The sequence below is a fragment of the Hoplias malabaricus genome, chromosome 2, assembly GCF_029633855.1.
Source record: "Hoplias malabaricus isolate fHopMal1 chromosome 2, fHopMal1.hap1, whole genome shotgun sequence".
Classification (NCBI taxonomy): Eukaryota; Metazoa; Chordata; class Actinopteri; order Characiformes; family Erythrinidae; genus Hoplias; species Hoplias malabaricus.
In genome coordinates this window covers 36,788,976-36,861,064 of record NC_089801.1, presented here as the reverse complement: position 1 = coordinate 36,861,064, position 72,089 = coordinate 36,788,976, and the positions used below count along the sequence as shown (strand labels likewise).

Genomic DNA, 72,089 nt, shown 5'->3' with positions numbered 1-72,089 from the left:
TTGAACCCCTACAGGTTTGTTTTGGAGCTTGGTTTTGGAGTTTAGACTATTAAGACGGATGATTAGTCCCTCAACCAGAGGTGTTTCTGTCTGTCAAAAGATATCACCCCCAACTGGACTGGGTCTGTATGAATCCATCCATCTGTCTGAAACTATTTTCCTCCCCTACCAGCTTTTCTGCAAGCTTAGCCCCGCCATTCATAAGTCTAGTAATTCCCTGCTGAGTGTGTAAAAATGGTTGGACATTCACTGGCATGAGATTTCTGGGCACAGTGTGAAACCTTGAGAACTGATAATGAGTCTAATGCTAAACAGTGAGAGTTGGCCGCTCTGATTTTAGCTTGCCTTTACTTTTTTCAGATTCTACAGTAAACTCAAATAGACTGGATTACGTGATTCTAATACAGTGAAACATACTTTGCCCATTTTGAACTCTTACATTTTTTTTCTTATTTCTAGAAACAGTAATAGCAGCCAACTCATAACATTCTTACACAATTTTCTCCTACTCTCCAGTTAGACCCCCTGTCTGCTGCTAACAAGCTTGGAGGGTTAAGGCAAGTTCATGCTTCTTCCCAACTCCCACTATTGAAATGATTTTAGAGTACAACACCCTTGGAGGAGTTAACTGCCAATTCTGTTAGCTAAGTGATGTCCATACTGGTTAGCTTTCTGCTAGGTGATGAGGACAAAGGGTCATTCTACCACCCCAGAGAGAGAGAGAGAGGGAGTGGGTTTTGCTTCAGGGAATTGAACTACAGTCTCTGATATGATGTTTGGTGTTTTTCTGCAGGTTTAAGGTGTAATTATCATTTTTAAACATTAGCTTATTTTTTTAGCTAGATCTCTTCCAAGAAGTTAACATCAGAGTGTAAACAAATCCTTGTCAAATTGACAGTTTTGGGGATAAGAAGACAAAATGTATAAATCTGTCTTTATTTAAATCTCTTTAAAATGCTAAAATGTTAACCGTAATTTATCCAGCAACAGAACTGTCTGGAGTTATGTGGTTACACCCTGTGCTTTATGTCCTGTGTCTGTATTAGCCCTCAACATACAGTTCTGTGTGGTTTTCTGTTCACTGGTTATGTCCTCTCTCAATCTTTCATGGCATATTACATTTGAGAGGGCCTCTCTTTCTGTCTCTCTCACTCTCTTCCTTCCTTCCGGTGTCACTCATCCTGCACATCTGTCTCTCCCTCTTTTTCCTTCAAGCTCTTTTTTTTCTCTGTTTCGGTCACCCCTTCTTTGTTAGCACATCTGTGAGCTGTTAGGCTGGCGTGTGCATGGTGTGTGTGCACGTGTGTCTGTGTGTGTGTGTGTGTGTGTGTGTGTGCTGAGTAGGGTGCAGCTGTTGGAAAAACAGATCAGATACACATCCTGCCCAACTGCTGGGATATGAGGTGCTGGGTGTAGCCTGAACGTCTGTGTGTATGAGGTTGATATAAGTGTCAAGGAATGAGTGTATGATGTAATGAGCATCCCACATTCACAACATTGCGCAAAAGTCTGGAACACACTTTTTAAACCAATTTTCAAATAAAATGACCATTGAAGGGGACGTATTCTCCCTTTTCCACAGGGTAACACAGTTCTGGGTCTTACTGAAATGTCTGTGACCTGCTTTAGTCAAAATACCACAAGGATCAGGCCTAGGTGGTAGGAAAACTCTGGCAGTTCACCCCGGGTTCCTCAAGGCTCTGGATGTTGTGGGGCTGTCCTGGCTGACATGTCTTTGCAACATCGCGTGGACATCGGTGGCAGTGCCTCTGGACTGGCAGACTGGGGTGGTGGTTCCCCTTTTTAACATGGGGGATCAGAGGGTGTGTTCCAACTATAGGGGGATCACACTCCTCAGCCTCCCCGGTAAGGTCTATGCGAGGGTACTGGAGAAGAGAGTCCAAATGATAGTTGATCCTCGGATCCAGGAGGAACAATGCGGATTCCGCCCCAGTCATGGAACACAGGACCAGCTCTTTACCCTCGCTAGGATCCTGGGGGGTGCGTGGGAGTTTGCTCAACCAGTCTACGTGTGTTTTGTGAATCTGGAGAAGGCATTCGACCGTGTCCCTCGGGGTATTCTGTGGGGGGTGCTCTGGGAGTATAGGGTATTGGGCTCTTTGCTACGAGCCATCCAGTCCCTGTATAGACAAAGCAGGAGTCTGGTTCGTATGGCTGGCAGTAAGTCCGACTGGTTTCCAGTCGGAGTTGGACTCCGTCAGGGCTGCCCGTTGTCACCGGTTCTGTTCATAATTTTTATGGACAGAATTTCTTGGCGTAGCCAAGTGGCGGAAGGTGTCCGGTTCAGTGGTCTCAGGATTTCATGTCTGCTTTTTGCGGATGATGTGGCTTCATCGAGCCGGGACCTCCAGCTCTTGCTGGACCAGTTTGGAGCCGAGTGTGAAGCAGCAGGGATGAGGATCAGCACCTACAAATCCGAGTCCATGGTACTCAGCCGGAAAAGGGTGGAGTGCTCTCTCCAGGTTGGAAGTGAGATCCTGCCTCAAGTGTAGGAGTTTAAATACCTCAGTTTAAATGTCCAATGGCGAGGAGGCCCCAGGGCAGACCAAGAACACGCTGGAGAGACTACATGTCTCAACTGGCCTGGGAACGCCTCGGTATACCCCCGGAGGAGCTGGAAGTAGTGGCTGGGGAGTGGGAGGTCTGGGTTTCTTTGCTCTGATTGCTTCCCCCACGACCCGGACGCGGATAAGCGGTGGGAAATGGATGGATGGATGGTCCACAAAGATCAAACCCCACAGCAGCACTCTCCCCGAGTCTAACCAGCCCTGTTCAGAATGTCTGGTTTCAGCACCTGTTCCTTTTAATGATAATGAGCTACACACAGAAAGGCAAAGTGAGGCAATGGCCACAGAAGCTCAATTTTTTTTCTTCTCTGCTGTTTTTCCAGTTCTGCACGAGCAGATAAACTCTGGTCATGCCTGCCTTATATGGGTTAACCCGATTTAGCCTGGTTTAACGAGAGTCCAGCTCTGTGACTATAGATACTCAAATCGGGGCATTGTAATTCTAAAAGCCTATACTAAGATTTCCGTTCACAAATAACTGACTGGGTGGTCTTGACAGTGTGCTAATTGGTGGGCTCTAGATGCAAAAGTGAATGTGGACATGATCTGAAGTGAGTTTTTTGTAACATCTTCATTTTCAGTGCATTATTAATTGACATCTAAAACTAGAAAAGGGCCTCTATTTTTTGGTGGAAAATTTGTTCCATGTGGTATCCTGACCAGCTACAAAAGTGTTTGTATGGTATTTAAGGTGGTTGCTAAGGTGTTCATATTGGATCAAATGGCAGTTGTTAAATACAGGACAACTGGGACCCATAACAATCCAGTAAGACCCAGTGTCACATCAAAATATTTGTGGACCACATTTAAAATCAAAGCAGCTGGTGTTCTCAGAACAATGCACTTACCATCCCAGAGCTAAGACCTCAACATCACTGAGGGTGGTTCACCATTTTGTCATTGTAAATGACAGAAAATGCCACCCGTAGGAAACCACCTCTTCCCTTTTCCTCCTGGGAGTCCCAGGAGCCACAAAAAAAAAAACCCAAGATTTACCTAGTGTTCCTAAATTAGTAAAAAAATATGCACAAGTGTCCTATGCCATTGTGAAAGTTTATACTTGTGCTTGTTACAAAAATTATATAATAATTTATTTTTATAAATGCGCCATAATAATAGTAAAATTAGTATAGTAATATTTTACCTTGAGTATCTGTACTTTTACACAAGTACATGGTTTGTGTACTTTGTCCACCACCGGTTTTCACAGAGGGGTTTGAAGGTTGTGCTCCTCTTCTGAAGGACTGAATTGACTTGTTTACTTGTGTTTAAAGTTTGTGTACGTGTGTTTTGGATTACTGGGCAAATGATGTCACTAAATTACCCTTTAATGACAGACTGCCGCAGTAAAACTACTCTTCAAACATTCCTTTCTGTAACAGATTTTTCCACTGAAGCTGAAGCTGAAGGAAGTTGTGAATGCAGCCTGTGTTTGAGAGAGACACATAATTCAGGAAAATTAAATAAATAAATAAAAAAGCTTCACTATCAGAAAAACACGAGAGTTAAACCATTATTAATGAGGATAATGTGTGTGTGTGTGTGTGTTAGAGAGATAAAGACTTAGAGAGAGAATGAGAGGGAGTGAGAAATCTCAACAGATTGAGAAAGTAAGTAATAGAGACATGAAAATAGAAAAAGGGAAAAAAAAATCCAGCAACCAAAAGAAACAGAAAAAGCAGGAAAGAAATAAAATGGGAGTGGGAAAGAAAAAGAAAAAGTGTGCAGTCAGATTGGTAGCTTGCTGTTGGCTAAAGTTACAATCTTTTTCCACCTACCTTGTGCTATACAGGCTGTCTGTCATATGCTGGGGTGGACCTGATGGAGTGGAAGATAATAGTGCAGCAGGGTTTTTTCTTAATGCCTCTTCAATTAAATTTGTAGCCTCCCTTAAGGGTTCAGGGCAGCTTTTCAAAAATTTGCCTTCTTAAAACTACCATTAGTAAACAGAAATAAGAATCAAACGTACGTGATCAATCTGTCTTGCTTTACTGTGCAATCTGACCAATCAATCTCCCTGGATCTGAGTTGTTCCCGCCCACTGACAGATGATGGATGATTTTGACAGATTTAATTATTTGTGTAAGGCTGCAAGGCACATGAAAAAAAAACATAAATAGTTTAATAATGAATTAAATTATTGAAATAATACAATAAATAAAATATTTTAAATGCACATTTTAATAACAAAGGGCAGCACGGTAGTGACTGGTAGTCCTGCTCTGGGTGACTGTCTGTGAGAAGTTTGGTGTGTTCTCAGCGTGGGTTTCCTCCGGGTGACTGTCTGTGCGGAGTGTGGTGTGTTCTCACTGTGTCTGCGTGGGTTTCCTCCGGGTGACTATCTGTGAGGAGTGTGGTGTGTTCTCCCTGTGTCTGTGTGGGTTTCCTCCGGGTGACCGTCTGTGAGGAGTGTGGTGTGTTCTCCCTGTGTCTGCGTGGGTTTCCTTCGGGTGACTGTCTGTGAGGAGTGTGGTGTTTTCTCCCTGTGTCTGCGTGGGTTTCCTCCAGGTGACTGTCTGTGAGGAGTGTGTTGTGTTCTCCCTGTGTCTGCGTGGGTTTCCTCCGGGTGCTCCAGTTTCCTCCCACAGTCCAAAAACACACATTGGTACGCGGATTGGCGACTCAAAAGTGATCCATATTTGTGAGTGTGTGAGTGAATGTGTGAGTGGGTGTCACCCTATGAAGGTGTGTTCCTGCCTTGCGCCCAGTGAATCTGGGTAGGCTTTGTACCCACCACGACCCTAAATTGGATAATGGGTAAATGAATTTAAATAACAGTTAAATAAATCACATTAAATAATCTAAGCTTTTATTTAAACACTTAATAATTATATTTAATATTTAATTGATTAATTCTCTGTATAATTAATTATTACTTTATTCATTTAATTATATATATTGTCACAAAAAATCCGCTCATGCTCATGAAGATAAAGCTCTTCTCTGTTTAGAAAACAGTCTCTCTGCTGCTATAAGCTACATGTGTGAAAGCCTGCACATTCCAAATCGGGCAGGTTGCGCCAGGGTAGCCAAGATACACTGTGATTCCGTAGCATGAGATTCAGTGGAGGAGAAAACTGAGGAACAAGAGAGGAAAAGAAAGTGACATTAGGCGTGTGAGCTTTATTCCTTTAGGGACAATGAGTCACACACAGCTAATTATACGCAGACACACAGAGAGAATAAATCACAGTGAGAAAAAAAAGAGGGAAATGGACACAAAAAGAAACAAAGAATGACCAAAAGTAAGACAAAGAAAGAAACAATGCAGCGAGAAAAGAGATAGAGAGAGAGAGATTTATGAATCATGTAAAGTAGAGGACAGGATATCCGATAATGGGAATAAAGAGACAGACAGGCAGGCAGACAGACAGAGACAAAGAGTCAGTGCTGACATGTCGAGGTGTGCTGACCCGGATCACTCACTCTGAATCAGCCTTACTCACACACACTCAGGTGAAGGTGAGAGAGAGTGAGACAGAGAGAGAGAAATTCAGCTCCAGTCCAGTTTTACTAGTGTTAAGTGCTGTTCCTTTCAAATGTAACTTTTTATATTTTGTCAGAATTTACTTTTAAAATGTGTGCATTTGAACGTTTATTATGTTTTTAAAGCTTTTCAAACTGTAACCCAGGCTTTGGCAACACAACCGTGACTAATTGAATTGAATTCCATTGAATTCACAGAGCCAGAGAGAGTGAGAGAGAGAGAGAGAAACAGAGAGACAGACAGAGAAAGAGAGTGAGAGAGAGACAGAGAGAGAGTACACGAATGGGAGTTTATTTCATATATTAATTAGATTAACCTATACTATGGTAAATAAACATATAGGACAGAAACTAACCATTTTCTCTTCATATCTCTCTGCCACATGATTCATGGGTACAGATGGGGATGCCATCACTGGCGGTCAAACTCCCATTCCCTTGATGATTAAAAAAAACCAACATATGTACAGTTGCACCACTCTGGAGCCACTATAAGAAGACTTTGAGTTTCAGTGTGTGGGTGTTAACCTGTGTAGCACTTGCTACTGAACTTATTTGGTGCTTTTACCTGGGAAGTGTTCCCTGCAGGTTACATTCATCAAGCTGAGTCACAGGGTGTTTATGAGTCTCATTTCCTGGCTGTTTAGACAACCCTGACTCAGAGAAAGTGAAAGCATTTTCACATCTAACTCCCTTATTTCAGCCATTATGCAGTTTCAGTTACAAACAGGCATAAAGCCTAAAAAGCCTTCAGCCAGATTTATTCTGAATTACCCTGTTTAATTAGTAACAACCAGGTTTAACAATATTTAAACTGTTGAAACTGCTTTACAGAGTATTAACTATGTCACACCTTGGCCCTGTCCTTTTTGTTGTTCCCACCATGTGCTTAATTAGCACATGGCTGTTTGTTTTTGTTTCTGTCTCCACCCTAGTCCTGCCCTAGCTCCTCCCCCTCGTTTTCTATTCCAGGTGTCCCTTGTCAGTGTCGTCTATATAGGCTCCTTTGCGTTACTTTCTGTTTGTTGGACATTTGGTTTGAGTCCATTTGGTTTGCTTTCTCCTTGTTTCACTTTTGGTTGTCTCGTCTGTTCTATGATTTCCTTCCCTTTGTCTGTCAGTACCAGTTGTCTGTTTAACTTTGTTTATGTTTAGTCTATTTAGCTCTCTGTATTCTAGTTTACTCTGTTTACCTCTGTCTCCAAGTTTCCTCTGTTTAGCTATTTGTGTTCATGTTTTGTCTATTTATGTTTTATTTATGTTTTGTCTGTTTTGTCTATTGAGCTTTCTGTGTAACTAGCATAAATGAATAGCATTAATTAATTTTAACATGCTTTAACTGACATTAACTCACTTTAGAGAGCATTAGCCTAATTAGCATTAACCAACAACCTGTTTTTTGTCCCTTTTAACCTGCATAAACTACATTTAATAAGTTTTATCCGGCTGTAAACCTGCTATTTACCTGACTATTATAACTCCATGAATTAAAAGATTAATAAGAAATAAGGCCTGTCCAAATGTAAACCTGTATTTTTTTAATGTAGCTTTTTCTGTGTTTGCCTGTTATCCACATGTAAACAGCATTAAAGCTCATAAAACATGTCTGTTTTAAAAAAAAAAAACAGACAAACACCCATTAAAAACACACTTGTGTATGTGTGGGCTAGGCCTAAGGAAACACATAATGTTCCAGTGTGAAGCAGAGCAGCTGTTAGCAATGTTCAATATTTTATTAGTCTAAAAATCTCTGAAATTATTTTATAGTGTGACAAATGTGGAAAATGAGTTCAAACCGCAACAATTCCATTTGGCTGTCTCTAGAATCCACCCTATGAGCAAAAAGTGCTCATACGTCATTAGCACAGGATTTTCAAAACCAAAGTCATGTATTTTGGCATTCAGTTTAATATTAGTGTTAGTCTTTGAATGTCTGATTTGAGCAGGATAGGTGTGCTGCAGTCTGAAAAGACGAAACACCCACATAAAAACAGATGTTTGCCAAATGAATTTAGGTCATCTTTGTTTGCGGTTGTAAAATCGACTTTACTAGAATTAACCTGCCAGTTTGTTGCAACTCAGTTACTTTAATTACCAACACAGCAACACTGTCCTGCAGCCACAGAGCAATGGTTTCTGTGGAAGAATGACTCACCATCAGATGTGCTGGGAAGCCCAGGCTGATGGTAGTGTGTCACCTCTAAACAGTTTGTATTTTCCACTGTGTAATGAATAACAAAAAAAAGAGCAATCTTAGGAGAAAACCACAGACTCCATACTCAACTGTGGAGAAATTTGGCCAGCATTCCTGGCATTCCACAGCTGGGAAAACCGAGGTATCAGTCCATAAGTGGTGCAAACACTGCAGTGAAACATTGGGCATGAGGAGGGCTGGAGACAAACCAGAAACCTGTTCCAGTAGTAAAAGTCAAAACAAGTGAAATGCGTTCCACTGCAGATTGGCGAAACTCTGCATTCTCATTTTAGTAGGAACATTGTGTAGATGGTTTACTCCGATGTAAAATGAGTGTGAAAGGAAATGTCTGTTCAGTCATTGGGAAGCTGGTTTACAGCGGAGATCTCCTCAGTCTATATAGCAAGACATTATAGTGATATGGTTTTTAACCTGCATATTCCAAATGTAATCAGTTATCCAGCTGCAACACTGGTTTCAACCTTATAACTTCATCATGAATTACAAGATGAATAAGAAATAAAGCCTTGTTCACATGTAAATTAATTTTTTTTTCTTTTAATGGTGCTTGTGTGGACAGGATGGTTTTAAAAAAATAATAACACCCATTACAAACAAATAAACAAAAACACTAATAATAGTTTTATATTGCAATTCTACAGGAAAATGGATGTATAAGCAGATATAGTTTTCAGACAAGTAGATCAAATCTGATTTCTTTGAATATCTAATTTGACCGATGTGCTGCAGTCTGAACAGAAAAAACACCCACATAAAAACAGATTTTTACCAGCTGGTCCCCTTTGTAGGTGGTTGTAAAGCAGATTTAACTTGGATTAACCTGCTACAGTTTGTTGCAACTCAGTTACTTCAACAAAAGCTACACCAGTAAATACGGCTCAAGCTCTGACTTCATGTTCCAGATTTAATCTGTTTTAATTTGTAAAGAGGACAGTGGACAGTCCTGCAGTGTGAACACAACCAGCAAGCTGTGATTTCTGTAAAAGAATGAGACACAATCAGACACTACACTGAAAAACCCAGGCTGATGGTATTGTGTCACTTCCTAAAATTATTATACAGCTTGTTATTTTCCACTGTGCAATGCATAGCTAAACAAAACTGAGTAATCAGAGAGTAGAAAAGCACAGAGACTCCATATTCCACTGTGGTCAACATCCCTGGCATTCCACAGCTGGGAAATCTGAGGTATTGATCCATAAATGGTGCCAAACCCGTGGAGGTCACGCACATATAGCCATCAGTTTGTGCACACACAGCCAAATGAAACACTGGGCATGCGCAGGGGTGGAGTTGGGCAGGAACACGCTAGAACCCTGTTCCAGCAATAAAAGTCACAATGAGGTGAACTTCCACCAGAGATTTGGACATTTTTTTCATTACTGCTTTCAATCGGAAATAGTGTTTAGGTGTTTTATTATGTTTTAAATGGAGTGAGAAATGTGTGTTCAGCAATTGAGAGGAATTGTAAGGAATCAGTTATGTGTTATTAAAGTGAAAGTGAATTATAGTAGTGATCCAGTTTTAATATCAGTTCTGTATATATTTTGAAGCTCTGTGTTTGATTTAAATTTCCACTGAACAACAGTACATTTCTTACTGAAATCACCCACTCCACCTTAAATGGTACTGGTCTGGCACCACTACACATTTATCACTCTTTTATATTTTCAGGATCTCCACAGAAGCCATATTGACCAGATGTAAATGAATGAACTAATGTTATTATTTATCTTTTTATATTTTTGTTTAAAATATATATCTTACTGTTGAATGAATATCCTACTTTTATATAAAAAAAATATCACAGGAGTCACAAAACGAATTCACAGGTTTTCATCATTTTCTGTTTAATCTTAGTGTGAGATTAAAGAAGCAAAAAGTCATTTTCACAAAAAAAAACCCCAACAGTAATGATTTAAATATATAAATTAAAAACAAACAAACAAACAAAAAACCTCTAATTGCTTTGCAATATCTGCAAGAAAATCAGGTCCGCCAAATTGAGGGTGGCCATGTTTAAACAGGTGTTGTAGAGAATATAGTGTAGTATATACAGTTTGATGTAGAATGTATTCTTGCTCTTTCTTGGTGACAACACTCAAACACAGTCCAGCACTTATTATTCACCAACCATTGTGGAGTTTCCAAATATGGAGATAGTGGAAGTGTGAAATCAGGTATTGAGTCTCTCTCTCTCTCTCTCTCTCTCTCTCTCTCTCTCTATACACATATATATATATATATATATAGCTAGTGCATTATGGCTGGGGTAGTGGTGTGATTCCAGTGGAGTAGTGGTATTAATTCAGTAGTGTATGGCAGTGGAATTTGAGTTTAGTGTTGGGTTCAGGAGAGTGAGGGGTGTCGGAGAGAGTCTGTTCCTGAGTCAACTGCTTCTGGCCCTGATGCTCCTGTATCTCCTCCGCAATGTCAAAAGGTTTTACACAATGTGGCTGGGGTGGAGGTAACCCTGATGATCTTGGTTGTTCTGCACACACAGTGATGGTAATAAAACGGCACTCCAATTATTTGCTAGGTTGTCTTCACTCTTTTCAGGGCCTCCCTGTCATCCAAAGTGGATCTGCATTCTGCATTACCATACTGTTATACATAGTGCAGCTGGAAAAGTTTGAGCAACTGACGTGATAACTGGTCCTTCTTCTGTCTCCTTAGGAAGTTAAAATGCTGCTGTGTTTTATTAACTAAATGAGTTGTACTGACGGTCTGAGAAAGATCCTCAGAAATATGGACACCCAAGAACTTGAAGCTGTTGATATGGACCAGAGTGTATGTGCAGCTTTTGGTTCACTGGTAATCAACAGTCAGTTCTTTGTTTTTTTCTATGTTGATGGATAGATTGTTTGAGGTGCAGCACACTACCAGTTGATGAATCTCCTCCCTGTCAGCTGATTCATCATTGTTGTTGAGGTGGCTGACCACTATGGTGTCATCAGCAAACTTGAAAATTATGTTGGATCTGTGCAACGGTACAGTTGTGGGTAAACAAAGAGAACAAAGGGCTCAGCACACAGAACTGTGGCACGCCAGTGTGAGGCTGGTAGATTTTAAGGGGTCATTTCTAGAGGTATGTTTGAGGCAATATAAAATTTGTAGGTTCAAATCCCACCACAGGCTGAGTGTTATATGCACTGTTAGAGTGAGTACTGATTGTTGGTTCTTACTGACATTAAATATTTTCACTGTTTACTAAAGTGAGTTTAAAATCTGAGGAGTGTGTAGCATTAGTTTGTTCAGAAAACCTACAAAACTTGGCAACTGAATGTCTAGGCACAGTTCTGCTGTAAGTCCCACTATGGTCCATATTTTACGTGCTAATGAAAAAAAAACCAATTTCATGTTAAATTTAAATCTCACTGTGATAATGATGAAATAGGTGATATGTGGAATCAATGATAATCACCATATTCACCATTCACAGGTATGTATAGAATTTTTTTTGTTGGAATTGTTCCGTTGGAACAAATAAATCTGCACACACTGCTTATAGATCATATACAACAGCACAAAACAGGTCTGACTTAAAAGGGGACATAACAGGCCAAGCCAGATCCATCCCAGTCCACAATATATAATGTATGTGAAATGTAAACTGAACACTGAAGCTAGCAGCACACTGTACAGAATGTAAAGTTTGTGTTCAATGCAGAGTATTAATAATTAAGAGTCACACAACAGACCCAAATATCCTTGTAGTGTAATAGAAACCTCTGACACTTCTGCTGGAACAGTACACAAATGTTTCAGAAATTCCAGAGTCAAACATGCTGAATATCACCTGATTTTTAACTTTTGTTCTATCTTCTGAAGAGCTACTTCAGCTCTCATCCATGCTCTCCTCCTTCTTGAGACTCTTTTCCTGATGATGTTCCTTGATACTCTATCTCTACAAACGTCTGCACAGCTTCCTGATAAACCTCCTTTGTAAGTGAGTGTATTTCACTCAGCTCCGAAAGTGTCTGTCTCATTTTCCTCAGCTCCATGTTCTTCTCCTCCATCTGTCTGCTGAACTCCTCCTGCATCTTTGTCTTTGAAGCCAAAATGTTCTTGTGGAGTTCAGGCAGCAGGATCTTCATTAATTTTCTCTCTGCTTCAGCTCTGGCTTCTCCTTCATATGTCTCCATGATCTCCTCCATCTCACACCTGTCCCTCTCTCTCTTCTCTTTCAGTCTCTTCACCTTTTCCTCCATTTCTGTCCTTCGCTCTAACTCTCTCTCCAGCTCTCGTTCCAGTCCTCTCGTTTTTTCTTCATCCCTCTCTTCTTTCATTCTTCTCTCTAGGTCAGTTGTTCGGTCATTAAGTTGTTTTATCTCTCCTTCGTGCTCTTGTACTGCTCCCTCTATCCTTCTCAGAGAGTTCTGCAGCTCCTTTTCATGTTTATCCTTAATTTCTTTCTCTTCCTTCACCCTCTTTTCCTCCATTTCTTTCATGATCTTTGTCTCCATTGCTCTGATCTGAGCTTCTGTCTCCAGGTAGATCTCACTGCTGTAGAACTCCTCTCTGTTTCCTTCCACCATCTTCTCGATCTTCTCCAGCAGCTCTGAGACCTGAGACCCCTCTCCACTCTCCTTAATGTTGAGACAGTGAAACCTGTTCCCACATTTCTCCACAAGGCTCTGGACCTCCTGGTTTCCTGACTGGACAAAATCTTCAATATTCTTCTCTTGGTCTTCATCAGTGACGGTGAAGAGGATCATGGTGTTCCTCCAGCATCTCTCTCCAAACATCTCCTCCATTTTCTGCAGCATGTCTCTCTCCTCTCCTGAGGTCTGCTTCACTGGTATGACTAGGAGGAAGGCGTGGGGTCCTGGGGCCAACAGACGGACACAGAGTCCCACGTCCTGTCTCAGCTCGTCCAGAGAGAGTCCAGGACTGAAATAGTCAGGAGTGTCCACCACAGTCACCTGCCTCCCAGCCACCTGGCCCTGTCTGCTCTCACTCTGCTGCCTCACTGTAGACGCTCCAGCCCTGCTCCTCTCCTCTCGGCCCAGGAGCCTGTTTCCTGCTGCACTCTTCCCACTTCCAGTCCTCCCCAGCAGAACCAGCCTCAGCTCTGATACACCACCAGACTCTGGAGGAGACTCTTCACTCACTGCAGATCAACAAGAATAAAGGGGTTCATTTATTACTGAGTGTGAGAGAATGGTCTGTCTAGAGAAATATTTCAGAAACTGAATGAATGTGTGATTATTTACTGAATGGAGGAAGTCCTTCTTTACTGTTTCTCCTCCTGAGTGGAGCTGGGTCTTGAGTCTCTTCACTGACTGAGGAACCACAGAACCACAAAAAACACATGTTCTTAAAGTTAATTTGTTGACAGTTAATGCTGGGAAAACTATGTAGAAATTAGTGACTATTTACGCACACAACTACTGTTTGTTTACTGAACTGTGAACAAATTATTGTAAGTGACCTGGTCAGTTACTTACAGGTTGGGGGAATCCCCTCCTTGCTTTTTCTCCTCCTGACTGGAACTGATGATGGAGGATGTGTTCTTTCCTGCAGCTGCTTGTTTCTCTCCTCTAGAAGTCTCTCTTTCTCTTTAACCTGCTCCTCTCTCTCCATTAGCTGTGTGTGTATCTCACTTACAATCCTCTCCTTCTCTTCAAGCTGCTTGTCTTTTTCACTCACTTCAGTTTTCTGTTCTTCCAGTTGGATCTTCATCTTCTGGAGTGTGCTGCTCTTTTCCTGCAGCTCTTTTCTCAGTGTCTCCAGTTGATTTTTACAGCTGTCCACCTCTTTCACTGTGTCCTCCAGTAGAGACTCTTTCTCTCTCAGCAGTTTCCTCACATTCTCCAGCTCTGTGTCTTTCTCCTGAAGCTGTGTCTCTCTCTCCATTAGCTATGTCTCGTTCTGTTAAAATGTTCTGTTTCTCTTTCAGCTCTTTGCTCATTTGTTCTAATTGTTCTTTAGTTTCTGTAAGAAGTGTGTCTTTCTCCTGCAGCATTCTGTCCGTCATCTGAAGTGTCTCTGTGTTATTTGTCAGAAGTTGTTCTTTCTCTTGAATTTGTTTGTCTTTTTCTCTCAGTTCTTCATTTCTCTCCATTAAAAGTCTCTCTCTGTATTTAACAATGACATTCAGTCCCTTTAACTCTGTGAGAAACACATTTATATAACAATCATTATGAAACTTGTCATCACCATGATATACATACTACAAATAAACACTGTTACTGTATAATTACTGAACTGTAACATGTTTGGAAAAATAAATATTAATAATGATAATGTGGCCTGTGGAAAACTTATGGCACATTTTATATTCTGTGTTTTATTCATTATGTTTAATTAAGATAATAAAAAGCTATTGGGTGTCTCATTCTGCAGATTTTAAGTTTGTTTCCTGTAAAGGACATCTTTACATTTTTTACACTCAGAAAATGATACATGATTTGGGCAAGGTATGCAAACGTATATAAACACACTTTACCCTTCTGTTTATATTAAATAGAAATTAAAAAGCTTGCACTATTAGTTAATTTATTGTGATGCAATAACCCTAACACTGCACACTGCTCCAATGTCATGATTAAATTTGCTTGTGACACGACAACCATGGGCTGTGGGTTCAGCCCCCACATCTCCTGGATCTATACACCAGCCCCTGAGGTCTGGTCTGAGGAAGACCAGGATGATCAAAAAGTACTCCACCCACCTGAGCCTCTGTCTGTTCTCACTGCTGACCTGTGGCAGGATGTAGAAAAGCATACAGTTCAGAACCAGCCAGTTCTGAGACAGTTTCTTCCCCTTAGGCCATCAGGATGCTGAACAGCAGTAGCACAGTGATCTAGTCTTCACAATCCACCTAATCGTACTAACTCATTCTGCACCTGCACTTTACGACTGGAACTGTGTCAATTACTAAACCCTCCAGGTCTTTTCTGTAACAATACTTTTATAAAATTTTACAACTTATACTACTACACTCATATGTAAATTATTTTAAGTGATGTATATACCTACTTAGATTCTAGTTACATATAAAATCTGTATATTTCAACATTGTGTGCATAGTATATGTACAGTATACTTTAAAGCATTTAAATGTAAGTTAAATAGTGTACATACTGTACTTCAATTTTGTCTATAACTTTTTGTCTTGCTTGTTTTTTTTTTAAGTACTGTGAGGGACTGACACCCAATTCGCACTCACCTTACACTTGTGTTATGTGACAATAAACCTGATTTAATTTGATTTATTTTGCGTATGCGTTTTATAACTCACCTGTCCTCAGAGCAGATTCCTCCATTTTCTTTCTCTCCTCTTCTGTCCATTTTCTGTCGCTCTGTAGAAGTGAATAAAACAGTGTGAAAGTTCATGTATGAAGTTAATATTGATGTGATATGAACAATAACTGAGACTCTGTTTAAATCACTGTTGACGTGGGGGTTTGAATCACTGAAAGCTGAGATCACTTGAGGACTTTCACTGATTTAAACTCAGACTGTGTTTGAAAAATGTGACATTTAAGTCAATGGAAAAGAAGAGGCTCAAACTGTGAATGACTGAAACAGCTGAGGATAAGGATCACTTAGAGAACCCTGATCAGTTTTTACACTGCAATCACACTTACATCTAACACCATGGAAAAGAAATGAACATCCAACAAGCAAAGCACATTTATCTAAAGACTGAACAACAACACGCTCTGCACCACTTTAAATGCTCTGATGTTTATATCCACAGATAATGTTAACTCAAATTGTAATAAGATATTATAAGATAACATGCTCACCTGAGGAATGACGACTATATCAACTAGAAAATCAGATAACAGAAGGAATAGGAACATTTAAAATACATAATATTTATAATATATTATAGTACATAATAACACAAACAGATTCACCTCCGTTGTGAATTGGATGAAGATGTGTAGAAGCTCTAAAGAACTGTAGCTGACACCATCAGTTATATTATTAAACACTTAATAATATTAATATTAATAATAATAAAACTGCTCTGTTTCTGCAGTGTTTCTAGTTTGAGATAAAAGTAAAGAGCACTAAAACCTCAGCTCCAGACTAAAGAGCTCAGAGTGTGAAATCTTGTGTGTAGTTTGAGACGTGCTGCTCTGGAGCTTTAGAGAACTTCTCCTGATGGGTTCCTCAGTAAATCTGACTTTCTGATCGTCTGAATCCTGTTTGATTTCTTCACTTCACTCTGTAATAAACACATTCCCTCCATGTTTCAGCCGATCAGTCGCTTCTATTTCATTATTAAACAGTGTTTCCTTCATGGAACAGTATTAAATAGAAACACTGACATAAACACGTCTCTGCTGTTAAACACGTTAGGACAGTGCTTCTCAAACTTTTTACACCATTATTATTCTGATTCTACTAAAGATGATCAGTCTAAAATATTCTGAATCTTTCTCAGTATTAGTGTTTAGATCAGATATCTGTGTGTGTGTGTGTGTGTGTGATTGTATAAATGTCCTCTCAGTCTCTCCAGGCTGCTGTGAGCACTACACACAGTGCAGAAGTGTGTGAGGATACTCTAGGATACTCTCTGCTGATGATATGAAAATATATCTTCAAAATGAATAAAATTAGTTAATAATTAAACAATAATAATAAAAAAATCAAAAGTGCAGATGTGTCAATATTATATCAAGTATTGTCTGTGTTCTCTCTCTCTCTGTCATATGTGTTATTCTGCAGAACTATTTAGTATTTCTTATGTAATGCTGAATGTTAACTGCACACAATACATATTCGACAAACATGGGTCAACTTTGTCCATAATTCATATTTTTCATTCATTCCTTTCATTAATTTTATTCAGCTCCTAAGATTTCCAGTAAAACGAAATCAGATTAGTTTTAGTGGAGATTTCACACTGTGTAAACAAAAAAGTGATCAGGACTTATTGATTAATGGAGAGGCACTCCATTCTCACTCAGAATTTACTGTGTTTGGGAAGTACAGGGGTTGAACAATGAAGGGGTTGAACTGAAACACCTGGTTTTAGACAACAATAATTTATTAGTATGGTGTAGGGCCTCCTTTTGCGGCCAATACAGCGTCAATTCGTCTTGGGAATGACATATACAAGTCCTGCACAGTGGTCAGAGGGATTTTAAGCCGTTCTTCTTGCAGGATAGTGGCCAGGTCACTACGTGATGCTGGTGGAGGAAAACGTTTCCTGACTCGCTCCTCCAAAACATCCCAAAGTGGCTCAATAATATTTAGATCTGGTGACTGTGCAGGCCATGGGAGATGTTCAACTTCACTTTCATGTTCATCAAACCAATCTTTCACCAGTCTTGCTGTGTGTATTGGTGCATTGTCATCCTGATACACGGCACCGCCTTCAGGATACAATGTTTGAACCATTGGATGCACGTGGTTTTACTGGCACAATGTGCAATTAATGAAGATTGGCCACCAGGCTGGTCCAATTTAGCCATGAAATTTCCCACACTAACATGACAGGTGTTTCAGTTTCATTGTCTAACCCTTGTATTTTAATAAAACTCTGCTGGACAAAGTAGAACAGTGCGAGATTTTAGCTTGGCTTTCCCAGTACAAACATTATGGCAGGGGTGGCGATGAGACTTAGTTGCCAGAGGGAGCAAGCAGGAGAAAGAGAGAGAGAGTGTGATAATAGTGCAAGACCCGTGTGATTTTTTATTTTTAATTTTATTTATGTAACAAAAAAACCCTATTCTTACAGATCAGTGGAGCATTACAATCATGTTGAAGCTTTAATCCTGATGTAAAAATACTACATAGTGTTCCTTTCAAAGCTCTCATTTCAAGCTTTGTTTAAAACATGTACAACTGATGAAACTGGATTTTATGTGAGAGCTTGACTTGGATTAAAATTCTAATCTTACTTTATAAACTACACAAACTACATCCAGTACTTTCAGTAGAAATGCACAACATTCACTTACCTCCAATAGTCTCTAAAACATAAAAGAGAAATAAAGATAATAAATGAAAGGTTAGAGAGAAATGTTGACTGTACTCAATATATAAACACTATAGACAAAAGGAAAGTTTAGAAGAACACAGAGAGGTCAATCTGAACCATTTTCAATAAAATAATAAACTGGATTTACAGGAGGTTCAGTGCAGACATGTTTGAGAACCGAGAAAATGTGGACTTTCTCAAATAAAGTAAAGGAAAATGAATTGTTAATAGTGTGTTTACATTAATGGAAGCAGGGAAATGTTTTTGTTAAATTAAAGAGGGATGTTTTCACGTCTAAGGACAAGGTTTTAACAATGGAAGCTATATCTGAGATGAGCTAATGCTAAAGCTAACACTTCTATTGTGGGAAAGAATGTGAACAGCCTTCATTCTGTGATGGGAGACTTTATCAGGTGAATATTCCCTGAAAGGACTGAGGTCACTGTCTGATTTCTGGATTAAACTGTAATAGATGTGGTACGGGTGGCACGGTGGCGCAGCAGGTAGTGTCGCAGTCACACAGCTCCAGGGGCCTGGAGGTTGTGGGTTCGATTCCCGCTCCGGGTGACTGTCTGTGAGGAGTTGGTGTGTTCTCCCCGTGTCCGTGTGGGTTTCCTCCGGGTGCTCCGGTTTCCTCCCACAGTCCAAAAACACACGTTGCAGGTGGATTGGCATCTCAAAAGTGTCCGTAGGTGTGTGTGTGTCTGTGTTGCCCTGTGAAGGACTGGTGCCCCCTCCAGGGTGTATTCCTGCCTTGCGCCCAATGATTCCAGGTAGGCTCTGCGACCCTGAATAAGCGGTTACAGATAATGAATGAATGAATGAATAGATATGGTACGTTTATAAACACAGCAGACATTGTGATCAGTGGGAGGAGTGATTTACTCACCCTATGATCTGTGTAAAAGAAAAGAACAGAGCACAGTGTGAGATAAAACCCAGTGAGAAAACACTCACATCATTTACAAACACTACTTGAGAAACAGCCTTTAACACTTCATCTTCCTCATCAGAAATCTCCTTTATTCATCTGTGCTGGAGTTTCTCATCCTTCGCTACTGCACCGTCACCATGCTTTCACTACAACTCCATGAAGATGTTCAGCTAAACGCTTAAACCCTAAACCTACAGCAGACTCTCAGCCTTATAGAAATGTTTCTGTTTCCACTACATTCATTACTTCATCAGGTGTTTCTCTCTTAACAGTCCGTCCTGTGCTCCTCCATCAACTACAGTAACGTATGAGTGATAGATTCTTGTTGTGGAGGAAAAGCCGCTCACAGAAACACAAAGCTACAACACTCCCAGAGTCACTGAGAGATGTGGAAGTGTGAGAATAAACAGCTTCTGAGGTTCTGCTCTGTTCTGTAGAAATGTCTTCACCTGGATGAACTAAATGTGTGGGGTTTAGGGAAGTGTTTACAGATGCAGCACAGATGTTGGGTCACAGTTAAATCTGACCTCTACATCAGCGTCCATGCTCCTCTAACAGACTGTGGACTTTATATAAACGCATATATGACAGATACAGTGTGTGGTGTGTTAATGGTCTCTGTGTGTTTTCTCTGAGTGTAAGAGTTTGTTGTGGTCAGCACTGGATTTTAAACTCAGTGACCTCAGAATTAATAAAAGTGATTAAACCAATAGAAATTAAAGGTTACATTATGATGATTGTTAATGATGATTAATAATGATTATTAATATTAATGGCAATGTGCTGTCTGCACAACTTGAGAGCAGCTGCAGCTCTAAAGCACTGCCAGTATATTTAAACTGGGTAAGTGTATCCACAGTTTTCAGTGGGGGCCAGTGTGGTCAATCATGTTACTACTTGATCGGATTCTCGTGCAGTGATTAGTGAGCTGTAATGTCTGTAGTAGCAGCACAGCACAAGTTACTCAAAAAAGTGTTGAATGGAGTGGAAAGGATCTACACTTCACTATCTATTTTGCCCAAAAATGTTTTGCTTGGATGCACAGAGGTAAGCACTGACTAAAATTATTGAGAGGAACACGCTGTACTCTGTTTGGCATTAGCTATTTCCACTATGTTTACTATGTTCACAGTTTTCCAATGCAACACTGACTAGAGAGCAGCAAATGGTAAGGAAACATCCTCAGAATTTTATAAAAAGTGTTTTTTGTCAGACTGCCTACTGGGCTCGCCTAGAAGAGACATTTTCCCTTACTGACTAACTGACTACCTGACTGACTGATTGACTGGCTCCTAATTTTGAAATGCGCATGCACGAGTAGGAACGTTATTTCACCTTCTGCTGTTAGTTCAGCCATATTTTACTTTGAGCTCATCCCCCAACAAGGAACCGGAACCAGAGATGGACCAACCTGTACACTCACTACACCCTCTGCATAACAAAAGTCCAATTGTCTCCCCCTCGCAATTAGGGAGAGTTAGTGTATCATCCGAAGATGAAGTGAAACTATCCTTCAGGATATGAAAAAACACTCCACGAGTCTGAAATGCAGGAACAGCAGCCCAGAAAACCAGGGACTGTACTTCTCAAGGTTGGATTGTTAATAAATAATAGTCTACAAACATATCCGTGTGAATATATATAGAGGTGGTGTGCACTGCACAGCTGCTCTTCACACCCTTAAAAGCCCACAGCACTACAGTACAGTGATTCCTCATTTTTCGCGGGGGATGCTTTCCAAAACCACCCGCGAAAAACGTATTTCCGAGAAGTATTGTAAAGATATATTTTTTTGTATTTAACGAGTATTTGGACTTTTAAAACCCTCCCTGTACTGTTAACAACCCACCCTTTGCATTAAACAGTCATTCTATAATGTTTTTCAGCTGGAACTATATGTGATATCCTACCAGTTTCTTTAATGGAGTAATTCCTAAGCTGTGATTTAGCGTAAGTAAATTTCACTCGGATGCGGACATGAACAATACATGTACTGTACATAAGAAATACTTGTAAACAATATATTTTGTCACTTACAGGCCTAGTCTAATACATGTAAATAATAAAAAAATACTTTTAATTTACACACCATAAGAAAATTATATTGTTAGGTGATATAGCAGCCATAAGCCCCTTTGAAAAAACCCGCGAAGTAGCGAATTCGCGAAAGATGAACCGCAAAGTAGCACCGCGGTCACGCCATCTGCACTTCGCGAAAACGCAGTCACGCCATCTACACTAGGATTTCTTGTGCGCTTCTACATCACAGTTTACGGTAGAACGTGTGCGAGCGAGAGGGGGGACTCGCAGAAAAGCGCAGATATTGAAAATTCATAAGAAATTAATGTAAAACATAATTCAATACAGTTAATATTAAAAACAGGCCTGATTGGCTGATTGGCTTCTGGTTTGTTACCAGAAAATCTCACTGTTGTATTGAAAAACATGTCCTCAGATACACAGGGTATAATATTTATGTGCATTTACTGTAAGAATTAGAAGTAATAGGCTTGAAAAAAACTTCAAAAAACCCTATGGATATTAAATTCCATAAAATGGTTAAATCAAACTGTTACCAGACCACTCCACTGCATTCTTGAAGAGCATGTTCTCAGGTACTCATAGTATAATTTTCATACATTTTTACTGTAGGAATATGAAGTAATATTATTTGATGATGTTTAATTTACATATATGGACAATTTTGAGTTCTATTAAAGGGTTAAATCAAACTGTTACCAAACCACTCCACAGCAGCCTTGAAGAACATGTTCTAGAGTACCCAGAGAATAATTGTCAAACATTTTTACTGTAGGAATTTGGAGTAATAGCATTTCAAACTCATAAATATGCTGTTTAATTTACAAATATTGCAGAATTTTGAGAGCTATTAAAGGGTTAAATCAAACTGTTACCAAACCATTCCACTGCAGCCTTGAAGGACATGTTCTCAGGTACCCAGAGAATAATTTTTATAAATTTCTACTGTAGGAATTTGGAGTAATAGCATTACAAACTTCATAAGAATAACAACACAATTCCACAAATTGCAGAATGCTGAAGGCCATAAAATGGTTAAATCAAACTGTTACCAGACCACTCCACTGCAGTCTTGAAGAGCATGTTCTCAGGTACCCAGAGAATAATTTTCATACATTTTTACTGTAGGAATTTGGAGTAATATTATTTCAAATCTCATAAAAAATGATGCTTAATTTACATATGTGGCCAATTCTGAGTGCTATTAAAGGGTTAAATCAAACTGTTACCAAACCATTCCACTGCAGTCTTGAAGAGCATGTTCTCAGGTACCCAGAGAATAATTTTTATACATTTTTACTGTAGGAATTTGGAGAAATATCATTTCAAACTTATAAATATGCTGTTTAATTTACAAATATTGCAAAATTGTGAGAGCTATTAAAGGGTTAAATCAAATTGTTACCAAACAACTTCACTGAAGCCTTGAAGAACATGTTCCAAGGTACCAAGAGAATTATTGTCGTACATTTTTACTGTAGGAATTTGGGGTTATAATATTTCAAATCTCATTAAAATGATGTTTAATTTACATATATGGCAAAATTGTGAGTCCTATTAAAGAGTTAAATCAAATTGTTACCAAACCATTCCACTGCAGCCTTAAAGAATATGTTCTCAGGTACTCAGAGAATAAGTTTTATACATTTTTACTGTAGGAATTTGGAGTAAGAGCATTTCAAATTTCAGTAAAAATGGTTAAATTTGCAAATATTGCAAAATTCTGAGAGCTATTAATGGGTTAAATCAAACTGTTACCAAACCACTCCACTGCAGCCTTAAAGAATATGTTCTCGGGTACTCAGAGAATAATTTTTATACATTTTTACTGTAGGAATTTGGAGTAATATCATTTCAAACGTATACATATGCTGTTTAATTTACAAATATTGCAAAATTGTGAGAGCTATTAAAGGGTTAAATCAAATTGTTACCAAATCACTTCACTGAAGCCTTGAAGAACATGTCCCAAGGTACCCAGAGAATAATTGTCATACATTTTTACTGTAGGAATTTGGAGTAATAGCATTACAAACTTCATAAGAATTTTGTTTAATTTGCATATAAGGCAAAATTGTGAGTCCTATTAAAGGGTTAAATCAAACTGTTACCAAACCACTCCACTGCAGCCTTGAAGAACATGTTCTAGAGTACCCAGACTATAATGTTCATACATTTTTACTGTAAGAATGTGGAGTAATAGCATTACAAACTTCATAAGAATAAAAACACAATTCTATAAATTGCAGAATTCTGAAGGCCATAAAATGGTTAAATCAAACTGTTACCAGACCACTCCACTGCAGCCTTGAACAACATTTTCTAGAGTACCCAGGGTACAAATTTCATACATTTTTACTGTAGGAATTTGGAGTAATATTATTTCAAATCTCATAAAAAATGATGTTGAATTTACATATATGGCAAATTTTGAGTGCTACTAAAGGGTTAAATCAAACTGTTACCAGACCACTCCACTGCAGTCTTGAAGAGCATGTTCTCAGGTACTCAGGGTATAATTGTCATACATTTTTACTGTAGGAATTTGGAGTAATAGCATTACAAATTTCATAAGAATAACAACACAATTCCACAAATTGCAGAATGCTGAAGGCCATAAAATGGTTAAATCAAACTGTTACCAGACCACTCCACTGCAGTCTTGAAGAGCATGTTCTCAGGTACCCAGAGAATAATTTTCATACAATTTTACTGTAGGAATTTGGAGAAATATCATTTCAAACTTATAAATATGCTGTTTAATTTACAAATATTGCAAAATTGTGAGAGCTATTAAAGGGTTAAATCAAATTGTTACCAAATCACTTCACTGAAGCCTTGAAGAACATGTTCCAAGGTACCTAGAGAATAATCTTTATACATTTTTACTGTAAGAATTTGGAGTAAGAGCATTTCACATTTCAGTAAAAATTGTTTAATTTGCCAATATTGCAAAATTGTGAGCGCTATTAAACGGTTAAATCAAACTGTTACCAGACCACTCCACTGCAGTCTTGAAGAGCATGTTCTCAGGTACCCAGAGAATAATTTTCATACATTTTTACTGTAGGAATTTGGAGTAATATTATTTCAAATCTCATAAAAATGATGCTTAATTTACATATGTGGCCAATTCTGAGTGCTATTAAAGGGTTAAATCAAACTGTTACCAAACCATTCCACTGCAGTCTTGAAGAGCATGTTCTCAGGTACCCAGAGAATAATTTTTATACATTTTTACTGTAGGAATTTGGAGAAATATCATTTCAAACTTATAAATATGCTGTTTAATTTACAAATATTGCAAAATTGTGAGAGCTATTAAAGGGTTAAATCAAACTGTTACCAAACAACTTCACTGAAGCCTTGAAGAACATGTTCCAAGGTACCCAGAGAATAATTGTCGTACATTTTTACTGTAGGAATTTGGAGTAATAGCATTACAAACTTCATAAAAATTATGTTTAATTTACATATATGGCAAAATTGTGAGTCCTATTATAGGGTTAAATCAAATTGTTACCAAACCATTCCACTGCAGCCTTGAAGAACATGTTTCAAAGTACCCAGAGAATAATTGTCGTACATTTTTACTGTAGGAATATGGAGTAATATTATTTTAAGTCTCATAAAAATTTTGTTTAATTTGCATATATGGCAAAATTCTGAGTCCTATTAAAGGGTTAAATCAAACTGTTACCAGACCACTCCATTGCAGCCTTGAAGAATATGTTCTCAGGTACTCAGAGAATAATTTTTATACATTTTTACTGTAGGAATTTGGAGTAATATCATTTCAAAATTCAGTAAAAAAATTTAATTTGCCAATATTGCATAATTCTGAGAGCTATTAAAGAGTTAAATCAAACTGTTACCAGACCATTCCACTGCAGCCTTGAATAACATGTTCTAGAGTATCCAGATTATCATGTTCATACATTTTTACTGTAAGAATGTGGAGTAATAGCATTACAAACTTCATTAGAATAACAACACAATTCCACAAATTGCAGATTTCTGAAGGCCATAAAATGGTTAAATCAAACTGTTACCAGACCACTCCACTGCAGTGCTGAGGAACATGTTCCAAGGTACCCAGAGAATAATTGTCGTGCATTTTTACTGTAGGAATTTGGAGTAATAGCATTTCAAATCTCATAAAAATGATGTTTAATTTACATATATGGCAAAATTGTGAGTCTTATTAAATGGTTAAATCAAACTGTTACCAAACCACTCCATGACAGCCTTGAAGAACATGTTCTAGAGTACCCAGGGTACAATCGTCTAGCAGTTAATGATTATCTCCTGCTAGTAATTCATATTTCCTGAAAATGACAGTTATAATAGAATTTTAAAAATGTTTAAAAATGTTAAATTCAACAATAAGACAATAACTTTCAAACTTTAAAAGCTCTTTTCAAGACTACAGACATGATCTCTAGCATTTTTTGAATTTAACATTTTTAAACATTTTTAAAATTCTATTATAACTGTCATTTTCAGGAAATATGAATTACTAGCAGGAGATAATCATTAACTGCTTTTACCCACAATACCAAAACTAAACGATAATGAAATCGTATGCACATTGTACCTAAGAAAAAAGGTTTTAAAGACTGCACTTGGCTCCCTGGTAACACTGCAATTGTATTTAACCATAATTTTTAGGGAAATTTTAAATATTACTATTCCGAACACACAAAAAAACAAAAAAACATACTTACCTGAGACCATGTTCTTTGTAAATGCAGTACATATCCCTGGTAATTAGTACCTAGTACTATAAACTTTTTACGGTCTTAAACATTATGAGATTCATAAAATTAAATTATAATTTTTTCTGCATTTTACCATACTATTCCTCCAAATTCCTAGAGTAAAAAGTTATGAGAATTATACCCAGGGAAACTGAAAATATGTACTTCAAGACTACAGTGGACAGTTTCTTGTAAATTATCTGGTAACATTTTGATTTAACCCATTATTAGCACTCAATTTTGCAATATGTGCAAATTAAACATAATATTTTAGTGAATTTTGCAATGCTATTACTCCAAATTCCTACAGTAAAAATTATTCTCTGGGTACTCTAGAACATGTTCTTCAAGGCTGCATTGGAATAGTCTGGTAACAGTATGATTTAACGCTTTAATAGCACTCAAAAATGCTATGTATGTAAATCAAACATCATTTTTTTATGAGAATTAAAATAATATTACTCCAAATTCCTACTGTAAATATGTATGAAAAGTATAATCTGGGTACTCTAGAACATGTTCTTCAAGGCTGCAGTGGAGTAGTCTGGTAACAGTTTGATTTAACCCTTTAATAGCATTCACAATATTGCAATATGTGCAAATTAAAAAGTTTTACTGAATTTGCAAGGCTATTACTCCAAATTCTTACAGTAAAAATCTATGACGATTGTACCCTGGGTACTCTAGAACATGTTCTTCAAGGCTGTCATGGAGTGGTTTGGTAACAGTTTGATTTAACCATTTAATAAGACTCACAATTTTGCCATATATGTAAATTAAACATCATTTTTATGAGATTTGAAATGCTATTACTCCAAATCCCTACAGTAAAAATGCACGACAATTATTCTCTGGGTACCTTGGAACATGTTCCTCAGCACTGCAGTGGAGTGGTCTGGTAACAGTTTGATTTAACCATTTTATGGCCTTCAGAAATCTGCAATTTGTGGAATTGTGTTGTTATTCTAATGAGGTTTGTAATGCTATTACTCCACATTCTTACAGTAAAAATGTATGAACATGATAATCTGGATACTCTAGAACATGTTATTCAAGGCTGCAGTGGAATGGTCTGGTAACAGTTTGATTTAACTCTTTAATAGCTCTCAGAATTATGCAATATTGGCAAATTAAATTTTTTTACTGAATTTTGAAATGTTCTTACTCCAAATTCCTACAGTAAAAATTTACGACAATTATTCTCTGGGTACCTTGGAACATGTTCTTCAAGACTGCAGTAGAGTGGTCTGGTAACAATTTGATTTAACCCTTTAATAGGACTCACAATTTTGCCATATATGTAAATTAAACATCATTTTTATGAGATTTGAAATATTATTACTCCAAATTCCTACAGTAAAAATGTACCACAATTATTCTCTGGGTACCTTGGAACATGTTCCTCAACACTGCAGTGGAGTTGTCTGGTAACAGTTTGATTTAACTATTTTATGGCCTTCAGAAATCTGCAATTTGTGGAATTGTGTTGTTATTCTAATGAAGTTTGTAATGCTATTACTCCACATTCTTACAGTAAAAATGTATGAACATGATAATCTGGATACTCTAGAACATGTTATTCAAGGCTGCAGTGGAATGGTCTGGTAACAGTTTGATTTAACTCTTTAATAGCTCTCAGAATTATGCAATATTGGCAAATTAAATTTTTTTACTGAATTTTGAAATGATATTACTCCAAATTCCTACAGTAAAAATGTATAAAAATTATTCTCTGAGTACCTGAGAACATATTCTTCAAGGCTGCAATGGAGTGGTCTGGTAACAGTTTGATTTAACCCTTTAATAGGACTCAGAATTTTGCCATATATGCAAATTAAACAAAATTTTTATGAGACTTAAAATAATATTACTCCATATTCCTACAGTAAAAATGTACGACAATTATTCTCTGGGTACTTTGAAACATGTTCTTCAAGGCTGCAGTGGAATGGTTTGGTAACAATTTGATTTAACCCTATAATAGGACTCACAATTTTGCCATATATGTAAATTAAACATAATTTTTATGAAGTTTGTAATGCTATTACTCCAAATTCCTACAGTAAAAATGTACGACAATTATTCTCTGGGTACCTTGGAACATGTTCTTCAAGGCTTCAGTGAAGTTGTTTGGTAACAATTTGATTTAACCCTTTAATAGCTCTCACAATTTTGCAATATTTGTAAATTAAACAGCATATTTATAAGTTTGAAATGATATTTCTCCAAATTCCTACAGTAAAAATGTATAAAAATTATTCTCTGGGTACCTGAGAACATGCTCTTCAAGACTGCAGTGGAATGGTTTGGTAACAGTTTGATTTAACCCTTTAATAGCACTCAGAATTGGCCACATATGTAAATTAAGCATCATTTTTATGAGATTTGAAATAATATTACTCCAAATTCCTACAGTAAAAATGTATGAAAATTATTCTCTGGGTACCTGAGAACATGCTCTTCAAGACTGCAGTGGAGTGGTCTGGTAACAGTTTGATTTAACCGTTTAATAGTGCTCACAATTTTGCAATATTGGCAAATTAAACAATTTTTACTGAAATGTGAAATGCTCTTACTCCAAATTCTTACAGTAAAAATGTATAAAGATTATTCTCTAGGTACCTTGGAACATGTTCTTCAAGGCTTCAGTGAAGTGATTTGGTAACAATTTGATTTAACCCTTTAATAGCTCTCACAATTTTGCAATATTTGTAAATTAAACAGCATATTTATAAGTTTGAAATGATATTTCTCCAAATTCCTACAGTAAAATTGTATGAAAATTATTCTCTGGGTACCTGAGAACATGCTCTTCAAGACTGCAGTGGAGTGGTCTGGTAACAGTTTGATTTAACCATTTTATGGCCTTCAGCATTCTGCAATTTGTGGAATTGTGTTGTTATTCTTATGAAATTTGTAATGCTATTACTCCAAATTCCTACAGTAAAAATGTATGACAATTATACCCTGAGTACCTGAGAACATGCTCTTCAAGACTGCAGTGGAATGGTTTGGTAACAGTTTGATTTAACCCTTTAATAGCTCTCAAAATTCTGCAATATTTGTAAATTAAACATCATCAAATAATATTACTTCATATTCCTACAGTAAAAATGTATGAAAATTATACTATGAGTACCTGAGAACATGCTCTTCAAGAATGCAGTGGAGTGGTCTGGTAACAGTTTGATTTAACCATTTTATGGAATTTAATATCCATAGGGTTTTTTGAAGTTTTTTTCAAGCCTATTACTTCTAATTCTTACAGTAAATGCACATAAATATTATACCCTGTGTACCTGAGGACATGTTTTTCAATACAACAGTGAGATTTTCTGGTAACAAACCGTTCTTTTAGCCAATCAGGCCTGTTTTTAATATTAACTGTATTGTATTATGTTTTAAATTAATTTCTTATGAATTTTCAATATCTGCGCTTTTCTGCGAGTCCCCCCTCTCGCTCGCACACGTTCTACCGTAAACTGTGATGTAGAAGCGCACAAGAAATCCTAGTGTAGATGGCGTGACTGCGTTTTCGCGAAGTGTATACTGATGGTTTTATGCAGTCTAGTACTCGTTTAAACTTCCCCAAACACACCAATACACTCTAAAATGTCCGTATTATTCCATTTCACCTTTAAAAAAATGATGTAGTTAGTTCCAAGTGCAAAGTTGAGTTCTGAAGTTTCAGTTCCACCTTAAATGCTTCCATGATATTCACACAGTCACACTAACACTGGAATATTTGACGTTTTTGTTACACCTTAAGTAACAGTGAATCAGTTACAGGGGCCTGGACAAACCTACTGCATCATTTAAGGTGACACAAAACTGCAAGCTGGAGAATAAACTGCAACATTTTGTTTATTTTTCTTCTATTCCACCCCAAGTGGAATTCAGATTCAGAACCAAAATATCATCATTTGGGCTCACAGAGTTCAGGATTTTGCTTAGGGCATCAAGTCTGGACCGGCTCTGGAATGGTTCGAGTTTGTGAACTAAATTTGAAAGCGTTCTGTGCGTTTCCACCAACATAAAGTTAGTGTGTTTATAAAACTCCATATAGCTGCGCACAGCCACCTTAAACTTCACAAGCTTTAATCTAATCTGTTATATTGAATAAATAATTAATTGTAATTTCAAATTGTTAAAATCAACAAAATGTTCTTGGTCTTCTTTGTTCTTTGGTGGTAGATCATCTAGTATTTATTTTTAAATAAAATGAACAAGAAAACACTGATGCTAGTGTTACGTTTTATGAACAAAACTTTGTGCTCTTTTTTTCATTTCTGCATTCATTAGTCCTGCCCTCCATATTCTCTGTAAAATCCAGTCACCTAATAAAAACCACATGTAAACAAAGACATTGATATGAAGCACCAAAGCTTCTTCAGACCTTCCAATGACTAGGGCATGTATTTTGGGATTTCCTTCTGTGACCGTGGCTAATGGCAGTCTGGCAAAACAAGGCTTGTTGATTGAAATTGTTGATGTCGACTTTAATAGATATATCAGTGTAAAAGATTCAATGTCTGGCTTAAGAAAATGGCATAAGAAACCTGTCAAATGCAGTGAGAATGAAGAAAATGTCTTTGCAAGTATAAGCCAAAATTATGAGGTGAAATATAATTTATGATTAAAGCTATATCTTAGCACATACCATTATTATATAGGGATTTTCAGATTTAAATAGATATATGTGTGTGTGGGGGGGGGGGGGGGGGGGGGGGGCAACACAGTGGTGCAACAGATTGTTGCTACTACAGTGTTGCTACCAAAACTTGCTGTTGCATGCCCTGATTTTTGCTGTACTTCTGAATTTTATGTTTCTGAATTCTGTTGCTGCAGTTTTGTCCATCCTGTGTTGCCTTTGATGTCTTCACAAAAATAATGAAGTCTGACATTCTCAATAATCCAGTACAATAATCCAGAGTGTTGGCAGCAGTTCTGTTGAGAGGATTTCGGCCACTCCCCCTTAGAGACTCTCTCCTGCCCAACCATCTGACTCTGGACCTGCTTGCACCAGCAACACAAACATGACACAACCATTTATAATTGTTTGTTCAACAGCAGAGACACACTCGATTGATGAAATTTTGAAAGGAATTTATCAAAATGCTTGGTAGGTCTGGTATGACCAAAATGATCATATCATACTCCAGGGACCTGGAGGTTGTGCATTTGAGCCACACTCCATGTGAATGTTTGTGAGGAGTTGGTAGGTGGCTTGGCGACTCAGTGTGAGTGAATGTGTGGGTCGCCATGTGAAGGACTGGCGCTCCCTGCAGGATGTCTTCCTGCCTTGCACCCAGTGATTCAGGTTAGGCTCCGGACTGGACCCACAACGACCCTGAATTGGATAAGCAGTTTCAGACAATGAATGAATGAATGAATGATAGTCCTTCTACAAATTCACATGCTCAATCCAGGTAAGAAGAAAGGGAGGCTTTCTGACAGCCTAAGCCAGTGTTATCCAATTCTGATCCTATTCGACCTGTTCAAACAAACTTGATTCAACTAATTTTGTGGGTAGGGTGTTCCAGGACCTGGTTCTGATGCCAAATCAAAGCATATGTGATCATCTGAACGCAAAGAGTAATACATAATACTCTACAACAAGGACATACTTCTATAAAGAATCATTTAAAACCAAGAAAAGGAACTAGATGAAGTACAGTGAACGTCTCTGGATGTCTAATTATATTCTTAGTTTTAAGTTGAGCCAAATTTCCTGAAAGGTTGCACCACTATCTTGGAATTCATTTTACCATAACTAAATTACAGTGAACTTTCATCTTATTAAGCTCACCTCACTTGTAGCTACATGCACTGACTATATTGTCATACACACCCACTATGACTGAGTGCTCATGGAAGGTTTGCTGAATATTATGATTATTTGCAAATTATTAGCACCATTTCTCCCATGTCCATTAATGTAAAGGAGCTGCTTTAAATATTTATTTGAATAGTGAGCCATTTTCTATAGTGTTACTTAAGGGTTTTTCTCTCCGGCCTGCAGAGAAATGTAGTTGCCGTAAAGTGGGGTCCCCCAGTTAGGAATGGGCATGTTTAAACAGGTGTTGTACAGACAGTTTTGGGGACTTACGGAATACGTGTAACAGCGTTATTTATTTACTTATATTACTACATTCAGATACAGATACAATGTAAATCGACAGTATTCAGAATACAGCTACATTAGTGAAATTAATATAAAAATTACATGAAGGGATATATATATATTTATCGTGATTATACACTCTCAAATTGATCATGTATTACATTGGTTCTCAAACTCTGGTATGTGAGATAGCCTTGAAAAATTTACTTATTACTTAATAGTAAAGGAATTAATAACTCAATATCAAAAATATTTAGGTCAAGATGTTTCACATAATTATGCTGTAATAAAAGTTATTATAAAAAATAAACACTTTTTAACACTACAAGCGCCTCCCCTCCTTGACTTACTGATACCAGCAGTGAGTACCTGCTCCAAGTTCTGTGCTGTTTTTACATATATTTAAAGAGTATAATTAATAAATATTACACTTCTTATCTCACTTATTTTCAAAATGCTTAATATCATTTCTCAAAAGTATTGTCTCTTCTCATGAATATATTGTGTTTAAAACATTCAGTTTAGGGCTATTAATTTGCTTTCTGTCTGTAAAATTATTATAATTATTTTAGAATAATTATTTAGGAGTGGAGGAAGAACAAAGGGCGCAGGTGTTTCTTTGATGAAACTCATAGGTGGTACTTAGAGGTTCTTGTTTGATTACACACAGCATGTTTTCAGCGCCATTACATGCCTGACCAATTGAGCTCAGTGAGCTGGAACAAAATGCCTAGGAAATTCAAACAGTGTACATATTGTATAGTGTGTTTATTAGATGGTTCAAAATTAATAGTTTCATCATGTAATTTTTAATGCCAAACAAGATTTCTAGTACAAAAAAATGCTTTCTATCCACAGTTCCAAACTTTTTGCTCTGTTCCAAATTTTAGCCTGGCTATCCAGTGTTTTATAAATTTCCCCCACACCTTAAATGAAAACAAACACATATCCTTTGTGTTCTAGGAAATATTTGAAATAAACTAATCTCTTACAATGTGAACAAAGTGTAAACATAGTATTTCTCTATCTGTTTATTTGAATAGGAATTGCTGCAAGACAAAATACACAAATAAAAAAGGGTTTTCAATATTTTATTAGTAACAGTAAATTTTGTACAAAAGTATTGTATGTTTGTCTAATATTTTTCACTCTTAAAGGAATTCAATGTAAGAATTTTGTTTTGTTTTGTATCCTGAGCACCCCCTACCTGCTGCTGAGTGTAATTCATGTTTACAGTACTGTTGTGAAATCAAGTCTCACATCTCTGTCTGTCTCTCTCTCTTTTGCTCACTAATACACACTTTCACTGTCTCTCTCACACAAACATACAGGCACAACTCTGTTGACACAACTTTGGTGTTACTCTAGCCATTATAACCACAGCAACTAACAGAAAAGCACTTATTACCAGAATCAATGTCCAACAGTTAAAAAACTGTGCTGATCCAACTAAAGTTAGCAGGCGCATAGCACTATATCGTATATCAAATTCTCAAAATATAACACTGTCCTCAACAAAGCTTTGGTTCCACTGACAAACTATTTCATCCACACAGCCAGCCACAGAAAAGCATATATTACTAGAATCTATGTCTAACATGAAAAAGTAAGCTAAACCAGCCAAAGTTAGCAGCCTCAAACCCTGGCTCACTGAACAATAACACTCAAAACCTGATTATAACACTTTTGTTAACAAAACTTATCACTAACACTGTAATACATGAGGAACATTACGATGCAAGCTACTTATTACTCCAACTTGTATCCTCAAGTCTGTTTCAGCTCATTCCATACCGGGAATACAGAGCTAGATTCTTCTTGTAGCTAGGTAACCACGCATGGGATTTGTGCTGTAAAACATTATGCATTTCTTGCGAGAGCCTTCCTCCATGTGATTCAGAAATTGCTTAGTCGAATAAACCAGCACTGGACCCAGCATAGCAGCCACAGAGGCTCTATTGTCCCTATTACAGCTCCGTGGATCATCACAAACATTTAGAAGAAATTATAAGGCAGAAATACTACATAGTGTTCCTTTAACAGCTTTGGTAACTGTCAAGGTAATATTTGGTCATTTTTTTCTTTCTTTCTTTCTGTATTACCTGACAAATGACTAAAAATATTTTGTGTTTATATACTCATATTCTTTATAGCACGTTGTTTACATTCAGGAAAACTCAGCTAGTTGCTACAGTATAAAAAGTATTCCGAATACTTTACTCACACCGAGTAATCTAACGGAATATATTACAAATTACATATTAAGGCATGTAATTTGAATTCTGTTGTGGAATACATTTTAAAAGTAAACATCCCATCCGAATATTACGTAGTAAATACAGTTTGATATAGTATGTATTCTTGCTCTTTCTTGGTGATGACCATCCTGTAGATGGTTCCAGCAGAACCCAAAAAGAACACAACATTTTGGACCTTCCAAATATGGAGATAACAGGAGTTTACCAAGCCCCAGTGTCAGTAAAAAAGTAATAAACAGAGGGGCTCCATCAGACATGCAAGGTTACCTCTCTCTGCTCAAGTCAGAGAAATTAAAAAAGAGCCCTCTAAATGATGAAAATCATGAAAATAGATATTTTTTTCCCTGCCCCATTGGCTGGTAATATTGATCTACTGTTGCTGTTTTACTGATAATTTAGGTAAGAACACACTCTAAATTTGGGGACATGCTAACTGCATGAACGTAAGAAGAGTGAAACTGATATTAAAAAAACAAACAAAGAAACAAACAAACAAAAAAAAAACACCTAAATAACGGAGAACAAAAACTTATAAAAAGTTAAAATTTAGCCAAATAAAAACAAAAGCAATTATTTTTCTCCCAGAAAGAGCTTTTGAACCTAAACAAACTAGAAAGAACTGCAGTTCCACACAATCGTAGACGGGGCCTTTAATAAGGCCTGGAATCAAAATGTTTAAAAAATGCATTTCATCCCGTGTTCTCCCCATATTCGCATGGGTTTCCTGTGAGTGCTCTGGATTCCTCCCACTGTCAAAAAACACACAATGGTAGGTGGATTTGCTACATAAAATTGTCCAAGGGTGTGAGAGTGTACATTGAATATTGAAAATGTGTGGCACATTATGAAGCACAAAATACGACAACAGAGAATCCGGACTGTTGAGCAACTGAAGTTGTACGTCAAGCAAGAATGGTAAAGAATTCCACCTACAAGCATCAACAATTAGTGTCCTCAGTTCCCAAATGCTGGTAAACATGCCCCTGTCCCAACTTTTTTGGAAAGTTGCAAAGTTTGCAGGCCTCAAATTGAAAAAATGAGTGAATATTTGCAAAAAAAAAAAAAAACAAAAACAATAAAATGTATCCTTTTGGACATTAAATATCTTGCCTTTGAAGTGTATTCAGTTGAATATAGTTTGAAAAGGATTTGCAAATCAATGTATTTTGTTTTTATTTATGTTTTGCACAACGTCCCAACTTCATTGGAATTGGGGTTGTAAATACATTGTGCCATAATGACAGACTTAACTGACGATACTAACTGATGATTTAGAGAAGAGGGCTTAGGACTGAAAGTTCGTTGGTTGAATTCCCAAAACCGGTGGGATAATTGAGGGTGGTGGGAGTGAAGGAACAGCACTGTCCTCCTCCCTCAATCCACAGCTGAGGTGACCCTGAGCAAGGCATCGAACCCGCAACTGCAGCCCAGGCACCGGGGATGGCTGCCCACCACTCTAGAGCTTCTACCAAGTGTATGTGTGTGTTCACTGCCACAGATAGGTTAAATGTGGAAGACAAATTACACACATATTATTTCTATTAGTAGTATGATCAGAAATTCATGGGTCACCATTGTTCCTCCCAAGGTTTCTTCAGGAAGGTTCCGCCCCTTGAGGGAGTTTTTCCTTGCCACAGTCGCATTCGGGCTTTCTGATCGACATTATCTGTTCTGATATCATTTCTGTAAAGCTGCTTTTTGACAACTTTGGTTATAATAAAGCTCTGTATACATTTTGTTTGATTGATTAACTATTATCTGGAGCTTCTGCTGGAACAGGTCTTTGAATATTTCTTTAACTCTAGAGTCAAACATTCTAAATATCACCAGACTTTTAACTTGGGATCTTCTTTCTGAAGAACCGCTTCAACACTCCTCCAGACTCTCTTTCTTGAGGGTCTTTTCCTGATGATGTTCCTTGATTCTCTGTCTCTGTAATTGTCTTCAAGGCTTCCTGATAAACCTCCTTTCTAAGTAAATGAGTTTCATGTAGCTCTGAAAGTGTCCATCTCAGTTTCTCCAGCTCCATGTTCTTCTCCTCCATCTGTCTGCTGAATTCCTCCTGCATCTTTGTCTTTGAAGCCAAAATGTTCCTGTGGAGTTCAGGCAGCAGGATTTTCATTAACTTTCTCTCTGCTTCTCCTTCATACGTCTCCATGATCTCCTCCATCTCCCGTCTGTGTCTCTCCTCCATCTCACACCTGTCCCTCTCTCTCTTCTCTTTCAGTCTCTTCACCTTTTCTTCCATTTCTGTCCTTCGCTCTAACTCTCTCTCCAGCTCTTGTTCCAGTCCTCTCCTTTTCTCTTCATCCCTCTCTTCTTTCATTCTTCTCTCTAGGTCAGTTGTTCGGTCATAAAGTTGTTTTATCCCTCCTTCGTGCTCTTGAACTGCTCCCTCTATCCTTCTCAGAGAGTTCTGCAGCTCCTTTTCTATTCTTGCCCTAGTTTCTTTCTCATCCTTCACCCGCCTTTCTTCCATTTGTTTCATGATCTTTGTCTCCATTGCTCTGATCTGAGCTTCTGTCTCCAGGTAGGTCTCACTGCTGTAGAACTTCTCTCTGTTTCCTTCCACCATCTTCTCGATCTTCTCCAGCAGCTCTGAGACCTGAGACCCCTCTCCACTCTCCTTAATGTTGAGACAGTGAAACCTGTTCCCACATTTCTCCACAAGGCTCTGGACCTCCTGGTTTCCTGACTGGACAAACTCTTCAATCTTCTTCTCTGGGTCTTCATCAGTGACAGTGAAGAGGATCATGGTGTTCCTCCAGCATCTCTCTCCAAACATCTCCTCCATTTTCTGCAGCATGTCTCTCTCCTCTCCTGAGGTCTGCTTCACTGGTATGACTAGGAGGAAGGCATGTGGTCCTGGGGCCGACAGACGGACACAGAGTCCCACCTCTTGTCTCAGCTCGTCCAGAGAGAGTCCAGGACTGAAATAGTCAGGAGTGTCCACCACAGTCACCTGCCTCCCAGCCACCTGGCCCTGTCTGCTCTCACTCTGCTGCCTCACTGTAGACGCTCCAGCCCTGCTCCTCTCCTCTCGACCCAGGAGACTGTTTCCTGCTGCACTCTTCCCACTTCCAGTCCTCCCCAGCAGAACCAGCCTCAGCTCTGATACACCAACAGACTCTGGAAGAGACTCTCCACTCACTGCAGATCAACAAGAATGAAGGGGTTCATTTATTACTGAGCGTGAGAGAATGGTCTGTCTAGAGAAATATTGCAATTATTTACTTTTTGCAGAATGTCCAACATTGTTTATCATCCTTAGTGGAGCTGCTGGGTCTGGAGTCTCTTCACTGACTGAGAAACCAGAATGAACACATTTTTAAAGTTTGTGAATAGTTGCCATGTAAATAATCTAGAAATATATATGAATTTTTACACAATGCATGGAAATTCATGAAATTCTTTTTGGAAATCAAGGATTCTGTGTCTGGGCTAAATAATGGAGACACCAATCTGGCTGTTCATAAGCCAGCATCCAAAATAATATTTTTAATTTTTAACACCTTTTGCCTCATGTCCCAACTTTTTTGGTAATAGGGTTGCATTCTGAAAAATCTACTTATTGTACAAATATTTAAAGTGACCTGGTCAGTTACTTACAGCTTGGATGTCTCCCCTTCTTGCTGTTTCTCCTCCTGACTGGACCTGATGATGGAGGATGTGTTCTTTCCTGCAGCTGCTTGTTTCTCTCCTCTAGAAGTCTCTCTTTCTCTTTAACCTGCTCCTCTCTCTCCATTAGCTGTGTGTGTATCTCACTTACAATCCTCTCCTTCTCTTCAAGCTGTTTGTCTTTTTCACTCACTTCAGTTTTCTGTTCTTCCAGTTGGATCTTCATCTTCTGGAGTGTGCTGCTCTTTTCCTGCAGCTCCTTTCTCTGTGTCTCCAGTTGATTTTTACAGCTGTCCACCTCTTTCACTGTGTCCTCCAGTAGAGACTCTTTCTCTCTCAGCAGTTTCCTCACATTCTCCAGCTCTGTGTCTTTCTCCTTAAACTGTTCACTAACACCTTCAAGTCTTTCATTTGTCTCCTTTAATAACGCGTCTCTTTTATAAATCATCTCTAAATGTTCTTTTATAACTATGTCTTTCTCCTGAAGTCTTTTCTCCATCTCTTCCATTTGTATTCTATGATTCTGCTCTAATTCACTTCTGGTTTGTCTCAGTTCATCTCTGACCTCCGTGAGAAGTCTGTCTTTCTCCTGAAGCTGTGTCTCTCTCTCCATTAGCTGTGTGTCTCGTTCTGTTATAATGTTCTGTTTCTCTTCCAGTTGTTTGGCCTTATTCTCTAAATCTGTAAAATGAGTTTTACATTTTAGATCATAATTAAACAGGTTTTTTAATTCTCCACACTGAGAAACACAATCATGTGTGTGAGTGTGTGTCACCCTGTGAAGGACTGCTGCCCCCACCATCTTGAGTTCCGGGCCCACTGCGACCCTGAACTGGATAAGGGTTACAGACAATGAATGAACGAATGAATAAAGGCTGAGACTTTTTAAAGTATAACACTCACCAGTCATATGTGAAGAAACAACACTTTTCAGAGTTTCATTTTGAATTTGTAGATCAAATATCTTTTGTGCTGAAATGATAAAGACAGAGCATTAATTTAATCACACAGATATTGTATATGAATATTGAGCAGGAGTCAGAACAATATCTCCCTTAAAGCTGGATCTATACTCCACAAACACAACACATCTGAAAAGAACAACAGAGAACCTTTCCTCAAAAATACTATTCACATCTGGAATAATGCACATCTGCATATTAAACATACTCCACTCACTTCTCTGTTTTCTCCCACATGATGCATAAATACAGTACTGTGCAAAAGTCTTAGCCACATAAGACAATTATATATATTTAAACTAAAGCCTTCTCAGTAACTGTGGTGCTTGTATAAAGATTTATATAATCACAGTAAATGCAAATAATAATATAAAACAAATGAGAAATAAGATATTTTTTCTATAAATTAGTGGGTGTGAGTGAGCTTGAAAAACACTGTTTTGTTTAGATTCTCCTTGATTGCATGAATTTGTTATTTATTAACCACTAAAACTAGGTAATGGATGATAACCTCAAATATTACGGACTGCCACGAGGAGAGATTTGGAAAAAGTTAAACCAACACATTCACCCCAGAATATCACACTTACTGGAATAATGTTAGTTGGTTTTATTTTAATGTTGGGTGTTATTTGTTGTTTAGCAAATAAACACTTACTGCTCAGATAAATAACTTTTTAAATCTCATGAGTTCTGGTGCATAAAACCTGGTGCACAGTACTGCACATACTGCAGGGAAATGTAGGGTTAATGAGGAACTATATTACCCCACTCACACTGAAGCACTGCTCCCCTGCTTTGATCAAAATACCACAAGGATCAAACCCCACATCAGGTCTCTCCCCTGTCTAAACTGCCCAGATCAGAACAGCTGGTTTCAGTGCCTGTTTCTTTAAATTATAATGAACCACAGGCAGCTCAGACACAGTGAAACAGCAGCATGAAGTTCAGCACACAGGAGCTCTGCTCAGTTCTCTTGTTTTTCTTATTGTGCTTTTATTTTATCATGTCTCCACTCGAGTCATGTCTGTTTTACACGGTCGAAGCCCACCTTTGCTTGTAGGACTCTGTGACTGGAGATGTTCAGGGAGTAAGGGTGGTATAATTCTACAGTGGCTGCTCTCTATAAAGCAGAACAAAATCAGAACTGCTCTTTTTATCACAATCCTAGCATGAACCAAGATGAAGATGTTGCTCTATTCCTGTTCCATAGGTAGGAAAATTTGACTTATTTTTGCTGTAGATTAAACTGAATCTGAGAGAGCGCTAAATGAATAAAAATATACACAGACCGAAACTAAACAACTCAAGTAACAAATGTTAAATCTCTGCGATGCTCAAACAACACTGTTTTTTCCCCCTCAAACATACATTCCACCTTAAAAGATGCAGAGTTTCTGAATGTAAACAAACCAGAGAATAGTGTTTCCCACAGTTATAGGGGTTGCCTTTACTTTTATTGCATAAGCCCCCTTGGACATTTTACTTAACTAAGGGAAAAATGTAAGGGCTTTACTGCAGTAACTGAGGTTTTGTGGCTGTAAAGGGCTACTGTTCCCATGACAATGACGCCTCAGAATAAAAGGCGTTCACTGAATCAGTTTGAGTTGTCTTAATGGCTTTTAAACTAAACAAAACCAAAGACAACCTACCTGGTCCAAGGTGAAGAAATGTGTATTATTTAAAAAATATGGAAAAAAAAGGTAGTATGGTGACACTGTGTGCAGTGTCTGGGGTTATACTGAAAGACAATCTGTCTCCTAATAACTGCTCATCGCTCAAAGAGTCAAGAGGATTATTTCTATCTAGGGCTTAGCTGTTTTGACTCGCTTTCTTCTCCGTTCTCATTTACTCCGTTTTTTTCCCTCTGTGCTTGTTGTGTCTATTTCACTGCATTTAACCTCATCTTTGCTCTCTCATATAAACTCTGGTCCAGTGACGTGATTGGAGAGACTCAATGAGGGGGCAGGGCAATCCAAAGTCTTTGCACTTGTATCAGAATGCCCCTATCACAATACTCACACACTAAGTGTTCCTCAACAAAAGTGCTCACAAGTGCCCCCTATGTGCACTTTACACATTCCTCCCGTAAATCTGAAGCAGATGTACACTTTCGTGAAAGGATTTACCCATGTTCCACTGCTGGCCTGTGACGTTCCTCAAAGAATCTAATAACAAGACACTTCAAATGGAGAAACATTAACTGTAACTAGAATCTGGTAGCTTTATTTATTTGTGACTAATACTTAAATTTGTTTGATGATCTGAAACATTTAGGAGTGACAAACATGCAAAAAAAAAAATCATGAAGGGACACCACTGTATAAAGACACTGAACTGTTCTACATAGAAAAATATGTTGAACTACCTGTGACTTTATTTTGTATTTCTTTTATAACTCACCCATCCACAGAGCAGATTCGTCCATTTTCTTTCTATGCTCTTCTGTCCATTTTCTGTTGCTCTGCAGAAGTGAATATACACTGTGAATGTTCGTGTATGAAATATTCATGTGATATGAGCAATAACTGAGTCTCTGTTTAAATTGCTGTTGATGTTTGGGTCTGAGAGGTGGGTCTGCCTCACAGAGATTACAGTTCAGACTCTTAAAAGGGTGTCACTCATTTAAACCAAGACTGCTTTGAAAAACTGCATCGTTTATACAACAGGAAATATGTAGCACAGACAAGAATTTAACATGATCTAATGCAGATGAAAAAACTCAAATAGAGTCAGAACAGGGTCAAAATCCCAGTCAAACTAAATCAAAGTCAAAGCAGTGTCTAATTAGAGCACACAGTATAGAAGCTGTGCTGTGGTCAATGTCTCAATCAATAGTTTAAAGGAGCATTCCGTAATACTAAAGACTACATTATTCACAACATGGCAGCATGGTGGCACAGCAGATTTCCTCTGGGCACTCCGGTTTCCTGCCATGGTCTAAAAACATCAATGGTAGGTGGATTGTTGACTCAAAAGTGTCCATAGGTGTGAGAGTGTGTCGCCCTGTGAAGGACTGGCACCCCCTCCAGGATGTGTTCCTGCCTTACGCCCAGTGATTCTGGGGCGCAACAACCGCAACCCTGAACTTGACAAGCAGTTACAGACAATGAATGAATGAATGAACGAACATGAAGAGAACTATCTGTCCTCCTCCCCAGACACAAAGCTCAACCGGGTCACCAGTTTGAGGAAAACTAAGCATACATGAACAAATATGAGTTTAAGAACATTGGAACTAATTAGCTTAAAAAAAGTGCCCATAATAAACATAGTTACACAGAAAAGTTTATATCACTTAAACATTTACAAAATGCAAAAACGTTTCATGAGCGGCTGACATTTTTCCTGCATTTACAAGATTTTACTTCCCATTACCACATAAAGGAATACCACTACGAAATACCCTGCAAATTCATGTCATTTCTTTTTCGGACGAACTCGCTACACCTGGCTCACGAGATCGTGACATCGACTCGACTGCTTCACAATGTGAGCTCCCTACTCTGCTTTGGGTTTGTTTCTGCTGATCCACTGCCTTATGTTAGGAGCTGCGTTTAGCTGTTTTCCCCACCGCTCCAAGGTATGCAGCCCATCGGCTCCCGTGCAGCCTCTGTTTCTCCTGTGCCCCACCTCTGACGTGTGGACCCAAGCCTCCCATTTCCCTTTTCTTCAGCTTAACATCAACAGTACTACCTCATGTTTGGGGCCGTGATCAACTGTTGTCGTGCCTGCTTCCTGCTATCAGCTCTGTGGCACATTCCGGTCAGTCCCACACAGAATACACATGCTGCCTCTCCTGCTTCTCCTCCCAATGCATCCATCCTCCTTAGTGAACCCCTAGCTCTGCCTCCTTCACCGGCACATGACTTCAAGCTTTGCCTTACCTCTATTCTCCATTAAATTTCTATGGGACTTGTTTGGAGATGCAATAAAGCATTGTCATGCCAGCTTCCCCACTGCTTTGAGTCTGTGTCTGAGCTGGAAGGCATTAGTCTCAATGCTGTATTGTCTTTGCTGTCTTGCAATTCAGTGCCTTACGAGGCTGCATTTGAAACGTTAGTTATATGAATGTTATTACCTTAGTTGCATTAGAAACAGGCTTGAAATATGCAATATTTCTGAACATTAACAGTGCATTATTTCGCCAAGTTGATTGCACTTTTGAAAATATTGGAACAGAAATCAGGCAGCACGTTCAAGCATTCATTCTCACACGATTCAGCACATTTTCCCCTTAGAATATTGCCTTGATAGTATTGTGCTCATTTAGATGCAGCCCCTCTTCCCTCATCTCACCCCCTCTCCTTGGGGCCACTGCCACTCTCTGCCTCAAACTTTCCAGCTCACACCCCCTCCGCAGGTGCTGCTGCTGTGCACTCCAGACACCCAAAACCACCCCTTTCCTGGACGTCTTCCTCATTTTCAATTCACTCTCACACACTGGCTGTCCTCCGGCACCTGCCTTTTGCCATCTAGGCATCTCTGTCATCCTTGAGATGACTTTTGGAGCTCAGTCATGCAGTTTATTAAAGGCAGTTCGTTCACAGGATTCACTAATCTCCTTTTTCACCTTGTTCACCTTGAAAACTTGCCTAAAAATATAAGTTCATCTCCCTGTTTCAGCCATATACAAATTTGCAATTTGCTAAATTTAAAACACACAAACACTAATTACATGTTTCATTGGTGCCTATACTGCTGCAGATACACCACCTTAGCCTGTTTTCTTAGTCTATTATGCCACACCCTGGTCATATTATACAGTAAATATATAATTTATGAAAAGAGAAATGAAAACTAGCTCTACTATTGCAGCAGCTGAGGATCACAGAGGATCACTCTGATCAGCATTTACATTGTAGTCACACTTAAGTCAAACTCAATGAAAGAGTAATGACTATCCAACAATAAAGTACATTCATATAAACATTCTGAACCACATGCCCTGCACTTTTTTTTATACACTCTAATGTTTATATGCATAGATGATATTATCAGATTGCAATAACAAATTAGATGATAATGTGCTCACCTGAGCAATGATGATTTTACTAACTAAAGGGACAGATTAAAGAAAAAATAAGGATGTTAAAATACAGAAAGTATATAACACACACCGTTTCACCTGTGTGTTCTGTTTCACATTAAATTGCATAGGCACTGTATAGAACTGTAGCTGGAATTTATGTTTTAAATATTTTCATAGATATACTCTTAAATAATTAACAGTAACAATAATAACTTTAAATAATTATAATATTATACTGATTCTGCAGTGTTTCTACTTTGAGAGATAAAAGCGCACTAAAACCTCAGCTCCAGACTAAAGAGCTCAGAGTGTGAAATATTGTGTGTAGTTTGAGACGTGCTGCTCTGGAGCTCAATACATTCAACAATGTATTGTACTACAACAATCTGCTTCTTCATAAAGAATCAACACAGCAGCATCAGAGCAGACATTTCTCTTCCACTCAGTTACACTCACCTCTGCCCAGCTGTGGAAGAGAATAATATAAGTTGAAAAATTAATGAAATGTTTCATAACTATTACATTTAAATTAGTGTAAAGTAATCATCAACAGCTTTAAAATGAACAAATGAAGGAATAAAAAGAAATCCTCTAATGAAAACTGCAGATTCATTAATCATATTTGTGAACGCATTGTCTGTGTTCTCTCTCTCTCTCTCTCACACACACACATATATATATATATATATATATATATATATATATATATATATATATATATATATATATATATATATATATATATATATATATATATATATATATATATATGTTCTCTTGATTACTAACCACAGCCTAATGGATAGAGAAGCAAGCTTAGTACAAGATTGTTGCCTTTTCAATCCCCAGGACTTGCAAGTGCAAGAACATCTTGCAAAAGGTTTGTGTGTGTGTGTGTTTGTGTGTGTGTGTGTGTTTCACAGCTTGTATCTGTGGTGTCTTTTTTCCCCATCAGTACTTCACTGTCTCTAGGTTCCTGCGGTGCAGTGGGATCATGCAGCAGTGCATAGTGGGAAGAAAGGTGGGTGATGGAAGTTAAAAGCTCTCATTTCAAGCTTTGTTTAAAACATGAGCAACTGATTAAACTGGATTTAAAGTGGGAGCTTGACTTGGATTAAAACTCTCCTATGACTTTATAAACTACATCCAATAGTAGAAACAAATTCACTTACATATGAAGATACCTAAATCATCAAAGACAAACAAAGATAAAAAGATGAAAAGTTAGAGAGAAATGTTGACTGTACACAATATATAAACACTATAGACAATGTATTATTTGTAAAGTGTGAGAAAGTCCTGTCTCTCTTATTTACTGCAGCTCCGTCCGTTAGACTTTCAGTTCAGACCTGGGGTCATCCACTTTGTAAATAAATGAAGGTTTAGAGCTCAGCTGCTGTTTTATCCTCTTTTATTAAACATTTACAGGATATTGATATCGTGAGGAATACTGGGATGATGATGACGTAGCACCTCAAATATTTCATCATCCCCATAAGCAAAGTGATATCGCTCCCAAAAAAAAAAACACGGCAAATTTCTGTGATGTCTTTTTCTCATCAGTAAATTTCACTGTCCCTACGTTGCTGCAGTGCAGTGAGATTATGCAGCAGTGCGTTGTGGGAAGGAAGGTGGGAGATTGAAATTAAAAGCTCTCATTTCAAACTTTGTTTAAAAAATGAGCAACTGATAAAACTGGGTTTTATGTGAGAGCTTGACTTGGATTAAAACTCTCCTCTGACTTTATAAACTACACAAACTACATCCAGTACTTTCAGTAGAAATAGAAAACATTTACTTACTGGCCAAACTCCCTGAACATTAAAGAGGAACAGAGATAAAAGATGAAATGTTAGACAGAAATGTTGACTGCACACAATATACACCTGCACCTGCCTAATTTCTTTAAATACTTATTGCACACTTTCTGTAAATCCTATAAACTTCATTCCCCTTCTCAAATATCACTGGGTTCGTCTGCTATATGATATATTAAACTGAAATTGCTGATCCGAACAACCAATGATTTATAAAGTAAAATCCTTAAAATTATCAGGGCTGCCCAAACGTTTTCATACCACTGTATAAACACTATAGAAAATGTATTATTTGTAAAGGGTGAGAAAGTCCTGACTCACTTTGGATACATTCACACAGCAGGTAAATGTGGCCCAAATCTGATTTGTTTGTTCACATACGACACACATTTCGTTTGTGTGGCTGTAAGATGTCGGTCTTTTGTTTGCAAAACACTGCAAATTTGTGCTTGAAATGTTTTAATATTCTTTGAAATCTTTAATTGATATTCTGTTGTTAACATAGAGCTTATATGGGATGACAGTGCTGCACACTAAAATACAAGTCTGATTACTTTCCGTTATTTCAAAAATTAAACAGACTAACATATTTTTCTGGTCAGTGAGCCTGAAGCATCATACTTTTACACATGCTGGTCAGTGTAGGAGCATGATCGGTTCAGACTGATGTCAGATTTAGGTCATTATATAGACAGTGTGAATAGCAGAACAAAAGACATCAGATTTGGGCCACTTTTATCTGCTGTGTGAGGGTAGCCTAATTTACTGCAACTCAGTTAGATCAATATTTATTGTCAGTTAGACTTTTAGTTCTGATGAATTGGCATCATCCACATCACTGTAAATAAATGAAGGTTTAAAGCACAGCTGCTGTTTTACCCTCTTAAACATTTACAGGATGTTTCTTGATGTAATGAGGAAGAATGTAATGATGATGTAATGACAGACATTGTAATGTTGATATTGATGACGTAATGAGTACAACTAATGATAATGTAATAAGAGTAACTGCAATGATGTATTGATGATGCAAAATATCAAATATTGCCTACACAAACTACATCCAGTACTTTCACTAGAAAATATTCACTTACATATGAAGATACCTAAAACATCAAAGAGAAAGAAAGATAAAAAGATGAAATGTTAGAGAGAAATGTGGACTGTACACAATATATAAACACTATAGACAATGTATTATTTGTAAAGTGTGAGAAAGTCCTGTCTCTCTTATTTACTGCAGCTCCATCCTTTAGACTTTCAGTTAATTTTTAATAAAGTAATAAACTGCATTTAAACTGTGTTTGAGAACTAAGAAAATGTGGACATTGGTGAATTTAAAGTGAAGGAAATTGATTCTTGAGGGTGCGTTTACATTAATTGAAACAGGGAAATGGTTTCATTAAATTAAAGAGGAAGGTTTTCACATCTAAGGACAATTTTTTAACAATGGAATTTATATCTGAGATGAGCTAATGCTAAAGCTAACTCTGGCTGCTCAGAGAAATTAGATGCTGCTCAGAGAAATTAGATTAGATACTAGATGCTGAGGAGGTGCAGGTGCATTTTGAGAAAGAATTCCTTATTCTGTGATGGGAGACTTTATCAGGTGAATATTCCCTGAAAGGACTGAGGTCACTGTCTGATTTCTGGATTAAACTGTAATAGATGTGATACGTTTATAAACACAGCAGACACTGTGATCAGTGTGAGGAAGGAGGAGTGATTTACTCACCACAGGATCTGTGTAAAAGAAAAGAACAGAGCAGAGTGTGAGATAAAACCCAATGAGAAAACCATTTACAAACACTACTTGACAAACAGTCTTTAACACTTCATCTTCCTCATCAGAAATCTCCTTTATTCATCTGTGCTGGAGTTTCTCATCTTTCACTGCTGCTGTTTTCTAAACTGCTAGGATTTATAAACAAATGTACAGGTGCTGGTCATAAAATTAGAATATCATGAAAAAGTTGATTGATTTCTGTAATTCCATTCAGAAAGTGAAACTTGTATATTATACTCATTCATTAAACACAGACTGATATATTTCAAGTGTTTATTAATTTATTAATTTGATGATTTTAACTGACAACTAATGAAAACCCCAAATTCATCTCAGAAAATTAGAATATTACTTAAGACAAATATAAAAAAATGGATTTTTAGAAATGCTGGCCAACTGAAAAGGTTAAGGTCAGGTGAGTTTGCTGGCCAATTAAGAACATGGATACCATGGTCTTTAAATCAGGTACTGGTAGCTTTGGCACTGTGTGCAGGTGACAAGTCCTGTTGGAAAATGAAATCTGCATCTCCATTGGTCAGCAGCAGAAAGCATGAAGTCCTTTAAAACTTCCTGGTAGATGGCTGCTTTCACCTTGGACTTCAGAAAACACAGTGGACCAACACCAGCAGATGACATGGCACCACAATCCATCAACCTCAAGCAACGTGGATTCTGTGCCTCTCCTCTCTTCCTCCAGACTCTGGGGCCTTGATTTCAAAAGGAAATGCAAAATTTATATTCATCAGAGAACATAACTTTGTACCAATCAGCAGCAGTCCAGTCTTTCTTGGAAGCGAGATGCTTCTGAGCCGTTCAAGAGTGGCTCGACAAAAGGAATGCGACGTTAAAACACACGTCTTGCATACATCTGTGCGTGGTGGTTCTTGAAGCACTGACTCCAGCTGCAGTCCAGTCTTTGTGAATCTCGCCCACATTTTTGAATGGGTTTTGTTTCAAAATCCTCTCCAGGGTGTGGTTGTCCCTATCGCTTGTACATTTTTTTCTACCTCTTTTCCTTCCCTTTGCCTCTCTATTAATGTGCTTCTTTAGCAATTACCTTTTGTCTCTTGCCCTGCTTGTGTAAGGTGTCAATGGTCGTCTTTTGGACAATTGTCAAGTCAGCAGTCTTCCCCATGATTGTGGAGCCTACAGAACTAGACTGAGAGACCATTTAAAGGCCTTTGCAGGTGTTTTGAGTTAATTAGCTGATTAGTGTGGGGCACCAGGTGTCTGCAATCTTGCAATCTTGAATCTTTTCACAATATTCAAATTTTCTGAGATATTTAATTTGGGGTTTTCATTAGTTGTCAGTTATAATCATCAAATTAAAAGAAATAAACACTTGAAATATATCAGTCTGTGTGTAATGAATGAGTATAATATACAAGTTTCACTTTCTGAATGTGATTACTGAAATAAATCAACTTTTTCATGATATTCTAATTGTATGACCAGCATCTGTATATACAGAACAGGTATATACAGGTTGAGTTTATACAGAGATACTTACCCATTCCTATTGTACACTCCTCTGTTGTCTCTCCATCAATGACCTGACACAGGTAATGTCCTGTATCTGACCATGTGCAGTTTCTGATCTGTAAGGAGATGTTTCCTTTCTGCAGCTCCTGAGTGAACAGACTCACTCTGCCCTCGTAGCCCTGTCCCACTGTTACCTGTCTGTTAACATAGAGACAAACACACTTTGTCTCCTTAAACCACCTGATCTCCAAGTCAACAGCACTGACTTTAGGAGACAGGTGACAGGAGAGAGTGACAGGAGAGCTAGATGTATATTCATCACCATCGGGTCCAACGAGTTTAAACTCTGTGAATGAAAACACACACGACAATCCTCACAGTTAAACCTGTTACAGTAAACTATCATGAATCAATATTAAATATTGATCAATATCTGGCTCACTGTTGATTGCAGTCGCCATTTTCTTTCTTTATTTCCTCCTACAGATTCAGGCTAATGACCTCCTAGAGAGAGAGAGAGAAATGGCAAGACATTTTATCCTAAAATAGATACATCCTAGGCTATCCTTGTCCTAAATAAAACAGTGATACATGTCCTAATTCTAACTCTTTACACTAGTAAAAACTCAAATTCAAGATGTCTGTAACATAGCTTTTACTAGTAGAAACTCTAATTTTTGAAAATCAAATACAAATGTATCTACAAACTAGTAAGAATAAAGGCCATAATGGAATATATATATATATATATATATATATATATATATATCAAATTATTGCTAGTTCTGTTCTGTTGCAGTTGTTACTACCGTGTTTCCCCGAATGTAAGACAGTGTCTTACATTCTTTTTACCCCCGAAAGTCCCACTATGTCTTACTTTCGGGGTATGTCTTATATTGGTAAAAAATGTCGATTTTTGTTTTAACCATAAAATTAACATTTATTAACAACCTGAACAGTATGGTATTCACCATAAAACAGTTTTATAAAAGCAAGTGCCAAGAATGTCTTGTTACAACCGTATCATGACGGTATTTCCATGTATAACATGTAAAACAATGAAAAACGGTAAGAACGAACAGTTTGAATATGTTATACTGGAAGATAAAACAGATTTATTCCATGACAACCATGGCCATGCCAATCAGAGCGGCCACCAGCGGCTGCACGTGAGGGCACTGAGGCTGCGTGTTGGACCACGGACAACATTACTGCTGCTCCCGCGGCCGCCACATCCCTCCGCTCATTCCGCTCCAGATCCGTCCGCATCCCGCAGTTAATGCAGCAAAAGGTACCGGTACTATGGCTTATATTTTTCCAACGTACAGTTTACTATGTCTTACTTTCGGGGTACGTCTTACATTAGCCGACCCCCCTAAAACCCACACTGCGTCTTACTATCGGGGGTGTCTTACTATCGGGGAAACACGGTAGTAAAACGTAGTTACAGATATATATATATATATATATATATATATATATATATATATATATATATATATATATATATATACACACACACACATCTGTAACTACATTTTTACTAGTAACAACTGCAACAGAACAGAACTAGCAATAATTTTGAATATCAACTATTTAAGTTTTACTAGTCAAAACAGTTTTGCAGGTCCTTAGGGAGCTCAATATCATAGTTTTGGAGAGCATTCATTCTTGTTTTTACTAACACTGTGTGATCTTTATTCATTAAGGAAACATGTATTTGCATCTTATGCATATTTTTGTCAGGGCCATCGGCTTCTTCCACGGATGTCTAACAAAGAATTTGCTGCAGTGACATTCTGTCCCAATAGATAGAAATATGTGAACTTGACTTCCATATAGTGACTGAAACGTACACTTGTAGTTAAATTACTATGGCATTATGTCTTCATTTTCAAAATATTTTAAAAATTTGAACGTCTGATGTATCTTACATGAGTGGAAAGGTCTCTAGACTTTCATAGAGTTATAAATGATGTTACAATTGTGCTAACTGTTTAAGAAAATTTAAGGTCAAAATCTGAATTATACATATTTTAACGCAGCAACATTTTGTTTACCCTGCTACATAAAACAAGAAATACAAAATCAGGCTCTGTGAAACTGGGCTGAATGTGAACAGGACACCATTTTAACAAAACACAAACACACGTGTTTATAGTCACTTGATACACCATCGGGTGCTGGCTGTTAAATACAAAACTGCCAGTACGCGACGGTGAGTGACTTTTATTAATGCAGGCCCGTGTAAATAAACATGTGTTTTTGCTAATAAGAATGGACTTACAGGTCAGTTTAACCTGTCGTTATTCATGAACGAGTAACGATTTCATTATGGAGCTACTTGTGTTCATAAGAATTTCATATTTACTTGTAAATAAAAATAACTATAATAAAATCTGAATTCACAACTGTATCTTGTTGTCTATTTAGGTTAAAATGGCTTGCCAGAAAGCGAGAAACGGAGAGAGAGCTATATAAGCTTTCGGCTCTGCACTCACTAACAAATGAATATCAGAAACTCTAAATCAAAATTTTACGGCATTTTTGCTGACCACCATAGTCCGAATACCCCACCCAAACAGTAGTTGCTACTTCCGCCTCTGTTGCTTATCTCTTCGCTCTCCAGATCGTATCACTGATTCGGGAGAAACCTGCTCTATTTTAAAGCAGCTCAAATGTCAAACGCAGTGATCCACAAAGCAAGCCCGAGTTTAAGCTTCACCCACAAAACTTACACTTTTCTCCATTTTAGCGCCCAGAGCGGAGCACTGCACTCTTTCACGTTTACCTGCAAATCAGGTACACTCTGGGTTGCCAGATTGGGGGAAAAGACACCAGACATACTACAACTAAATGTAATCCCAAAACAGAATAAATAAAAATGATTATAGTTACATTACGTTTACAGTATAATGATAACGAACGTGATTTACAAACACTTGACAAATGTGTAAACCATATTTAATCATTTAGACACTAATCACAAATATATTTTACTGTTAAAAAATAAAAATATCCCAATCTGTGTCATGCAGTTTGTACAAATACAGTAAATTAATTAATACATTTTAATAAATATAATCTTCATGTGACAATCAATGCATTTGCTTAATTTTATTACATTTTAAATGTTAGTAATTTTGTAAATTCACAATTTAAAAATGTATTCTTTAAGTGTTAAATCTGCATTTCTGGAAGTCACTCACCTTTGTTCTGTGATGTGTTTTATTTCCTCTCACAGGTTTCTCTCAGGACTTCTCATTTCATTCGATTCACACAATTGCAGCCGTCCATCCACAAACATGGCAAGCAGAACAATCGCTAGGTATTGCATCACTATGTTAGCACTTCCACCAAAAGAACCGATCCATTCTTAAACTGATTCCATTCCTAATTCTTGGAACCTTGGTTCTCTACAGTGAACCAGCCCATGTGTCTACCAGTTTAGATGGGAACCAAAGATACATCATCAGCAAGGGTGCAGGGTTGCTCAGTTCCAGCCACATCTCCTGTAAACACACCTCACTAAACACAGAACCAAAAAAATCCACACAAACAGAGCACTTACCTGTTAATTTCCTATCATTTATTTAAATAACACTTTTGACCGTGTTCAGCCACACTGCACAATAATTTTTTATTGTATGCTCAATCCATTTGTGTTTATATTGACACACCCAAAGACATTAAGGTTCATGCTGAAGAATTTCTCATTGGTTCCAGGTGAGAACAAACTTGAAACACGCAGAATGTATGTTCTAGGATCAAGAGCAACCTGAGGAAATCAGATCGTGCCACATGATACAAAATTCTGGGATGCCCGAGCTGGTCTTGTTCCAATTAAGCATTCATCAGTCCAAATACCCAGGTGTGTTCTTCCTCCAGATATGGGGACTTGAGTCAGACTTGCAAAAGATTTACTTGTGAGCATCTCTGTGCTCCACCTGTAAGTGACTTCTGTAGACTAAAGGGACTTAGATATCCCAGAATACATTTAGCATAAACATTACAAACATGTGCTGCAGTGACACTGATGTGGTGTGTTAATATGTGCTGTTGTGTTATAAATGCTGTATATTAATTACACTTGAGGGAGCCCCTGGAGCAAAAACAAAACACCCCCCTGTTGCTGATTGGCTGGAGTAGTGTTTTAATGTTCAGTCCAAACCACTTTGTGTTTCCCATTTTTAGGCTTAGGCTTTTTAGCAAAAGTCACTTCATTACTCCTCTACACTGAGTTCACACGCTCCTCCTGATGCCTCTCTCTCTATAATCATCAAAATAAACTGAATAAATGCCTTTGTGCACAAATGACTACAATTATTTCATCAGTGAAATGGATCTTGAAACCTCTGAAATTTCTTCTGAGAAATTCTTAATCTTTTCTCACAGTTGCTTGGTTCAAACGGCAGGGCAGGTTTGGTTTCTAATCAATTTTGATTTGAGGAAGAAGTCTGAAGAGCAAAAAGCTACATTACATCAATTTATTTTCCAATCTCACCTGAGCCATATTTAGAGGTGGTTTAATATCTGATTCAAATTTGGATTTCTGAGTTTCACTGTGGAAGACTTTGTGTGGATTTTACTATCATGTGAAATTCCTGTACACTCCATCTTCATAAACACTTTTCAAAGCACTGCCTCTTCTATAAAATGAGAACTTGAGCTAAAGACAAGTAGCCCACCCTGTTCAGAAGCCACAGCAACACAACTACCATCTCAACAGGAATTGACTGCTTAAGTATTTGTCATAATGGGCAAGACTGGGTCATAGAAGATAGCACACACAAACACACACAACTTTTAAAGATAATGAGTTTGATCTAATTGACGTTTTTTCAGAGACTTTTACTTGTGCGCAGTCCTGGCTAGGTACAAAGAAAAAAGTCTCAGTCTGAAATAGCTCAGGAGCTTGCTGCCTTTCAGGCATGGAAAAGAACCAGCATCTGGAGGCATTTGGACGTTGGAGAGACCTCTGCATGTTAAAATGCATGAAACATGAGAAGGATGTTGCTGTATTCCTGCTCCATAGGTGGACAGGGGGAGTTGCTATAAAAACTGTAGATATCCAGATTTGTCAAAGTTGCCTTTAAGTTTCCTCACCCCAGGAACACACGTTCTCACCAGTTGCTGCTCTTTGAGCAGGTCCAGATCTCTTGGTTAGCTTTAGTGCATGCAGTGTTTTCAGCAACAAACATTTGTTGATCCACCTTGCTGCTTTACAACTGGAGACAAGCCACCTCCCTTTTCTGTTGTTGTCTGTTTCTAAATAATTCATAACCATGAACATGGTTCCCAGTTTCATTTTCCCAGGTACTGCTCCTCTTAACACCTCCACAGTTGCCTCGTTATAACAACAACTGATGTGGCTATGCACGCACATGCAACTGCTGTCCTAAAACACCAATCAGATTTGTGCCTTTGAGTCTTGCAGTTCGGACACTCTGCATTTGACTTTGAAGCCAAAATATTTCTCCGGATTTCAGGCAGCAGGATCTTCATTAAGTTTCTCTCTGCTTCAGCTCTGGCTTCTCCTTCATACGTCTCCATGATCTCCTCCATCTCCCGTCTGTGTCTCTCCTCCAACTCACACCTGTCCCTCTCTCTCTTCTCTTTCAGTCTCTTCACCTTTTCTTCCATTTCTGTCCTTCGCTCTAACTCTCTCTCCAGCTCTCGTTCCAGTCCTCTCCTTTTCTCTTCATCCATTTCTTCTTTCATTCTTCTCTCTAGGTCAGTTGTTCGGTCGTTAAGTTGTTTTATCTCTCCTTCGTGCTCTTGTACTGCTCCCTCTATCCTTCTCAGAGAGTTCTGCAGCTCCTTTTCATGTTTTTCTTTAATTTCTTTCTCTTCCTTTACCTTCTTTTCTTCCATTTCTTTCATGATCTTTGTCTCCATAGCTCTGATCTGAGCTTCTGTCTCCAGGTAGATCTCACTGCTGTAGAACTTCTCTCTGTTTCCTTCCACCATCGTCTCGATCTTCTCCAGCAGCTCTGCGACCTGAGACCCCTCTCCACTCTCCTTAATGTTGAGACAGTGAAACCTGTTCCCACATTTCTCCACAAGGCTCTGGACCTCCTGGTTTCCTGACTGGACAAACTCTTCAATCCTCTTCTCTTGGTCTTCATCAGTGACGGTGAAGAGGATCATGGTGTTCCTCCAGCATCTCTCTCCAAACATCTCCTCCATTTTCTGCACCATGTCTCTCTCCTCCCCTGAGGTCTGCTTCACTGGTATGACTAGGAGGAAGGCGTGGGGTCCTGGGGCCAACAGATGGACACAGAGTCCCACGTCCTGTCTCTGCTCGTCCAGAGAGAGTCCAGGCCTGAAATAGTCAGGAGTGTACACCACAGTCACCTGTCTCCCAGCCACCTGGCCCTGTCTGCTCTCACTCTGCTGCCTCACTGTAGACGCTCCAGCCCTGCTCCTCTCCTCTCGGCCCAGGAGCCTGTTTCCTGCTGCACTCTTCCCACTTCCAGTCCTCCCCAGCAGAACCATCCTCAGCTCTGATACACCACCAGACTCTGGAGGAGACGCTCCACTCACTGCAGATCAACAAGAATGAAGGGGTTCATTTATTACTGAGTGTGAGAGAATGGTTTGTCTAGAGAAATATTTCAGAAACTAAATGAATATGTGATTATTTACTTCTTGGAGGAAGTTCTTCTTTACTGTTTCTCCTCCTGAGTGGAGCTGGGTCTGGAGTCACTTCACTGACTGAGAAACCACAATAAACACATGTACTTGCAGACAGTTAATGCTGTAAACATGGTCAGAAAATGTGATCTATTTACAAACACAACTACTGTTTATTTACGGAATTGTGGCTGGAGCAAGACATTAAACATAAATAAATGTTTCATGTATATAAACGGCAAATCAATAAAAACAGAACATTCATTCGTTCATTCATTATCTGTAATTGCTTTTCCAGTTCAGGGGCGCAGTGGGTCCAGATCTTACCAGGAATCATTGGGCACAAAGCGGGAATACACCCTGGAGGGGCACCAGTCCTTCACAGGGCAACACACACACACACACACATTCACTCACACACTCACACCTACGGACACTTTGAGTCGCCAATCCACCTACTAACGTGTGTTTTTGGACTGTCGGAGGAAACCGGAGAACCCGGAGGAAACCCACGCGGACACGGGGAGAACACACCAACTCCTCACAGACAGTCACCCGGAGCAGGAATCGAACCCACAACCTCCAGGTCCCTGGAGCTGTGTGACTGCACCACCGTGCCGCCCAAAAACAGAACATAAAAATATAAAATAATCACTATACAATATATATTATATAAGAACCAATAACAAACTTTTAATCATAAATCAAATTCATAAATCCATTATTTCCTAAACTACACACCGCTATTCAGATCCATTACTCATAGGCAGTGTGGGATAAACTCATTCATTCATGTGTTTGAAAGTGTTTGAAGTGACCTGGTCAGTTACTTACACTCTGGAGGTCTCCACTCATTGCTGTGTCTCCTCCTGACTGGAATTGATGATGGAGGATGTGTTCTTTCCTGCAGCTGCTTGTTTCTCTCCTCTAGAAGTCTCTCTTTCTTTTTACAGCTGTCCACCTCTTTCACTGTGTCCTCCAGTAGAGACTCTTTCTCTCTCAGCAGTTTCCTCACATTCTCCAGCTCTGTGTCTTTCTCCTGAAGCTGTGTCTCTCTCTCCATTAGCCGTGTGTCTCCTTCTGTTATAATGTTCTGTTTCTCTTTCAGCTCTCTGCTCATTTGTTCTAATTGTTCTTTAGTTTCTGTAAGAAGTGAGTCTTTCTCCTGCAGCATTCTGTCCTTCATCTGAAGTGTCTCTGTGTTATTTGTCAGACGTTTTTCTTTCTCTTGAATGTGTTTGTCTTTTTCTCTCAGTTCTTCATTTCTCTCCATTAAAAGTCTCTCTCTGTCTTTAACAATGACATTCAGTCCTTTTAACTCTGCGAGAAACACATTAATAAAACACTCAGGATCAAACTGGTCATTGTCTTGATTTCACATAAATGTATACATATTTATAAATAGAAATAATGACTGTTTACTTATTACATTTAACATGTTGTGCTAAATTATGGCACATTTCATATTCTATGTTTCATTCAATATGTTCAATTAAAAAAACAAAGTGTGCATCTAAATCTGCAGTTTCTAACTTCATTGTAATTTACACTTAGAAAATAAAATGTGATTTGAGAAGAGTGTAAAAATGATATAAACACACTGGACTCTTCTGTTACTAAACAGAGAATTAAAGGTAGAACTATCTGTGACTTTTATTTTGTATCTTTTCATTACTCACCCGTCCTCAGAGCAGATTCCTCCATTTTCTTTCTCTCCTCTTCTGTCCATTCTCTGTGTCTCTGTAGAAGTGAATAAAACAGTGTGAAGGTTCATGTATGAAGTTAATATTGATGTGATAGGAACAATAACTGAGTCTCTGTTTAAATCACTGTTGAAGTGTGGGTCTGAATCACTGAGAGCTGAGATCACTAACAGTTCAGACTCTGAGGACTTTCACTGATTTAAACTGAGACTGTGTCTGAAAAACAGCGCCATTTAAAGAAACAGGAAAGAAGAGGCACAGACAATATTTAAATATGATGTGATCCAACAGAGTCAGAGGAGAAATGAACCTCCAACAAACAAAGTACATTCATCTAAAGACTCTGAACAACAACACGCTCTGCACCACTTTCACTACACTGTTTATGTCTACAGATAATATTAACTCTGATTATTATTAGATATTAGAAGATAATGTGCTCACCTGATAAATGTAGACTGTAGAGAATCAGATCAGAGACAAAATTAGAAGATTTAAATACAGAAAGTACATAATAACACAAACAGATTCACCTGTAAGTTCTGTATCACATGAAGACGTGTAGAAGCTCTAAGGAACTGTAACTGAACATCTGTTACTCTCTTAGTGTTTAAAATAATAATAATACTGCTCTGTTTCTGCAGTGTTTCTAGTTTGAGAGATAAAAGTAAAGAGCACTAAAACCTCAGCTCCAGACTAAAGAGCTCAGAGTGTGAAATCTTGTGTGTAGTTTGAGACGTGCTGCTCTGGAGCTTTAGAGAACTTCTCCTGATGGGTTCCTCAGTAAGTCTGACTTTCTGATCGTCTGAATCCTGTTTGATTTCTTCACTTCACTCTGTAATGAACACATTCTCTCAATATTTCAGCTGATTACTCGCTTCTATTTCATTATTAAAGTGTTTCCTAAACACGCCTCTGCGGTTAAACATTCGTATTCTATTAAGTTTGATCCGTATAAAATATTCTGAATCTCTCTTAGTATCAGTGTTTATATAAGTTATCTTGTGTGTGTGTGTGTGTGTGTGTGTGTAAATGTCCTCTTAGTCTCTCCAGGCTGCTGTGAGCTACACAGTGCATAAGTGTGTGAGGAACCTCTCTGCTGATGATGTTGAGCTGAACACTGCTCTGACACAAAGCAAAGCTCAATACATTCAGTCTCTACAACAAACAGCTTCTTCATAAAGAATCAACACAGCAGCATCAGAGCAGACATTTCTCTTCCACTCAGTTACACTCACCTCTGTGCCCCTGTGGAAGAGAATAATATAATGTGAATATTTCTTTAATATAATTATGACTTAATCATTATGTCTAAATCAGTTGAGAGTGATCATGACCATTCTGAAAATTCCATTTTGAAAACAAAAAAATCTCTGATGAAAACAGTAGATTTATAATATTTTATTTGTTGCATTGAAAAAACAGCTGAATTACAGCAGAAAGGGAAAATGATTTTACACACAGTTCTAATGTGAACAGGAGTAATTAATTAAAATTCATTAAGTTCCAGTTGTTTGAAACATGAGCAACTGATGAAACTGGATTTTATGTGAGAGCTTGACTTGCATTAAAATTCTTCGCTGACTTTATAAACTACACAAACTACGTCCAGTACTTTCAGTAGAAATACACAACATTCACTTACCTTCAAACTTCTCTAAAACATCAAAGAGAAAGAAAGATAAAAAGATGAAATGTTAGAGAGAAATGTGGACTGTACACAATATATAAACACTATAGACAATGTATTATTTGTAAAGTGTGAGAAAGTCCTGTCTCTCTTATTTACTGCAGCTCCGTCCGTTAGACTTTCAGTTCAGACCTGGGGTCATCAGTAACATCTGTGCTCTCAGACCAAAATGTTCAGGAGAACAAAGGAAAGTTTAGAAGAACACAGAGAGATCGATCTGAACCATTTTCACTAAAATAATAAACTGGATTTACAGGAGGTTCAGTGCAGACGTGTTTGAGAACTGAGAAAATGTGGACGTTGGTGAATTTAAAGTGAAGGAAAATGGATTATTGAGAGTGTGTTTACATTAATCAAAGCAGGGAAATGGTTTCGTTAAATTAAAGAGGGAAGTTTTCACGTCTAAAGACAATGTTTTTAAGATGGAAGCTATATCTGAGATGAGCTAATGCTAAAGCTAACACTGGATATTCAGAGCAATGCTAGATGCTGAGGAGGTGCAGGTGCATTGTGGGAAAGAATGTGAACAGTCTTCATTCTGTGATGGGAGACTTTATCAGGTGAATATTCCCTGAAAGAACTGAGGTCACTGTCTGATTTCTGGATTAAACTGTAATAGATGTGATACGTTTATAAACACAGCAGACATTGTGATCAGTGTGAGGAGGGATGAGTGATTTACTCACCCAAAAATCTGTGTAAAAGAAAAGAACAGAGCACAGTGTGAGATGAAACCAATGAGAAAACACTCACATCATTTACAAACACTACTTGAGAAACAGTCTTTAACACTTCATCTTCCTCTTCAGAAATCTCCTTTATTCATCTGTGCTGGAGTTTCTCATCCTTCGCTACTGCACCGTCACCCAATGCTTTCACTACAACTCCATGAAGATGTTCAGCTAAACGCTTAAACCCTAAACCTACAGCAGACTCTCAGCCTTATAGAAATGTTTCTGTTTCCACTACATTCATTACTTCATCAGGTGTTTCTCTCTTAACAGTCCTGTGCTCCTCCATCAACTACAGTAACGTATGAGTGATAGATTCTTGTTGTGGAGGAAAAGCCGCTCACAGAAACACAAAGCTACAACACTCCCAGAGTCACTGAGAGATGTGGAAGTGTGAGAATAAACAGCTTCTGAGGTTCTGCTCTGTTCTGTAGAAATGTCTTCACCTGGATGAACTAAATGTGTGGGGTTTAGGGAAGTGTTTACAGATGCAGCACAGATGTTGGGTCACAGTTAAATCTGACCTCTACATCAGCGTCCATGCTCCTCTAACAGACTGTGGACTTTATATAAACGTATATATGACAGATATCTCCCTGAGTGGAGATTTCTATCAGAAACAGAGTTACTGTTTATTTTACTGAAATGCTCCGTCTGTCCTTCACTCCACATTAACATCATTTATCCTCTGTGTGATTTACCTCCTGTTTCTGAACACAACTCACTTCTCAACATCTGTGTTTCTCACTTCTGTCTTTTCATGTTTTATTCTGAGATGAGACACTGATGATGAGGCTGAGTTTATACAGAGGGGAGTTCTGAGATACTTACACACTTCTACTGTACACTCCTCTGTTGTGTCTCCATCAGTGACCTGACACAGGTAATGTCCTCTATCTGACAGTGTGCAGTGTCTGATCTGTAAGGAGACGTTTCCTCTCTGCAGCTCCTGAGTGAACAGACTCACTCTGCCCTCGTAGCCCCGCCCCTCTGTCACCTGTCTGTTCTTATAGAGACAAACACACTCCGTCTCCCTAAACCACCTGATCTCCAGGTCAACAGCACTGACTTCAGGAGACAGGTGACAGGAGAGAGTAAAAGCAGAGCCGGGTTGTTCATCTCTTCCATCCGGTCCGATGAGTTTAAACTCTGTGGAAAAAAAAACACACACCAGGATGTTCACAGTTAAATCTGTTACAGGAAACAATCACAAATCAATATCAAACACTGATCAATATCTGAACATTTGTCTCACTGTTGCTTGCGGTCGCCATTTTCTCTCTTTATTTCCTCCTACAGCTTCAGACTAATGACCTCCTACAGAGAGAGAGAGAGAGAGAGAGAGAGAGAGAGAGAGAGAGATCTCATCAAACAAATTCTTTTCAGAAACCCCCCTAAATATATATGTTATGACATTTCTGTTGTTGCTCACCACAGTAATCAGTTTCCCCACAAATAGAAGCATCTAGTTCAGTCTCTGCTGCTCTTCTCTTCGCTCTTCTTCAGTCATATCACTGCTTCAGGAGAAACCTGCTCCATTTTAAAGCAGCTCAGATCCGCCCTTTTCTCAAAGACATTGATCCACAAAAACAGGCCAAAGTTTAAACCTTCATCCACAAATCTTACACAAAGTGTATGCGCAGAGTGAAGCACTTGGACTTCAGTTACTGGACTTTCACCTAGAGTGAGAGCTACTCTAGGTTGCCAGATTGGTGTAGGAGGCTCCACACTAACAATGTTACAGAGAATTAATAAAAGTAATTAAACCAATAGAAATTAAAAGTTACAATATGATGATTGTTAATGATGATTAATGATGATTATTAATATTAATGGCAATGTGCTGTCTGCACAACTTGAGAGCAGCTGGAGTTCTAAAGCACTGCCAGTATATTTAAACTGGATCATTGTATCCACAGATTTCAGTGGGGGCCAGTGTGGTCAATCATGTTACTACTTGATCGGATTATCGTGCAGTGATTAGTGAGCTGTAATGTTTGTAGTAGCAGCACAGCACAATTTACTCAAAAAAGTGTTGAATGGAGTGGAAAGAATCTACAGTTTTGCCCAAAATGTTTTGCGTGGATGCACAGAGGTAAGCACTGACTTCAAGTTAGGGAGAGTTACTGGATCATAAGAAGATGAAGTGAAAATATCCTTCAGGATATTAAAAAATACTCCACAAAACTGAACTGCAGGAACAGCAGCCCAGAAAACCTGGGACTGTACTTCTCAAGGTTGTTAATAAATAATAGTCTACAAACATATCCGTGGGAATGTATTTAGAGGTGGTGTGCACTGCGCAGCTGCTCTCCACAGCCTTAAAAGCCCACAGCACCACAGTATCATAAACAAAACACTGAAGCAGAAAAGTGAAAAGTGAACATATACTGATGTTTTTATGCAGTCTAGTACTCGTTTAAACTTCCCCAAACACACCAATGCACTCTAAAATGTCCTTATTATTCCATTTCACCTTTAAAAAAATGATGTAGTTAGTTCCAAGTGCAAAGTTGAGTTCTGAAGTTTCAGTTCCACCTTAAATGCTTCCATGATATTCACACAGTCACACTAACACTGGAATATTTGACGTTTTTGTTACACCTTAAGTAACAGTGAATCAGTTACAGGGGCCTGGACAAACCTACTGCATCATTTAAGGTGACACAAAACTGCAAGCTAGAGAATAAACAGCAATATTTTGTTTCTTTTTTTCTATTCCACCGTAAGTGCTGCAGCTGTTTAATTATATATTGTTTTATTAAATTGTTTGTTTACACCTCATTATTTTCTGCATATGGGTGTTTATTCTTAAGCCAATGAAGGAAAGAGAATACTAGTGTAGACTCAGAACCAATATATCATCATATTTGGGCTCACAGAGTTCAGGTAGGATTTTGCTTAGGGCCCCAAGTCTGGACCGGCTCTGGAATTGTTCGAGTTTGTGAACTAAATTTGAAACCGTTCTGTGCGTTTCCACTGACATAAACTAGTTCGCGGGCCAGAAGAATTAGTTCCCAGCTGTAACCAAAGAAGAGTTTGAACCATTCCATATAAATAAATAATAGGAAATAAAACAGGAACATGTTCCGTTTGTGTGTTTCTGGGGCTGTGTTTGACTCTGCTTTAGTTACGTTTTCTTGCTGTTCATAAGCTCAGCAGGATGGCTTGGAACCCAGCAACATTTACATAATAACAAAGTATTATATGTCACAGAGGGAGGAGGGCTGCTGAAGTTGTCTATTTTACATGAGTGTGTGTCTTTACCTGAAATATTGTAAAGGGAAGTGTTGGGGAGACATTTTGTGGCGTTAGTGTGTTTATAAAACTCCATATAGCTGCACACAGCCTCCTTAAACTTCACAAGCTTTAATCTAATCTGTTATATTGAATAAATAATTAATTGTAATTCTTAAAATCAACAAAATATTCTTGGTCTTCTTTGTTTTTTGGTGGTAAATCATCTAGTATTTATTTTTAAATAAAATGTACAAGAAAACACTGATGCTAGTGTTATGTTTTATGAACATTTTGGGATTTCCTTCTGTGACCGTGGCTAATGGCAGTCTGGCAAAACAAGGCTTGTTGATTGAAATTGTTAATGTCGACTTTAATAGATATATCAGTGTAAAAGAGTCAATGTCTGGCTTAAGAAAATGGCATAAGAAACCTGTCAAATGAAGTGAGAATGAAGAAAATGGCATAAGAAACCTGTCAAATGAAGTGAGAATGAAGAAAATGGCATAGCAAAGATAAGCCAGAATTATGAGGTGAAATATAATTTATGATTAAAGCTATATCTTATCACATACCATTATTATATAGGGATTTTCAGATTTAAATAGATATATGTGTGTGTGTGTATGTGTGTGTGTGTGTGTGTGTGTGTGTGTGGGTGGGCAACACGGTGGTGCAACAGATTGTTGCTACTACAGTGTTGCTACTAAAATTTGCTGTTGCATGCCCTGATTTTTGCTCCTGAATTTTATGTTTCTGAATTCTGTTGGAGCAGTTTTGTCCATCCTGTGTTGCCTTTGATGTCTTCACAAAAATAATGAAGTCTGACATTCTCAATAATCCAGTACAATAATCCAGAGTGTTGACAGCAGTTCTGTTGAGAGGATTTCGGCCACTCCCCCTTAGAGACCCTCTCCTGCCCAACCCTCTGACCCTGGACCTGCTTGCACCAGCAACACAAACATGACACAACCATTTATAATTGTTTGTTGCTGGTGCTGCAGCACACCTCTGAGGCCTCTCCTTGACTGTGGCAGCTGACCTCTTCAGGACATTGTTCTTGTCTGCAGCTTGTTTGTTTCTTGCTCTGATTGTCACTCTGTTTGATTTCTGATCTTTTTTTAATTCAACTTGATGATTTCATCTGGAGAGAAGTGGAAGAATACAATGGTTAAGTTTATCTAAATGCTGAAGTACAATGACTTAAAGAAGAAAAGTGAGTATTTTGCTTTTTTTTTTCTTTTCTTTTTTTTTAACAATCAAAATGTTATTTGAAAACCTGAGTAAATATTTACTTCCATTTCAGCTACAGGCAGGAAAGGTATCTTAAAATATTTAAAAGTATCTAACTGCAAATTTTCTGATCAATGTTGATTTTGCAAAGATTTTATTAAAATAAATCCCAGCTACAGAGCAATTAGCCTATAGCAGGATTTATTTTAATCAAACCAAACTTGTCAATGTGCCAAGTTAAATTTCTAGTCTGAATGAAAACTGTAGCTCTTAAATTGCATTTGCTACAATGGTGATTTTAGTATAAATATAATTAACAATTCAGTCCTAGCTTCATGAGAATAAATCTATGCCTTCTTTCCAGAGTTCCAAAAGTGCATGTTAGAGCACTTAAACGTAAATGGGAAGTAGTTAAATGGGGTTTTTGTCCTATTTTCCACTTAATATTTTAATTTGAAATGTTTACATTTAGAACGTGATAGCAGGTAAAGCTGCATCAGTTAGCATTAGGCTAAACTGGTCAATTACAAAATACACACGAAACTGTTGCCAATACGTTATACACTAATATACACAACACTGTGGTAAACTGCTTCACTGGGCTATTTCTCAACCGGACTGAAAATATTTTAATTGCTTAATTGTATTAATTTAACCAGTTTGCTTAGATACGCATGTGCAGTTCCACATGTGTCCAGAAGTTGTCGCTGCTGTAAAATACAAATTGTAATGCAGTAGGAGCCCTCTGGTTAATTAGATATTAGCCCAGCTAATTATCAACGCTGCACAAAGCTACACATCAAAGCCACGGTCAGTAATGGCAGAGAGGACTGCAGGGAGAAGAGAGGGTCTCCAAATATCCTCGGAGACGGATTAGGTCCTCTAACCGCTTCATTACAGAAAATATCCCAGCTGACGAAATTCATTTACCTCCATAATAACGTGCATCACGTACACACAGCACTGGAACCTGGACACACCGCATTGCATCTCCTCCTCACAGTGGCTAGCACGGACAGGAAGTAGTACTGTAACTTACTTAAATGTATTTAAGTCACTATGATCTGAGAGTGGGAGAGTATTACTTCTTGTTGTCGCTCTGTCCACCAGAGGGCGACATTGGGCAGTAAATAAGTCATAACGGTACAACGCCACGATTCCTTAGCAAGTAAAAGACTTTGATTTACACTTTTTTTTTTTAAATGGGACATATTGTGAAAAAAATATAAAAGTGGGGATCTGAAGCCAAACAACCCACACACTGTGAAAGAAGACCACCCAGTCTGTGTTTTGTGTGCTGCCAGCACTCTCCATCATCTCACTGAAACCCCCCCAACCTGTCAGTTTTTGTCTGAAAAAAAATGTGATAAAATGTTCTGATTTCACTGACATCAAATGCAAAGAGTGTCAGAATTGTCCCACCTCCTCGTCTGATTCTCTCTAATCACTGTGCTGGACCCACGTTTACGTGAGACCACATAGACTAGATTAAATGCAGCAAAACAGACACAGTGGGTGTAGAGACATAAAAGCACTGAGTAAAAACTGAGAAAACTAAAACGGAGAGGAAAGAAAACAGCGAAAATTAAAAAAAAAAAAAACGCTTCAGCTCCTTGCTCCTCACTGCTGTGCCCTTGGGTCGGGAGGAACAGCGAGTGGCTCATTATCATTTAAAGGAACAGGCTAAAACCGGCCATTCTGAACATGGCTATTTAGACAGAGAACACTGCTGTGGGAATTGAACCACGTGGCATTTTGACCAACTATATATTTGTGGAAAAAGGGTGTGTAGAGCTACCTATAATACTCCACACATGTCTATGTACTGCGGTTAAGCCAGACGCCGTTTGAGAAAACACTGTTAAACTAGCCGCACGTCAGATTTTAGTGCGCGTATACTAGTGTCTATGTGCAGACTGTGGAGCATGTTTTGAGGTTGTGAGGCAGGTGAGCTGAATTTGGCTCCCTTTTCTAACTTTGCATTCCACCTTAAATTGTGCTCCATGTAGTATAGTGGAACTAGGGTGACCAGACGTCCTCTTTTACCCAGACATGTCCTCTTTTTTAGACTTAAAAAAATGTCCGGGCGAAATTTCACAAACGTCCGGGATTTTGTTTTTCTAGAGCTTACATAGAACTTCGAGAAGCGTTTCGTTCACAAACTAGCCCCGCCCTCCCCTACTCCGATTGGTTCACTTGAGGGAAGAGGGGGAGTTATAAAGTAGCCTTAAATCTTCTGATTGGACGGTCTGACTGTAGAGCTAACGTCATTGGTCGATAACCTTCTCTGTAAACATTTAATTGGTCAGTCTGCACGTCAGTAGTCCTTGTTTACGTCAGGCAAAGCTCATGTACCTACCCTCATCTCGAGCAGCTATGCCGAAACATAAATATAAGTCCTTGGATGAATTAATAAAGATATTCCCATGTGTAGCAAATAAAGGTGTAAAGGACCTAAAAGCGCACATAGGTTCAGCTAAGCACACAACGGCAGCGAGGGGCGTGGCCTTTAGTGGAACGGACAATTCGAATCAGGTACCAGTGTATTACTGCTGCATAATTCACATAACTTAAAATGGACTGGACAATTCCAGCCTGGCTCCATAGTTTATCTGCTGCATTTAAGGTGGAATATGACAGTTAATGAAACAGAAATGTGGAAGGAGAAGTCCACATGACGCTGATTTGTTTTTGTTTTTTTTCCCATCGACAGATGGAGCCTTTCTCACTTCGTGAAGCTCCTCGTTCACACGCCTCTCTCACCTGAGAGATTAACTCACTTCTCCTCTCATCACTGAACAGGTGCTGAGAGCCAGAGACAGAGTGAGGAGGAAAAGGAGACACTCTCTCTCTCTGTTTTTTTTTTTTTACTTTTTTTTTTCACCAAGAGGCCAGGTAGCCATGGCAACATAGACCTGAGAGATTATGCAGAGGAACTGATGCAGAGAGTCTCCTTCTCTCACCCCATACTCATTCACCCCTTTACTTCATTGTGAAATTCTGTCTCTGTTACCACAGCAGCCTCTTTACTATTTATTCCCCATTCACCTCTCTCTCTCTCTCTCTCTCTCTCTCTCTCTCTCTCTCTCTCCTTTCATTACATGTCCCACCTTTCTCCCTTTCTCTCCTGTTCTTCCCAGGTGTCAAGAGTCTTTGCCTTTTGTCGTGTTCATCTCTCTCTCTGTGTGTCTCTCCCTCTCTCTCTCTCGCTGAACACTCCCAGAGTTGCTCCAGCTGGGAGTTAAGCGAGTGCACTAGGAGCATGTATCTTTGGAGACTGGAGCACAGCCCATTGTGTAACTCTGAGTTCTGATGTTAATGACCAGACTGCTAATATTGAGAAGTTTTATTCACCATACAGTGCTCTCGGTCACATTGTAGCGCTCCAGACATAAATAATATATTGCAGCTGTCCAGTTAAAAACATGTATCTACCAAAATAGCTACTTCATAGAAAAAAAACATCTTAACTTTCAATGGAGGTCATTGTAAAAAGACTGTATTCCAAGTAATTTTGGAGCATTGCTATTGGTGCATTCATCATGACATTTTCACAGTGTGTTGGACAGCTGCTGTGTTCAAATGATGTAGTAAACTTAAAATCATCCAAAATAGGTCTAAAACCAACATAAATATAAATGTTGTTCAGTTTAGATATTATTAATGTAATGTCTTTCTTCAGAACCGTTAAAGTGACATCATCAGAGAGGAATACATCTCACACCCTTCCTCCTTCTCTCTTCTCTCCACATTCTGTAATCTGCCAATGCCCTCCACCCACCCACTATCAGTGATCTGAAGGTAAGTAGAGACTTACAGTTAGAGAGAGAGAGAGAGAGAGAAAGAGCAAAATGAAAGAGAGATAAAAGCAATGAAAGATAAAAGCAATGAAAATTGATGTCTAAAACAAAAAGAGGGAGGGTGAAAAGCACAAAAAAATTAGAGACAAAGGAAAAATGGACAGAAGAATAAGACAGAATGCAAAGGGTGTACAAATAACAAAAAATGAAAGGGAGGAAAAAGAAAAACTGGAAAAGCAAGGGGAGAGAGGGAGAGAGAAAGAGAGAGGGGGGGACAAGAAGCATAAAAATGCTGTCCCAGTCTCTTTTCTAAACCCTCTCAAGCGTCAGCAAGTATATAAATACACCTCAGTCCAGCAGTTCAGTACAACACACACACACACACACACAGACACACACTTCTTTAAAGAAGACGCTCCACAGTGAAGGGCTGCCGCATCAGTGAGAGGGTAAACTGAGACTGGGACAACAATAGCGTTATTTTGCTGTAAATAACGTGGGGGGAAAATGTAATTAATTTCATTAATTTAGTTACAAACAGAATCAACCACACAATTAAATATATATTAAATAAAAGAAAAATTAATTAATTCATTCATTTTCTGCAAGTGCTTCATCCTGAGCCTACTATCGTTGGGCACACTGCAGGAAGACAAACTGTAAAGAGCACAAGGCCATCACAGAGCAACTGACTGTGTAAAAAGCTTATAATGGTATAGTGTGATGTTTACACATTCAGATGCTCTGTGATAATAAATAAATATTCCAGGGGTTTGTTTTATTGGCAGCAACACGTGTCTGAGAGGCTGGACCAGAGCTGTTGTGAAGTGCAGTTGTGAAGAGCATTCAAACCTCCTCTAAAATGAAAGAGTTGGTTCCTCGTTTACTGCAGTAATAGCATCTGCTCTTTGGGGAAGGCTTTACAACAGATGCCGGAAACTTGCTGTACGGTTTTGATGGCATTTACCCAAAGACAGGTGCTGATGTTGGGTGATTAGTTCAGGATTACAAACATCAATCCAACACATTCCAAATGTAACGTGAGATACAGAAAACACACTTCCACTGCCCCATAGAAGGTCATGTCTTCGTCAGTCTGATGTTGAACCCAGAGCTGAGATCACCAGAAACTGATGTGTAAGGGTAAATGTAAATATATCTGATCTCAAGGAGTGAGAGTCTGCACATTGCTGAGGATTAAAGGGTTAAACCGATGCCCCCTGGTGCCCACCCACCCTCCCGCCTGCTCAATAATTCAACACCATTTTGTTGGCCACTTTGGCATCTGCCAGCTCAGCTCGGGCAGGGCTGGCTCGCCAACCATCGCCATGACAACTGCCTTCAGGAGCCAATCAGGGGCCAGAGACAGCTGTCCCAGTTCCAGAGTTTAAAAAGTACAAGAGGGACAGAGAGAGAGAGAGAGAGAGAGAGAGAGATGAGAAAGCAAAAAGAAAGGGAATGTAAGAGATGAGATACAGAAAGGACTGGAAAGAAAAGAATTAGTGTTTTTTAAACTAAAGAGCTAGAAAGAAAGAAAGAAAGAAAGAGAAAAAGAGAGAAAGAAAGGTAAGGGTAGATAGTGATTGAGTGACTGTGCAGAAGCTGCTCCTGCTCTTGATGAATGGACAGAAACACTGGCTCTGAATAGATTCTTTCATCTAAATAAGCTCCATTTAAATAAACATCTAAAGTGATTACCTCCATCCGCACTGAGGCCCTGAAGCAGACTTTACTATCAGCTCCAAAAGGAGGCCAGTCTGCACGTACACACACACTAAATACAGCATTTATTATGACCAGTACAGACTCTGAGTAAACTTAAACACAGTATTCATCTCTTCTCCATCCACCCACTTTACTGAATCTAGTTTCACCCAGTAACTTTGGGATGAGCTGGAGTGCCATTTACAGTCCAGATCTAATCATCAAACAATGATTCAATTTTATTTGTATTAAATGAGCAAGATTGGGTTTATTGAATTTGCTAGTGAATATAGCCAGTCAGTTTTGCTGTACTGACCCATAGAAATATATTATTTATTCAAGCTAACGTGGCTACGTTTGTTACTATAGCCTATTAGCATCACAGCTTCATATTGTAAAAATACAGAAGTAATCTATTTCTTCAGTATTTGAAGCAAGACTTTTGCCCAATCTTTCCTTGATAAAATACTGGATAAAACTCTTTATTGTGGTGCCATATTTGTGTGGCGGGGACACGCTTAGCTAACGCCTATTTCTGCAGTATTTATTATGGTGTTGTCCATTTTATAATGTTGTAATATAACTTTAGATATTGCATAACTAACCTTACCTGACAACTCGAAACCGTTTGGGTGGAGTGTATGATGTTTTAAACACAACTGGCATCAAGCAATAGCTGCATTAGCCTTGAAGCTCAAAACTACAGCAGCAGAACATGTCAGCTCTTGCCCACACTCTGCCCCTGATTAAGGACTGGAGAAAGTTTAGAAACTCTTTATGGTGGTGTCGTATTACTGTGGATATCATGGCTATGTTCTGAGGTTGAATTAGAGGGGAAAAGTTCAGCTAAAGCTGGTTTCTGCAGTAGAAAATGAAGAAGAACATGTCCTTTTTTGATGTATGCTGCTGTGAGCTGTTGTGTCACGCGTCAGGCCGAGTTTATTAGAGTGTACCGTATCTTTACACAGCCGCGGGCCTTCATCCTCTATGTGTCAGTTTTCTGAGGAAGGAGTTGCATAGACGCTGTAGCCCATAGTACGCACACACAGATTAAGGATTATGGATACATTTACCTTGTTAGTTCCTGTCTCTGGTCACATTAATCCAGATTCCTCTCAGCAAAATCCTATAAGAGAGAAAACGCATACTTTCCTTGAAGATAAGAATTTTTCTGGATCTTTCAAATGTCATCATGGGGTCGCTTTAACCACCGACCACCAAAAGGCATGTGTCATTTTGTCTATGTAGTCCTGCCCATTAGGCATTCCAGATCTTAAGTGGATTTTTTAAAGGCAGAATTAAAAAAAAAAAAAAAAAAGGGGGGGGGGGGTGTATATAAATAAACAAATTAATTAATTAATAAACAAACAAACAAACACCATGCCCATTGCTAAATAAAATGGCCCCAAACCTGCTCCTCCCCTTCGAATATCAGGATATTCTGAATTCATTAAGAGCCAAAATATTAATTTAGTTATGAATAAACTAACAGTCTTATTGTCTTGACCTCCTGAGCTTGGGAATACACGAAACAAACCAAGCAAGTTTTTACAGCATGCCACAAAATAGCAACAAATTGGATGCTCCACAAGGGGGCGCTTCAAGCAATCAAATTATTATTTTTTGGGGGGGGAATTTAATTATTGCAATATTTGTTAGCGTCACTGTAGACACAAAGTGCATATATTTTGAAGGACATTCATTTGTTTATTAGCCATTACATTTATTAGTAGGTATAAATTCACTATGATTGTGCATATCTTAAACAAAAATGACAGGTTAAATCACTTGGTGCGCCCTGCAGCTCTGAAGGCCACTCAGCTGTGATTTAATCCGTCACTAGTTTGATCCTCAGTCAAAGCCCCTGTGTCCTGGAGCAAAGAGAAGGCATGGAGCTGTTCATGGAGAAGAGAAGTGAAAGGTATACCCAAGGTCTCAGGCTCATGTTCACAGGATCGTTTTAAAGGTTGAGTGACGTTTATTTTGATGTAAGCTTCAAAGCATCGAGCAGAAACACGCTGCAAGTGTAAAAGAGCTTAACTTCAGCCGGAGTATTAATGCATTAACGGCACTGATAATGTAGTTATTAGGCCTTAATTCTCACCATGTAACACTCATCTGCCCTGTGAAGAGCTCCAGGCAAACACACACACACAGGAATGCAAATGTGGTCTGGGTGACTGGTAACAGGACGCTTTAGTCAATAAAACACTAATGGGAATTTAAATTTCATGCAATACATTTGAGGGTGTTATGTATTTATTTCTTTAAATATTAATAGAGTCACCCACCTTCATTTATTTTATG

At 38.4% G+C, this 72,089-nt stretch overlaps 3 protein-coding genes and 1 pseudogene across 3 annotated transcripts; all 4 read right to left on the bottom strand.

Annotated features, from left to right (window-relative positions):
• Window positions 1–12,134: 12,134 nt before the first annotated feature.
• LOC136676541 (GTPase IMAP family member 4-like) lies at window positions 12,135–14,148 on the bottom strand. The gene is made up of 3 exons (XM_066653632.1): window positions 13,740–14,148; window positions 13,506–13,574; window positions 12,135–13,402 (listed from the first exon to the last, which is right to left on the bottom strand). Exons 1-3 carry the CDS (start codon window positions 14,146–14,148, stop codon window positions 12,135–12,137), a joined length of 1,746 nt encoding a protein of 581 aa, XP_066509729.1.
• Window positions 14,149–33,176: 19,028 nt separating this feature from the next.
• LOC136676531 (golgin subfamily A member 6-like protein 22) lies at window positions 33,177–49,509 on the bottom strand (annotated as a pseudogene).
• A 3,557-nt stretch (window positions 49,510–53,066) lies between these two features.
• LOC136676522 (uncharacterized) lies at window positions 53,067–59,228 on the bottom strand. The gene is made up of 7 exons (XM_066653613.1): window positions 59,210–59,228; window positions 59,033–59,044; window positions 57,832–57,845; window positions 57,364–57,424; window positions 56,519–57,004; window positions 55,697–55,765; window positions 53,067–55,593 (listed from the first exon to the last, which is right to left on the bottom strand). Exons 1-7 carry the CDS (start codon window positions 59,226–59,228, stop codon window positions 54,377–54,379), a joined length of 1,878 nt encoding a protein of 625 aa, XP_066509710.1. The 3' UTR covers window positions 53,067–54,376.
• Window positions 59,229–59,653: 425 nt separating this feature from the next.
• Window positions 59,654–61,415, bottom strand: LOC136687405 (butyrophilin subfamily 2 member A2-like). The gene is made up of 4 exons (XM_066661790.1): window positions 61,241–61,415; window positions 61,064–61,125; window positions 60,640–60,957; window positions 59,654–59,771 (listed from the first exon to the last, which is right to left on the bottom strand). Exons 2-4 carry the CDS (start codon window positions 61,080–61,082, stop codon window positions 59,683–59,685), a joined length of 426 nt encoding a protein of 141 aa, XP_066517887.1. The 5' UTR covers window positions 61,083–61,125; window positions 61,241–61,415; the 3' UTR covers window positions 59,654–59,682.
• Between the last annotated feature and the right edge of the window lie 10,674 nt (window positions 61,416–72,089).

What these genes read in the sequence shown, in the direction of transcription:
- LOC136676541 (XM_066653632.1), bottom strand. Translation starts at nt 14,148, where the DNA reads ATGGAGAGAGAGACACAGCTTCAGGAGAAAGACACAGAGCTGGAGAAT. An exon ending in GGAGGGGATTCCCCCAACCT is followed by an intron (nt 13,575 to 13,739) that starts GTAAGTAACTGA and finishes GTGGTTCCTCAG; the next exon opens with TCAGTGAAGAGACTCAAGAC. An exon ending in AGAAGGACTTCCTCCATTCA is followed by an intron (nt 13,403 to 13,505) that starts GTAAATAATCAC and finishes GTTGATCTGCAG; the next exon opens with TGAGTGAAGAGTCTCCTCCA.
- LOC136676522 (XM_066653613.1), bottom strand. An exon ending in GGAATCTGCTCTGAGGACGG is followed by an intron (nt 57,005 to 57,363) that starts GTGAGTAATGAA and finishes TGTTTCTCGCAG; the next exon opens with AGTTAAAAGGACTGAATGTC. An exon ending in TGAGTGGAGACCTCCAGAGT is followed by an intron (nt 55,766 to 56,518) that starts GTAAGTAACTGA and finishes GTGGTTTCTCAG; the next exon opens with TCAGTGAAGTGACTCCAGAC.
- LOC136687405 (XM_066661790.1), bottom strand. An exon ending in GGAGTGTACAGTAGAAGTGT is followed by an intron (nt 59,772 to 60,639) that starts GTAAGTATCTCA and finishes TCTTTTACACAG; the next exon opens with ATTTTTGGGTGAGTAAATCA.